The sequence below is a fragment of the Nelusetta ayraudi genome, unplaced genomic scaffold (assembly GCF_046127955.1).
Source record: "Nelusetta ayraudi isolate G7.1 ecotype Tasmania unplaced genomic scaffold, CSIRO-AGI_Nayr_v1 ptg000017l, whole genome shotgun sequence".
In the NCBI taxonomy this organism is placed as follows: domain Eukaryota; kingdom Metazoa; phylum Chordata; class Actinopteri; order Tetraodontiformes; family Monacanthidae; genus Nelusetta; species Nelusetta ayraudi.
Window position 1 is genome coordinate 8971435 of NW_027466067.1, and position 71516 is coordinate 9042950.

Sequence of the window (71516 nt, forward strand, 5' to 3'; positions counted from 1 at the left end):
TTAGCACATACAGCCACAGTGCAGGCAGTACGGCCTCTCAGATATGCACATAATTACATATATGCTCATCCGCACGCCTCCTCGCTAGTAGCATGTTTCAGGATCGGTAATTGCTTTCGCCGTTCTGACCCGGCTGTCGTGATCAATGGGTGTGACCAGGTGCTCAGGCAAAACAAGCACTCAAAGGCATTGATTAAGGGCAACCGATGCATGGGATATAGATTCATGAGCCCCTCCGCCGCACAATGAGTCAAGCCCATGGGATTTCTTGAGTAAAGGTTATGAATCTTCTCCAAAAAGGATTTTCATTTCCAACAGGATAGAAATGACCTTTTCAGAAAACTTTGTCAGGATAGTGGGAAATGAAGCCACTGCAGCACATGAATCTTTATAATCCGCAGAACGGAGTGCAATGTTTAGCGCAAGGATTAGGGGTAGGGGTCATGGAGGAGATATATTTTGTCTTTTTTTGTTGGATAGAGAAGGATACTCTCATGTTTAATTAAATTGTCACTAATTAAAAGCGAGAACATGGCATTCACTTTGTAATTACAGGTGCTCATATGATATGACAAGGAAAACATATGAACAAATAAACAACAGAACAAACAATTATTTTTTCCCATCAGCAAATCATAATTTGACAATCCTGACTGTTCCTGTAGCACTGCTATCCCATACGTAATTAAATCATATCGATGAAGGACTTAAAATCAATATGTTACAACTACACTGCTAAAAAAAAAAAAAAAAACTATAGGAACACTATAATTAGTATAGCAACCTACACGTCAAACTTCTGGGATATGGATCTGGTCAGTTAAGAAGCAGAGGAGGTTGTTAATCAGTTGTGCTTAGCTCAGGTGAGCTGGACAGGGTTGTAGTGTACTAGTGTTCCTCGAGCCCTCAATAGAGTCAGTATCTGCTCCTTTATGTATGAGGAACATGATAAGCACTACCAGAGCCCTACAAACGGGTGGACTGAGGGCCCAGTGTCCTGTAGTATGCCCTGTGCTCATTGCCCAGCACACTAGAGCTTAATGGGCATTTGGCCATAGACCACCAAAATTGTTAAGTGCGCCACTGGTGCCCTGTGCTTCAAGACATAGTAAAGTCTGGAGTTGCTGTGGAGAATGTCATGCTACCAAGTAAAATCATTCAGCATGGCCAGTTTGTTGGTGGGGCCAGTGATGGTCTGGGCAGACATATCCCCAGTAGGACGCATAGACCTCTATAGATTAGGATGAAATCCTTGAACTTTTCAGAACCCATGGTGATGCAGTGGGACCTGGGTTCCTCCTGGTGCACGACAATGCCTGACCTCATGTGGCTAAAGTATGCAGGCAGTGTCTGGAGGACGAAGGAATTGATACCATCGACTGACCTTCATTTTCACTTGACCTAAACCCAATAGAACACCTCTGGGACATTATGTTATGTTCCTCAGACTGTCCGGGATTCCAGTGATACCCTGGTCCCGATCTGGGAGGATATTCCCCAGGACAATGTCTTTAGTTTCTTTAGGACCATGGCCTCACGTTAGGCATGGATGTGTAGGCCCCACAAGCTATCAAGTACCCTTTTGAGTTTCTGCAATGACATTTTGGCAAAATGGACTAAAATGGCTGCTTCATCATTTTGCCACTTTCATTTTTGTGGTGTCTTTGATTTGACCCCTCTATAGAGTAATCATTTTCATTTTCATCAAATTATGTGGCATTCTTTATTACTGTTACACCACTAGCTCATTAACAGGACAGATATCTAACAATTCTATAGATAGAATTTTTAATCTATTTTTTTAAGCAGTGTATGTCAGTGTATGTATTATGAGAAAACACAACGGACCACAGTAAATTCAACAACAAAGACAAAAAAAAAAAAGGGGAAACAGGAAATTACAAGATAGGAAGCTAAAAATCCAAAACTGAAAATAAAACAAAAAATTAAATTTATCATTAAGAGACTTTAAGCTAAGTTAGGAAAGGCTGTTAAAAGCACAGAACACTTTTTGCCCGTGCAAAGGAGAATCAATGGGTCTTGCCATTATCATACAAGATACAAGCCGGCCAAAAGGCCGGCCTCTTTTACCAGCGTGCACAGAAAAAGCAAGCCGTAGCACCTTCCCTCCTGCTGGCCACGCAGTGATCAGCAAAAGTGTATCTGTAGAAACTTGCTGTCAAGCAGAATGGATTGTACTTAATTTCCAATAAGGTGCTTAAGAGCGATCCCTAATCATGCCTTTAATTAGAATCCCTTGGTCATTAAGAGGAGATAATTCAGTGAAAAATAACTCTCCCGCTCTGCGGGAGCAGCAAAAAAAAAAAAAAAAAAAAAGAGGGCAGATCGACAAATGCACAGCCTTGTGTGTGAACAAATGTCTCTGCTGCATCACAAAAGGCCTGAATGCACACCTTTAGAAAAGGGGCTAATCCGTCTCTCAGTGGCAAAATGAAACACAACATCCACTTTAGATTAGATTTTTCCTTTTTGCCAGGTTTGACCTTCCTTGAAGAAAAAGTCATCACAAAATGAAAACGTTTGATCATAGTAACTTTTAACAGGACGTTGCGTTTGTGCCGCACGGTAGCAGAAGCACCTTCTACTCCTGCGTTGACCTCGGCAACCACACCTTGGCACGTCAGATCACAACTGCACGGAGGAACAACGCTAACTGAGCAGTTGTCATTTTTTTCTAGGTGTTCGACAGAGGCCTGAGGTTGCGTCGGGTCTACACCAGATCTGAAATAGTAGCGGCACACACGGCGATAACTGCATCCTGTTGTGAAAATGGCTCACGATATGGACACAAAGAAAAGTAATTGCAGTCTATCAAGAGTCATTTCAGGCAAAGCAGAAAATCTGTATTTTGTTTGGTGTTGAGTGATAAACACATTCACATCGGATATGCACCAACACATGCGCAAAGGTCAGATCTTTGACTTTGTATTTCATGAACATATTACAGTGTCCTGACCACTATGTGGCTGTTAAAATTGTGAGTCAATAAGGCCGTTAACGCTCGAATGTCACAACTTATTGTAGCTGTTCTGAAGCTTAAATAAGAGCTGTTGAACCTCGGAGGAGGTTTGTCTTCACTAGTGCCCACGAGTGTCACTTATTTTGCCCTTTATGTCATACGTGCTTGTTGCGGTTATGTGTGGCTGAGACTCAATTTGACTCTGTGCGTATATGGGTGTGTGTGTGTGTGTGTGTGGACATTTGATTAATAATCTCCTTTCATTACAGTAATCAGGTCTGGGATCGCCGACAGTGGCAGGATGACTTAGAACTCCGGGCCTCGCATCATTAACTCTCTGTGTCCAACCAGTGACATGTCACGACAAATTGGACTTGCCTCGGTGCGCCCACTCACACACACACACTGACACACAGTCTCGTGCAGTGAGTCCAGTGAATGCTAAGATTACCTACCTTTTCCTCATGTTTCATACCTGATTTTATTATTCCCACTTAAATCAATTTTTTTCGAATCACTCTGGCGTGGAAAGTATAGCAAATAAATCGACTAATACTTAATCTAAGTAACCTAAGACATTATACTCAGTTTTTTTTTAATCATGCTGCAAATGTCCAAAATCATTTGATATGTTATATTCTATTTCTACATTTCTTGTCCAATTCTAATTGCATAGAATCCAGATCCATACATGCGTAGACCCAAACATAGCAATATAGCACTGATATAGTGTGCTCGTACAGTGCAAGTCCTGTTGCTGTACCAAATCCCTTCACTTTCTTCTTCTTCTGTCTTCTACCGATCTCATTTTGCCACACATACAACAACCTGAATGCAAAGAGTTAAAATGTGACATATCGGCGTAGCTCAGCTAGCAAGTGAAGACCAACATTAACTATGACGCTAGTGCCATCTTCCACTCTGTCAGCACTACAGTCAGCGATTGTCAAGGGGCATTTTTTTTCAGAAAAGCAGAAGAAAATTAGATGAGACTGAATTTAATAAATTAAACACATGTTTGAGCATGTCCGTTATCTGCTGTTGTCTTGGTGCCCTCTGAATCAGTGCTTCTAGTCAGTCCTTTCCCTGTGCAGAAGCAGAGTTTTAATAGCCGCCTACCGCTGTCATTACTGCAACTAAGCACAGCCCCAACAGACTAATTACAGCCTTTAGTTTCGCTTTGGTAGTTTTAGAGTCAAATGTTAACTTAAAGAAGCTGCATGTGGTGCTCCGCTACATGCAGAACAGAGACTGGCATCCTGTGCTTTCTGTGTGAGCCGTGTGGGCTACTGAAATGATGTCATGTCGCGACGAAGGGGGGGCGTTCACATGACGGGCGATTCGCTCTTCGCTCACCGCCAGGTCGTGGACAGAGCTGAAGCTAGCTAGGACACTAGTGGATGTACTCTTATCAAAATATAAAAACATATAAAAAAAATGAATAGTTTATTATTTTATCACTTCTCTAATTAAAAACATACACATGTATTCCCTTCCATTAAATGCTACACATTGGGCCTTTTTTTGTGAAAATTACAATCAGGAAGAAATCAGTTAAAAGGGAATCATTACAGATTCTGGCCCCTTTGGTAACGCAACAATGTGGAGTACAAAAGGAAGGACAGTTGTGCAACTTAAGAGCCATGTCATTATCAGAGCTTCACGCCCCAAGCAGGCACAGTCGGCGGAGCGGGGGGGCCTCTTAAGCACAACAGTAGCGGCTCTGCGTCTCTGTGACAGAGCTAAATAACTCCCATATTTCCCCGTGCGGCTGACACTAATGGGAACCATGCTGCTTCAACGACTCGCAGCCCTGTCTGTGTTAGCTCAGTGGTGCTCAGCCTACTGATTAGGTTGGTGACTGAGGTCATCCTTTTCCAAGCTGACCGAAGGTTGCGAGGCAAAACTTCAATAACCTGCTGGGCTCCTGCAATTAGTTGCCAACAGCCATATAACTTACACAAGGGCACGGCCCGAAGGGAAGAGTTTGTGCGCGATAAACAATGGGTTTTTGGAGGGGACCAAGAGTTATGTTAGGATGCGGCCCTGTTTATATCAAGTCGTCCCTTTGAGGTGAGGGTGAGAGAAAAACAAAATGTGTTTATCTGCCCAAAACAGGGAGTTATCTTATGGGTAATTTGTTACGTTTGCCCTCGCAGTAAGTGTTTTAAACGCGATGCACACTATAACTGTAAAGTGTTTGCACTGCAGAGGAGATTTACATTCAGTTTCCAGACACCTCTCAGCCCCAAATTGAAATGTGAAAGTGTGTTAGTAACTTTGTTTGCACTTGACCAAATTCTGCATGCGAAGTGCATGGAGCATACAACAACATCATTCTTAACAATGGTAAATACTATTCTTCCTGGGGTCATGACAAACTACACAGAAAACATACCACCATAGCGAGACAATATTATTCCTTACTACAATCAAAATTAATAAGTAATCTTTCACCTAAAATTCTAAGATAAACAAATAAACTTAAAGTAACATGTTAACACCCCTGCGATGAACTGGCGACTTGTCCAGGGTGTCACCCTGCCTTCGCCCTAAGACAGCTGGTATAGGCTCAAGCAGACCCCCGTGACCCTGAATTGGAATAAGCGGGTATAGAAGATGAATGAATGATAACACCCAATATCCCACCAACACTCAGTGCTAACAATTAGTTTGTTTTTTTTTTGTTTTTTTAAGCTTAACTGCTAGCTGAACATTTTTTTTTTTTTAATTTATTTTTTTTTTAGTACATAGCAAGTAAAGTGATTCCTTGGGCCAGTATGGTGTCATGGTTATGTCTATTACTAGTCGGCAGCAGCTGCAAAAAACAAAAACCAGGTTTGCCCTGCCATAAAATATTTCTTAAAAAAAACAAAATAAGACAACATGTCAGTCTATCGTCAGCCAGGATAGCCTGGCACGTGTGCTCTGTACTCTGCTCTGACTGAGCAAGAATTTAGCAAGTTTTGCAAGCCCCAGCGCGACAAGTGCTGTGATGACCAAATCCGCATTTGCACACCTCACCGGCGTGTTAGACAGTGCATGTGCTGCTCCGAAGCTGATGCAGCGCACGTTTCAATTCAACACCTGATGTTATGTCTCGAGGACCTGTTCGTACACTTCTGCATCAGTCAAAAGTGTACGAACAGGTGGTAGAATTTTTAAAGCAATTTTAAGTCCATCTTTTGGTTAATGAGGCAAGAAAAATCCCACCCAAGGTGATGGATTTAAAACAGTCGCGAGAAGCTATCGCCTGTCCGGCAGTGGTTCCCTGGTTAGTCTCATCCACTGCTGCAATTTGACCTTCAACCTGATCTCAATCAGCAACTGACGTAATTCATGCAGTGATTAATTGCTGTATTGATCCTCTGCTCAATCACACAGCTCTTAAGGAAGAAATTGAAATTCAACCCCAAGCGTAATTACTGGGAATATTGGGAGTTTAATCAAACGCTGGATGGTGGACCATCTCAGTTTCTTGATGGTAGTGCGTTGGTTTGTACAAATATTTTAGTGTTTTGGTGCATACACAGCAAAAGAGTGCTGGGGACAATGATTGAGACATCTGCAGGCTTAGTGTGTAAATAAAATATATAAAAAGATAAGGGAGGAAAGCGACTTCGGGCAGCCGTATTCGGGATTATTATATCAACCTGTTGTGCGCTCAGCTGAGAACTGAGAAGGCGCAATAAATCCCAACAGCATGTTTAGCTTTATGTCAGACACAAACTCCCAATGAAAGTAAGACTAGCCGGGATTAGGCTTGTGACAGAGATTAGAGGAAGGCAGAGACAGGAGGCAGGAACACAGAGAAGGAAGGAGATTGCGAGCGCAGCGGTGGCGCTGGTTGACGCTAGCAGCTTCCAGCTCGAGAAGGTGACCCTTGAAGCAGTGACAGGCAGCAGCAGAGTGGTAGTGGGCCTGTGGCAGAGATGGAGAGAGCCACCGTGGCTGGGGAAATAACAGAATTTAGAAGAGAAAAAAAAGATGTACAATGCACAATGTGGCCATGTTGTTCCTGTTCTCCATTTACAAAGTGATAATTGGCTCATATGCCTCAATCATCTCTGGGGGAAACAATTTAGGTCCAGTGATCTACAGCTTTTATCTTTTTATACAGACAATTTAAAACAAATGAAATGTGAATCCTCTATCAACAACCTAAAAAAGTAGAATTCTCTTAAATATCTATTACATGCACAAGAGATAAGAAGCTGTCTTACTGAAATTGAGAAAAAAAAACTGCACAATAAATAGTTTGAAAGATGGATCAAATATATAATCCAGTATCCAGTATGGCCCTTTACAGACTGGGGATCTAATACACCAGCATTCAGCTATTCCAATATTTGGACACGCCACCCATACAGTAGACAATGACCCAATGTAGAATCCAGTCTGACCATAAAAATAGCAGGAATTGAAAAGAAGTGAGATTAGAGTGACCACGGACAGGGGCGGCTAAACTCATTATTGGCAAACTGGACTTCTAATTTTTCTACCTCAGTCTCATTTCAAGGGCACAGTGGCTGCTCAGAGTGTGATTGCGCTGCAGTAGTACCAGTGATTCTCTCCTATAACCCCCCCCCGAGCAGCCGACTACCTGATGTATTATATCTTCTGATTACCACCAACCACACACGCTGATAAGATTCTAGCCAGAACAAGACAGAGGTCTGGCCGCTCTGACTCGAATTCATCCCAGGCCAGTCTCAGCATGCATGTGGGGGAAAGAATGAGCCCACATGCACACATAGACACACACACACACACACACACACACACACACACACACACACACACACACACAAGTAAGGACATAAAAGGAGCTAGTAGTACATATATTTGCGAGTATGGATGCACCAATCAGCCAAATGGTGTTATACGTTCTTTCTGTTCACCGCTGCACACACTGCCCCACCACCCTCTCCAGCAGTGGGTGCACATAAGCATGTTTCCATGACCGCTGCTCTTTCTACAACTCCTATAGCCATGAGCTGAGTAGTGCTGTTGGTTGATGCTGTCATGATGTCATCTAGAGGATGTAAAATGTCAATGCTATGAATGCCGAGGAAAGATGGATTTATGCTTGCCACATGTATGCTTTAGAACTTCTTTAACTGTGGTTGAATGTGGTTATATTCCATGCCTCCCCAAGTATAACATCAGCAACTGGCAACCGAAATCTGACACTTTTAAGTCGGCCGTATGTTTGGGAGATTTTCACCCATCAGCTAATGCGGGGAGAACAAGTGGATGAGTAGAGAGCTAACTCTGGTTCCACAGCTTGGAACACCACCTTCTGTTGTTCCACAGTTCCCAAAGTTGGTACCCTACGAATCTGTGAGAAGGTGAGCGAACACCCCCGCACCGTTGCCCACGCGGGAGAGACGCTGTTTGTTTTTGTGTCCTGCCGTGCTTTTGGGGGGGGGGGGGGGGGTTGATTTAAGTACGTATTTCCTTGTGTTATTGTTTATTCTTTTTTTAATGTTCTGTATTTTGGATGTCACCACTGTTAGTGTGTTGGCCCAATTGGCCATAGGCTGCTGCCCTATGTAAGGGGGCTCATTCTGGTGTGGGGGGTTGAGCCAGCTAGCTCGGTGTGAGGCTCGCAGGGATAGCGGCCGGTTTATGTTTTTTTTTTGGCTAGCAGAATAAAACTTCTTTTTCTGGTCTGCCCAGATCCCCTTTTTCGTGGGGAGGCCACAGTGCCCCTCCACAGAATCATAAAGTAATAATCCAATAATGGATGGTTTCAATTAGCAAAATTCTTCTGCATAGTTGGGAACTCCAGTCTGTAGGTGTGAATGCGAGAGCAAATGGTTGTTTTTCAATGTGGCCCCTTGCTGAACTGGCGACTTGTTCAGGTTGTAACCCTGTAGCCCCGCCTTCGTCCGAAGACAGCTGGAATAGGCTCCAGCACCCCAGGAGTGCAGGAGAAGCGACAATAGAAAATGGATGGATGAATGAATGTTCTTCTCCATCAACCAAATCTCCCAATAATTCAGTCCATTATCTGTCACACGGGCCTGTAGAAGGAGCTTTGAGTGTGCAGGAGTCAGTGGCAGCGTGGCCGAAGGCAGAGACACCGCTTCAGACATTGCCAGTATTGCGGGAGGCCAAGTACTAATTGGGGCCGTACTTTGCAGTTGTTTTGCTACGAATGAGGCACTCTCCCTCATTTAGGAACTCGAAAGGTAATCCAAGGAACTGGTGCCACTCGTCAACAACAACACAGTGGCCTAACTTTTACATTGAAAAGGTGTGAACATTTGTAAAAATGCAAAACACTTTTCAGGGCAATTTAGCAGTATTATGCCATTATGAGAGAGAAAGACAATAATGTCGGCCACTATGATGATGATTTCCAACCTTCATATTGTTCCGTCTCTGGCGTTATTACGGCCTTTGTTGTGCCTTTTCTATTCTGTGTACCCATTTTTCACGGAAAGACACTTCCCTAATTCATTTTCTTGAAAATGAATTTATCTGCTATTATACCGTGCATAGAGAACGCAATTATATTTTCTCGTCAATAAAAAAATTGGAAAGGAGGCTTTTGATGCCTGAGATTTTTTTTTCATAATATTATGTTATTTTTTTTTATTTTTTTTTTCCGTTGGCAGGGTCCTGATGATCCCCTCTGCATGTAAACTGTCTAAATTTATAATGTGGCCCAGGCAGATGCATTTATTTTCTTGGCTACTTGTCAGACTCAATTATTAGAGTATTTATATGAGAGTCCTGCTTCTTCTCCTCACTGGTGATTCAAAGCCCCTGAGGGAAATCAACTCATGGAAAGCCCACTGGTGAAAAATGAACACAGTTTTACAGATGTTTATCTGTCCTTTAGACCAACGCCGCATTCAAAAATGATCAGGATCTCTTCTGAAACACACATCACACACTGTAAATAATGAGCATGTCAACAAATCTTAAAGGGTAAGAACATACACAAACGTTATGTTATGAAGCATTGTGGGGTGTTATTTGTTGAGTTGTCTGTTGCTCTCCCTCCCTCGCCTCCTCATCCTTCTGTCTTTCCACTCATCCCTTCAACATCTTGAGGGTTCTTTTTGATTCATTACTTCCTGTCAATGCGCATTTCCCGAGGCCTTTCCAGCACACCTTGTCTAATTTCACTATAGCACGTCTGATAGATACAAATCCTATGCTGTGTGCAGCTGGTTTCGTTATAATAATGAGATGGTGTCAGATACACACACAGCCCTTGCAACTGTAATGAAATAATGACTTAATGCATCGGGCAATAAATTGAATTCATTTCTACATCCTACAGGTTTTTGTATCTATTTTCCTGGGTTGTTTTTTATATATATATAATTTCCACTGATCCCATGTTCCTATTGGCTGGTGAACACCATGTACAGCTAGCTCATAAAAACCGTCAAAACCAGAGCTTCAGTCTGGGTTCAATCACGGTTCCCTCACCTGCATTAAATGCCAAGCATGGAGGAGGAGGAGGAGCAGGAGGAGAGGGATCTTTAACTGCAACAAGGTGTGGCGTGTTTAACGGTGTCACGCTAAACTTAGCACGAAATTTGTGTTTCAGAGTTGTTGCAACGGTGTTCCTTGGCAATAGATCTTACACCTCCGGAAAGCCTGTTTACTTCCCTTTTAAATTGTGCCACATTTGAAAGAAACACACATTTGTGGGATTACATATAATCCTTCTCTGCCAATACCAAACATCTTATTTTGCTGTTGCCGCTGACTGTTGTTTTGATCATCTGGTACCCCCTTAGTGCTGACAGCCAGGTGACCAGCTTGCAGCGTACTTTCCGACAATAAATCCTGATAAATTAGATTTGATATTCTAGGGTCAAAGAGAAGAACGCTGTGCTGATTGCTGCCCAACAGAGGAACACAGAGCAGGGGTTTTCAAAGATGATCTTCAGTTTGAGAGTGAAGATGGTAGAATGGCCTGCCGGTGGTCCTGAACTCAAACTCTTTGAACGCCTGTGGGAGGACGGTTCTTCCATAGGCTTCTGTTTTTTGTTGAAATGAATAGATTGCTAAATTGATTGCCAACGTGTCTTGTTTCTGAAGACTTCATTCATCTACACCACTAAACAAGAGTCAATGGCAAGCTAAACTGTTTTGGGACCAGCAGAGAGGATTTAGACAATTGGGCTACTATACACCACTTTTCTCCATTAAACAGGTTTTCCAGTTGTATTAGTGTAGGATATAGTGCCAGAAAGCATAAACAACAAAGATGATACCAAATCAGAACATCTTCATCTTCTTTTTAAGTTTTAAGTTAAATAAGTCACATTTATAGAATGTAAACACTGTATCACTGCGTTTAAATGTAAAGAGCAGCATCTAAGGATATAAAATTGAAAAGATATCTGCTCAGATATGATTGACTCATGGTGGACATCCAGGTAATAAAATAACATCCTGAGGATGATCAGGAGGTCATAGAAGGCAAGGACACAACGCTATCACTGCTGATGTTCCACCGCTTTATGATTGATCTACGAAGAACTGTGGATGTGATTGTGTGTGGATGATTATATCTTAACCTAGCGTGTTTATCGTGCCCACTCTCTGGAAATGTTGAATTTTCTTGCTTTTCCAAATGAACATGACGATATGACAGAGGCATTCCAAAAAGCCACTTCTCTTTTATTTGGGGGGGGGGTTTGGTCTGTTTTTTTTTGTTTTTTTTTTTTTTTTTTCTTTTCTTACATTGAGTGCTAGTTAATCTGTTCTGTGAATTATGAGCAGCAGCAAAGTAATCTGGTGAGGTTGCCGGGGTCAGACACCTTATTGACGTCACCTAAGACCTTAGGCTGTCAAGCAGTCAATGGGTGAAGAAAATTTAACAATTCATTCTTTCATCTTCTTTACCCGCTTATTCCTATTGAAGGTCACGGGGGTCTGCTGGAGCCTCTCCCAGCTGTCTTAGGGCGAAGGCAGGGTGACACCCTGGACAAGTCGCCAGTTCATCGCAAGGCCATATAGAGACAAACAACCATTCACACTCACATGCACACCTACGGACAATTTAGAGTGTTCAGTTGACCTCACATGCATGATTTTGGAGTGTGGGAGGAAGCCGGAGAACCCGGAGAGAACCCGCGCAGACACAGGGAGAACATGCAAACTCCACACAGAAAGGTCCCAGGCCCGGGCCCCGGAATCGAACCCACGACCTTCTTGCTGTGAGGCGGCGGTGCAGCGCCACGCGCTCCACACACAAAATTTAACAAAATAAAATAAATATCTAACAGTAACACATCACAAATATCAGTCAGTCATAGCCTGGAGAAAAATCATTTTATCCTGTCTGCGGTCATTTTTGATCAGATGTTTCAATTTGCGAATTATTTCAGTCTCTTAATCTGGAATGCAAGAAAACCGTCAATACTAAAGTCTTCATTGGTCTTTAATGTTAATGTCTGAAGATGAAAATGACCCTCAGATGTGACTGAACTGATGCCATTACAAAATCCACACATAAGCAGCAGCTACGACTCTCTGTTTTCACCCGCTTTCATCACATTGTGAAACTCTCAGACCTCTGACCTCCTTGCACATCAAGAAAAGTGAATAGCAGTGGGACACATGGAAAATTTAGATGGACTGAAAATTTTGAGAGGATGCTTCAGCTTAAAACTGTGAGGCTGTGAGGTCTTAATACCTGATTCCCCTCGTTCCAATATTCATTGTGTGTGAACAACAAACTACAACTTCCCTCAGGCTTGATTTGGCAAAACATCCTTCAAAATCTGTCCAAAGATACCCGGTGTATTCTCTAGAGGATGTCTGTTGATAAGTGGCACCATTCTGTCATTGAACGACAGAAGTGACTTACCTGATACAGGCTTTAAACAAGACAGTCCTTGCCCATCAACATCTTCATGTATCTTTTCAAAAAAAAAAAAAAAAACTTGATTTGCCACCACTTCAAATATCCCATGCAAGAATAAAAAGTTTATCAAAATCCGACAGATGGGGTTCATCGGTGCAGTTATATAAATAGAACACTGCTCCTGACATAGAAAACAATACAATGAAAAATAATAAAATGGTTAATCTGAGAGTAGCACATCATTTACATTGTGCTCTGGCCCACCAAACTAACTGGGATGGCTCCGCTTTAATGTATGCCTTCATATGCTTCTGAGCATCAACATATTTGTAAGTTAAACATGTTTCCCTTGGATGCTTCTTTATAAATGATCTTCCACATATGCCTCACCTGCTGTTCTGAATACTGTTGTGTGTGCACGCTCTTGCAAACATGCTTGTGTGTGTGTGTTCGTGGAAATGCATCTTGGGAGTTTTTCAAAAACTTTTTTTCACGAGAGAGATCGCTACTTCCATTCTATTGATCTTCCGTTCTCTGTTTCCCCTCTCCTATTCTGCAGAATTGTCTCTTTTTCTGACATTCTTTTTTTTTTTTTTTTTAATCTAAAGTCCTGCATTTCCTGCCAGTAGGGAGTGGCGATCCACGCAATTCCTCCTGGGGGTAAGTGATGGTCAATAGAGCTTAACATAAAATGGTTAATGAACAAGCATTCCGGTACCCAAAACGCATTACAATAAGTGGGTTTAAACGAAGCCACCAGGATGACTATTAAGTAAAATGAGATGTGACAGACATGGAAATGTATTCTGTGTTGCTGGAAGCTTTACCACCTACAGTACACCGCCACCTGTCAACACACACACACACACACACACAATCGCATGGCAGAGGAAGAGAGAGAAATCAAGAGTAGCGCATCCAGCCAGCACACACCAGTCCAACAACAGTATAGTCAAACCCATCTGCTGGGACAGAGTAGCCAATGAAACGTAGATCAGTAGAGCTGAAGAGCGGAGGAGAGTAACAGTATTTCAAGTGAACAATGCATAGTGAAAGCTTGCGGAAAAATGTGGTGGTTCACAGCTAAAAGGAAGAAACCCATTCCGTTCAAGTGCATTGTGCATGCATATGCAATTTGAATGTATCAAGATGCCTTGATGCAGTACCTTTGCTTACTTCCTCTGTCATGAGGCACAAGTGTCTCAAGGAGTGGCGCTAACCGCTCGAGGCACTCTCAAGTCAAACATAATGTCGGTTAATGGATAACAAAGCTGAGAACCATCACAACTAAAACGGAACATCCCAGTATGTGGAAGAAGAATTTCAATTTCTGCAGATTGTACAAAGATGGATGTTGCAACTTTCATATCATTATATCATTATTTTTCACCAGGGCTGCTACACTGTGATCATTAATAGCCACTATGATCAACAATGTGCCACAGAACACTAGACAAAACTAACATAAAAAATCACATTAACATGGTTTTATTTTATTTTATTTAAGTGAAACCCAAAGGTGAGACCCATTTCCTGGGATTCATGGGATCATTTTCACACAATATGCCTCCCTGTGTACAGTATTTAGGCTTGTTCCCGCAGCAGAAATTGTGTAGTGTCTCTGAAAACCGCGAGAATGGAGCACGAGCACATGGGAAATGTTCCAACTGAGTGTGTGTGAGGGAGTGATGTTGTGCAGGGTGAAGAGGGGAGACAGAAGTAGAGTTGTTTGTGAGTTTATTTTGAGCTCCATTACCCCTATTACAGATGAGTATCTGCTCTCCATCTAAATGCTGAGGGTGCAGGTGGACCACTGAGTAAAGCACCTATTAATCTGCCCCTGGCCATCTACTTTTCTTTCCGTCCATATATTCATCAACTCATCTGATGACAATCTACCCCGTCGATCTTCTACCTCTCCATCTTCAGATAATCACTCTCAACACATCCATCTGCCCATCCATTTACCTCCCCATCATTCATTCATTTGTCTATCACCTACCCATCCATCCATCTCAACACTCACTTAACTCCATCGGTTCCCAGCAGCTACATCAAGACTTCAACCCAGCTGTAGAAAATGCCATGTGTGATACAACAGGCTGCAACATAGTCTTTAAAGCAGATGTATAAAATCAATTGTAGGACAAGCAATCCGAGTAATTTTACTGTGACACAATAAACATCTCAAAGACAGTCAATAAGAACAGCAATTAAAAGCGCACAGACATGTGGATTTTGTGAGGAAATATGTTGAGTACCAAAAGGGTCTTTGGAAACAATTACAACACCGGACGGCACTGTGGGGTCAAAACTTCAACATTTTCCCATTTGCCATAATTTCTCAGTTCACTTTTACTGAAGTAGCACAACCAACAATGTTTTGAGTCATGTGTGGTTCACATGATTGACGCTCCAATACTTTTTGCTATGCCCGGTAAACCAAACTCACGAGGAAGAAGTCACAGGGTTCCCAATGCTGTTCCGTTTTCTACATTTCTGTAGGACATGTATTTTCATTTTGCTGGCTCTACTAGGGGTTTTCATTGTAAACCATTAAAAATATAAAATAAGGTCTCCTAGTTTGCAATCATTGGTCAAGTTTAACATCTACCTGGTAGATGAACTCATTTTTGAACTGCAAAAACTGCAGTGGCATGTCGTTTGTCATATATGCCGATATTGCCGATATTCCTTTTTGTCTTTTCTGAAATGAGGACTTTCATTTGGTGACATACAGTAGATCACATTGGTTCCATTTTTGAGTGCATTCAGTGAACATTACTCATAGACCATTCAAGAAAATACATGATTGTTAGTACTCCTCTCCTTCTCCCACTTCATCCCCTAGACTATCTGTTCCGACCTCCTCGTAATCCTTTTCCAAAGCTGCCATGTCTTCTCTTGCTTCACTAAACTCACCCTCTTCCATACCCTCACCCACATACCAGTGAACAAAGGCACGTTTGGCATACAATAGATCAAATTTGTGGTCCAGGCGAGCCCAAGCCTCCGCGATAGCTGTGGTGTTGCTCAGCATGCATACGGCCCTCTGGACTTTAGCCAGGTCTCCTTCAGGAACCACAGTGGGAGGCTGGTAGTTGATGCCCACTTTGAAGCCAGTGGGGCACCAGTCAACAAACTGGATGGTACGTTTGGCCTTGATGGTGGCAATAGCAGCATTGACATCTTTTGGAACCACATCACCACGGTACAGCAAACAGCAGGCCATGTACTTGCCATGGCGAGGGTCACATTTCACCAACTGGTTGGCTGGCTCGAAGCAGGCACTTGTGATTTCTGACACAGAGAGTTGCTCATGGTAAGCCTTCTCAGCAGAGATGACTGGAGCATAAGTAGCCAAGGGAAAGTGAATCCGAGGGTAAGGTACCAAGTTTGTCTGGAACTCTGTCAGATCAACATTAAGAGCACCGTCAAAACGAAGGGCAGCAGTCATAGAGGAAACAATCTGACTAATTAACCTGTTGAGATTGGAGTAAGAGGGACGCTCGATGTCAAGGTTCCTACGGCAGACATCATAAATGGCTTCGTTATCCACCATCATGGCACAGTCAGAATGTTCTAAGGTAGTGTGGGTGGTGAGGATCGAGTTGTAGGGCTCCACCATAGCGGTGGACACCTGAGGAGATGGGTATATCGCAAATTCCAGCTTGGATTTCTTGCCGTAGTCAACAGATAGACGCTCCATTAGCAGGGAGGTGAAACCAGAGCCGGTGCCACCTCCAAAGCTGTGGAACACAAGGAAACCCTGAAGTCCAGAACACTGGTCAGCCTGGAAGAAGTATGACAGTGAGTCAATTAAGATAGGAGGTAAAAGACTGTTTGTAGATCTGTAGCTAAATCTGAAATTTCGCCCACCAGTTTGCGGATCCTGTCAAGCACCATGTCAATTATCTCTTTCCCAACAGTGTAGTGACCACGTGCATAGTTGTTGGCAGCATCCTCCTTGCCACTGATCAGCTGCTCAGGGTGAAATAAGTGACGGTAGGTCCCTGAACGCACCTCGTCTGAAAGGAACAAGCGTAGGTGATGAGAACATCTGATAGTACGGCAAAAAAATAAAAAGGGAAACAGATTGTCATGCAAAAATAGTTGTAAAGGTTTGAGGTCTACCTATAACAGACGGTTCCAAGTCCACAAAAACAGCTCTTGGTACATGCTTTCCAGTTCCAGTCTCACTAAAGAACGTGTTAGAAGAATTATCTCCTCCTACAAATGTTTTTGTTACTGGCACCATCCCATCTTGCTGGATTCCATGTTCAAGGCAGTAGAGTTCCCAGCAGGCATTGCCTATCTGGACACCAGCCTGACCGATGTGAATTGAGATGCACTCGCGCTGTAGACCAGAGTAAGGGTTATTGAAATGCGTTGAGTTCTCGACCAGGTAAAACTTAATTTGACAGCTCAGTGACTTCGACCACATCCTTTCCAAAACCATTTCTATAATAAAGGTGGAATAAAAGCTCTGGTTTAATTAACATCATTTCGACTACTGATGATGAACTAACTAGTGCCAAAAGTGACACTTCAGGAACAAAGACATTACAAGAGGTCTATGGTAAAAATAAATAAATTCTTGTAAAAAAGCAGTAGAATAAAGATTAAATAAAGAATGAAGAAAGTACCATTAGACAGAAGTAGTACCACAAGTAGCAATGCCATTCTTACTTGTCATCATGGAAAGTTAAAAAATATATATTATTAGGGGCTAAATCTCTAAACAATTTTCTTCACAATCAACCAAGTCTTTAGATTAGATTAAATGTTTTGCTTCTTCCATGCTCACCATTTTCCTGAGCCACTTGGGTTCAAACTAATCTGAATGAAGTCCGACGAGTTCAGGTAGCTGCACTTGAGCCTTGAGAATCGATAGGAATAAGTGACCAATACACTTACCCAGGTGATGATACTAACTAACGTAAGGAGCAACATTATAAAATGTTACTAGGTAGTCCAACTTGAATCTCAGAATCGTTACTTTTAAATTTCAGGATTCTGACAGAATTTATGACAAGACGGTGGCGCTGCGCGGCACAACTTAATGTCTGTGAAAATCCAAAAGGAAAGTCAAAATTCTAAATTGAAAGTCATAATTCTCACTGGGAAATATACTTGGCTTTGTTTATAGACCTTTTTTTTTAAGATTATTGACAGATTGACACACCCGACACTGACAAATAGCCAATATACAGAATGCCAAAGTAGGCAGTATTTAAAATGATGATGTACCATTTTGGAGTACCATTTCACATTCGCTGCTTGCAAGGCACTGACTGCTTAACAGAATGATTGACTGAATGCATAAAGAAAAAGCCACAGTACACGTTTGGAATCCAGTAAAACTAGAACAATACTCGGCTTTGAAAAGGAGGAAATTGATAATTGCTGTATTTATGTAGAAAGAGCTTTTACAAATTGAAGGCAGTGCATTTCGATGATGGTTTTTAAAATGGCAATTGATAATGAAATATATCTTCTATCCTTATGTCATAAATCGCCCAGGCCAGCTACATATAATTACCTTTGGTGGAGGAGGGAAGAGAGAATACTGTATTTAAATCGTGTAACATCCGCCATTTCAGACTATTAACACTGCATCGATTTCTTATTGATTTGTCTGCCGTTCGCTGAGTGGAACAACTGTAATTGTCTCCAAAGGTGAGCCGAACTGGCAGTGGTAGTAGCAAGAGGGGAAACAAATGCACGGGGAAGCACTTAGCCGCACGTGTCGTTCACCGACGCACCTGCAGGCCAACCATTAGCAAGCAAGAGGCAATCACCATTCCATCAATTTTCACGGCATGATCTCCCCCCCTCTTTTATTCATGTCTCCTTTCTTTTTTGTTTTGTTTTTCCCGTCTCAATTTCTCATTTTCATGCCACGCCACCACCACCGTTCTCCCTCTCTGAGCTCCTCTCGGCCTTTACCTGCTTGGCAGTGGTGGTGGATGCATCCGTTCCTTTGCCTCCACGTGAGCTGATAAATGAATGCATCCGAGTGAGGAATACGCACCTCGCCCCCTCCATCATGTGGGGTTTTTCCGTTGTGTGTTGATGGGGTTTTTTTTGTTTTTTTTCTTTATGCGCATACAGTATATGTGCAGCCACCTCGGCGTGACCTGATGCTCCCTGATGGCCGGAAGAGGAGACCGCGCCATCCGACAGCGCGTCTGTTTCAGGATAATGGAGAATCTAACACTCATTTCTCTCATTATAGGCTTCTATGGCTGTCTCTAGATCAGGCATAAACACAGAAAATCTCACACACACACACACAGGCACACCTGTATGCTTTCGCCTCTCTCTCTCTCTTTCTCTCTCTTTCTCTCTCCCTCTCGCTCTCTCTCTCTGAGAGGCTTCACTCACCTCCTTATCGGCTTAAACCAGCTCTGACAGTGCTGCCCTGCTCACACACACCTTGTCCCGGGGGCGGACCACATTATGAAACAATTACTCCCTTAATTGACAGCTAATTAATCTAAAGTCAATTTGACCTTGGCGGGATAACCTTGAGATTGAGAACCGCGGCAGTCACGATAGCGAAGCGAGAAGCGGGTTGATTGCGGGATGGAGGGAGCAGAGGAAAGTTGCGGAGGGAGAAACAAATGGGAGGAGAACCGATGGACTGATAGTGACTTATCTCTGCGGCGGCTGCGAAATCTCACAACATCATCTCGTCTGGGGAAAAAATAGACACGCTTGCGTGGGATGTATTTCTGGGCGTGTGCGTGTTATGGGCAGTTTAGTGCAACATTACACCTTATCAGACCACTGCAAACTTATTCTGCTGATTTGATCGCTTAGGTGTTAATTAGCCTCTCATTTTAAAAAAATCTGCAACTGCGTGTGTTTGTGTGTGTGTGTGTGTGTGTGTGTGTTGTGTTTCCAAGTGGAGTGTCTTCAAAGTGCAATTACCAGAGCGCTTATTACACCTTCATCTACTCTAAGACTTCATTTTATATACTTGCCCTGGTTTTTTGTACCCAATGTTTCATTACAACATATAATAACATATATATAACGGATATGTTAAGTTCAGATTTTTTTTTTTTTTCTTTTTTTGCTTGGTTTGGTATGTTTTGCTCTGTTCACATCTATGGCTGGTTGCTTTGCTCTTCTTGGACTGCAAACGTCTCCTCGTCCTCACTGTGCTGTCTGTTCTCCACCCTGTACATATTGTTTTCACCCTTTGAAATTGAGAGTGGTATGCATGGTGGTTCCCCTAATGCAGGGGTCCCCAAACTACGCCCGGCGGGCCACATCCGGCCCGCTGCGTGTCTCTGTCCGGCCACGTAACTTTGCCGACACGTTAGCGTAGCGCGACAGCGATAGCGCGCTCCCGTTCCCCCGCTCAACAAAGACGTTAGCGCTATTTCCAACCTGCCCCCCCGTCAACGAACCGTGGCCCGCCGACATGATGCAGTTCCGTCATGTGGCCCACTGCTTAAAAAAAGTTTGGAGACCACTGCCCTAATGGGTCTGTTATCCTCTTCCAAAACCCCTACACCTGGTCTCCTTAGTGACATTTATGGGCACAGATCTCAAGCGCAGACATTCCCTCCAGTATGGCTGCATCCTTACCAAAGTTTAGGGAAATATTTTGTTGTCATTTCAAAAATACACCCGGCGTAAACAACAAACACAGTGATATCAAGCACGACGGCAAACTCTGTGTCGTAGCTGTCAAATTAAAAGCTTAACTTCTTGCCATCTGAGTGAACATCAGGGAGCACTCATCAAAACCATATCAGATTTATTTATTTTTTTCCTTTACTTTGCCACCAAGACACCGACCTGGATTTAGCCCCCTTTTCTTTCGAGGCGCCTACACATTTTCGGCATCGGAATCTATGATGTCGTTGGATAAATTTGTCTCCACTTTGTGTTGCTCTGACAAGACAGAGCTCCGACTTCATGGCCGACTGAATTTCTGTGATTAAAGACGACAAGCAAAACCATCTGCTTGTCATATCCATCTGTCATGGCACAGCATTCGCCATCAGCCGCGCATCACTCAAAAACATCAGCGAGTCTTCGGCGCGGGGGGGGTGGGGGTGGGGGGGAACAGAGGAGGAGGATGGAGACGCCTCGGAGAGAGGAGGGGAGTGCGGAGGCCTCTGGGTGCAGGAGGGTATGAGGGGCAGGTGGGTTTACCTGTTAGTAAATGAGGAAGCAGGGAAGAGGGATGGCAGACTGGCGGAGGTGAACAATAACAGACAGAGGCGACTTCTTGGTGACCGTCTCTGGGTTAACCTGGGGGATGTTGACCAGTCTTGCTGGTTCAAAACCAGTACCTCGTTGTGCAGCAACGTAACCACAAAAGCAAACCTGCTGTAGATGCACAAGAAAAGAACGAGGAAAAGAGTTTGCCTACGAAAAAACGATTTGACTCATTAACAGCCAGTGGGTCACGCGTGACATGACGACATTCTTGGTCAGGTGTGAAGAAAATAAGCATGATATGACATGATACGATATATTCATATGATCCCGTTAGGTCGAACCCCTCTGTCCTTCTCCCCTCATCGCTCCTTTCTTCCCTTTCACCTCAACAATGTCCTCTCATCCTCTGATAAAAACACAGTCAGCAGAAGGGCCTCTGGGAGTTTGTGTGAAAGCGAGCCCCCCATCCTTCATCTTCCTGCCCCGGCCCCTGCTCTTCCCCCCTCCGCTTGTCTAACCCCCCCCCTCCAGCGGAGCCGCTGCCTCCTCCTCTTCCATTCCTCCTCCACCCTTTCTCTTGTCTCCTCCAGCCACTTTCCCTCCATCTTTCGCTCTTTCCCTCCCACCGACTATCTCCAGGATTATCGATTTAGCGTGGGCTGTGATTGAGTCTCACTGGGTGTAATGTGGGCCCTAAGGTGTCTTCTGAATGGAGAGCATCATGAGTTATGGACTAACTATAGTCACTCTTCCACAACACCTGAATCACAGGCCGACGCACACGCGCGCACGTGCACGCGCACACACACACACACACACACACACACACACACACACACACACACACACACACACACACACACACACACACAAACTGCATTGTCCAATGCAAACCGCTTGTGTGCAGAAATGGACCCACACACATTAATCTTGCCAGCGCAGAGCAGCGCGCGCACACAAAATGATGCAATTGTTGACGCAACTTCACTTTAACAGAGTTACGCTTTTTGCATCTGCTTTTCGAAATTATTCATGCACACATTGTCGTCCCATAATTATGTTTGCTCAGTTCCGATACAGTAGAGCACATCAAGCAACAAGCCATTTGCGACTCGTGCCTCTCTGCCCCTGAGATTCACTTCGAAATTGAAAAAAACACTCCATCGCAATTCAAGTAAAGTACATTGAGATAGAATTTACTCACATTTACGAGATCGGGATTGGATGTATCATTGGAGCCAAATGTTTTTGCGGGTAAAACTGAGGTTGTCCGGGTTCCTTCAATATCTGTGAGGAAGATTATCATGCCTGCATCTCTGAGTCGTCCAAGCTGAGGAAAATATATCTGCAATTTCACAAGAAATCATAGGTTATTCATGTTCTTTTCAAAACTTTTTTTCTGGTAATATTTTACAAAAGATGAATAAAGTATATGTGATCACAGAGATTATCAGTTTATGAGCTCAATGTTTGAATTAGTTACATTGTTTTAAAATTACGCAAACTAATAAAAGTAGACTTAATGGTTGCATTAGAACTTTCACATCAGATACTGTGCAACTCTAATGCCCGAACGATCGACAAATAAATGGAGAAGTGATAACCAGCTAAGTTGAACATAGACATTAAACATCTTGTTCATCGGGGCATCAGTCAAAGCTCCTCGTTTGAAGATTCTTGAAATAGGATTGTGCTGGTATCTCCTGTAGTTTGAAACTCAATATTTTCAAACATCGCACACTCTGTCGGCTTCCTGTCAGTACAATCCACCTAATGCGCAGATGAATATTTGAGCAATACAAATAGCAAATTTCACAGTTCATTGTATAAATGGGACAAGTAAAGTATAGTCTTTGATGTTAAGTTGTAAAAGTTGAGCTTTTGAAAATGTTATTGTCTTGTTCTTTGGTTTGGTAATGGCGCCTGACTTGACGTGTCATTTCAAAAAAAAAAAAAAATGTATGCTAGAATGGTGCTAGTAGGTTTTTCCGCAAGTTGACTCATGGGCACGCCTAAGTAGATAAAAGGGGAGCTAATTAAAGCAAGTTTAAAGCACGATGAAAGCATGAGTGGACGTGTGGCAGTGAACTTTGAAGCCTAGCTGCTCGGAATACGCCTCATTAGCCCATGAGTGTTCACAGTTTACCTCGTTCCGTGTTCACATGTTTGGTACGTCACAGCTTGCGTGGACGTCTCCACGTCGTCCGGGCAGGTAAACGTGGCTTTAATCTTGGGAGCACATGTACGTAAAATGTTCAAACAAACAAAGAAACAGATAAAAGCTTGCGTGTCACAGTCCACACTGCTGTAGCTCACTTGAATGCCACTGTTAATGGCTGCCGCCGCCGCCGCTGCTAGCTAGGCTAGTTGAACGCAAACTGATTTGGACGGTGGCGCAGTGGTTAGCGCTGCTGCCTTACAGCAAGAAGGTCGTGGGTTCCATTCCGGGCCTGGGACTTTTCTGTGTGGAGTTTGCATGTTCTCCCTGTGTCTGCGCGGGTTCTCTCCGGGTTCTCCGGGTTCCTCCCACACTCCAAAAACATGCATGTGAGGTCAATTGAACTCTCTAAATTGTCCGTAGGTGTGCATGTGAGTGTGAATGGTTGTCTGTCTCTATATGGCCCTGCGATGAACTGGCGACTTGTCCAGGGTGTCACCCTGCCTTCGCCCTAAGACAGCTGGGAGAGGCTCCAGCAGACCCCCGTGACCCTGAATAGGAATAAGCGGGTATAGAAGATGAATGAATGAATGAATGAATGAATGAATGATTTGGGCGGCGCGGCTCCCGCACACGATGTCGTGTTCAACGGTTTGCGTGCAAATGCGTCACAGTACTTTCACGGTATGCTGTCTTTCTCCTTTGCCTGTTTACGTAACGGTTTAGCTTGGTTTTAAATGAGTAAACATTAACAGCAATATTTTTTTCTTAATCCAGGCCATGGAATCCCTAAGTACGAAATTAGAATAAAAATGATTTTGTTTGTTTGTTTTAATCTTTTGTTAATCTAAAGTATCAGCTTACTTCGAGTGCAGTTTAAATGGTCTTATTGGGCATGTAAGACACTTTTTTTTTGTGTGCGTGTGTTTTTTTTGTCTGCTGCATTCATCTTGCACAAACACATAGAAACAATGCATTCCTAAAAGCAACCCAAGCGGCTGTTAAATCACCCTTGAAAGTTTTCAAGGCACAGTGCAGGAGCTACTGAAGCATTCTAACTACCCATCACTACGTGTCGGCCGCTAACTGAACACTGCTTGAGGCACAGCTGTTCTCTGCAAATTGACAGACATATTTGAACCCTTGCACACGTTCCATGGAAATTGTGCACCTTTTTTGAGGCACACAGAGTTTCCAAAGGACCGAACTCTTACAATGATCTCTTTATCGGTGCGTTGGTACAAAGTTGAGTTGCAGACTGAGATCAAATAGAAGAAAAATGTGAGAAAAAGGAAATGTTTGTGTGTTGTGTGGATATGAATTGCAGTTCATAACTTTTTGCTAAACTCTTTTTGGGGAAATAGACTTCACAAATAAACATGACTGATTGCACAAGCTATAAATTGGACCAGATTTTAACACACAAGCAGACCAAACTATCAGTTTCTTCACACGCATACCCGCTGATTATAGGGAGCCTTTAGTAGGTATGCAAAACTGATTTCATCTCTTGATTTTGCATTTATCTCTGCATAAGCCAGTGTGTTGATCCCCCCCCAACAAATGTATGCAGGCTTTTATCTGTACATTAACCCTCCCTCCTCCTTGGGCATCATCCACAGCCCAAAAACAAGACAGTCGTTGCAATTTGCGAATCCTATTAGGATTGGCCCCAGAGTCGGCCTCTGCTTAGCAAATAAATAATGGTAATGATGATGATCCCTCATCTTGTCACTGGTGGGGCTCTCCCTGAGGGCTTGGCAGTGCAGGAGGAGGGAGCCTCTCCTGGCCCTAATTGGTTCTCTCTCCCTCCTTCATTCTCTCCTGGGCCTTGGGACTTTGGGCTCAGTAAACTTGTCGTTCACTGCATACATGAATGTGTGTGTCTGTGTGTGGCGGCCTTATTTCCCGCTTTTTGAAATGGATAAGCGATATAATTTGTAAATTTGGTCCACCTGCTCTCCTCCTTGGTCGTCAACCATCACCATCAGCCATTATCTTTTTTTTTTTTTTTTAAGTAAGGCATTGTGTAAATTGATAGTCATCCTGGATGTGCGACGGCGGTGGAGATTAATAATATAAAAAAAAATTAAAAAATCACACAACTCAAACTGGATAATTGAAGTCCGGTGGCTGATAGGGAAAAGTGAAAGAAAATACAGGGAATTCAATTCTGCAACCGTTATGAAAGAATTATGTCAGGGCTGTAATTTAACACTTGAGATGTTTTGCCGGGAAATATGAGATTTGACACACTTTCATTGTGCACGCGCGCGCACACACACACACACACACACACACACACACACCGCTCGCGTCACCAAAACAGACAGACAGAGAGAGAGAGAGCAAGAGGGTAAGAAAACACGCTAAAAATAAATCCAGCCACCAGCTCGGCAAAAAGGTCCAAAGTGTTGTTTTGTTGCCAAGAGCCTGGGTAGAAAAGAAGGCGCTTTAGCAACAGCGCATTGTGAAACACCTCTCTCCAAATCAATACCATCCCCGCTTAGCAAAGAGGCCCTCTCTAATATAGCTTTATGATATTACTTTCTCCCTCGCGCGCTGCCACATTTCTCAACGGCCGGTGAGGTCATGCCATGGATTTTCTCCTGGACTTTGAGACCAAATGCGATTCTGAACGCGTCGTGTCAATAAGACGATGCACAGAGACCCGCGCACTTTAAAAGGGATGCATCTCTCTCTCTCTCTCTCTCTCCCTCTCTCACTCACACACACACACACACACACACACACACACACACACACACACACACACACACACTCACTCACTCACTCACTCACTCACTCACTCACTCACTCACTCACTCACTCTCTCTCTCTCTCCATACGTCCATTAACTGCTGTTTGACGTCCTCCTGAAGTTGCGCTCAGGTCTGTACTCTCACGCAACACAACGCCTCACAGGCGTGCACAAAGAATGCACTGCAGATCACACCGACCCACGAACGGCAGACGGGGGTTCGATGTTCTCCTGCAAGGATCAGACGTGATGCGTAATGGATTCAGGAATCATAAATCACTTGGATATCATTAAAAATGTCGAGCTGGTTATATTTCAGGATCATTTTTTATTTTTTATTTTTTTTCAACAACAGACCAGATTAAACATCGCATTGTTGAATATTAACCATGGTGCATTTTGTCCTCGGTTTGAAACCAAACCCCCTTTGGCTGAGATGGACAAACAGTGGAACGAACACGCGCGCGCGCACACCCACACGCCTGATCCAGTGAGGCGTCCTGAGGATCACTTTATATTCAGTGCAATAGCGACCTCTGTTGGTCATGTTATTGTTTTGCCGCACTCTGTCGCGTCTTCACGTGACAAAACATTACCGCGAGTGTGCGAATACCTGCGATGTGTTAAGACAAGATAGATTTTGTTAGTTTCCACTGAGTTCTGAAATTGTATTGGAAACATGACGTGACGTGCATAGTCTTGAATCACGTAGAGTGGTAGGGGAGCAAGCTTGTCAAATGGCCAGAATGACGCTGCCAGCGTTGTCTCTATTTAACGAGACTTAAAAAAAAAAACATTTTCAAAATGGTCTCCCCATAGCTTAGCCCTCTGTTTAATAGCCTTCAGTGTAAAAACAAAAAAAAAAGATGCTTTGTTGTGCCTTCCTCGTGTTTAGAGGCCGTTTCACTCCCAGGCTCGCCACTTGACCGGACAGTGCCCTTTGTGACATCATAAAGAGCTAATCTAATCAGAATTGGCCATTTTAGCACAGACTCTCTGTCTCTGACGAGCGGAGCAAACATGGGAGGTGAACAAATCAACTAATATCGTTCCCGGTGATGATCGTTGTTGTATCGTAAATGAAACGCTCAATCTTTTAAAGTCCAGAGAAAGTGAACAGTTGTCATTTCCGTCGCTGCCTTCACTCCTCCGTGAACTCACCCCTCGCACACAAAAACCATCCCTCCCCACAGCGGTCGGCAAACATTTTGTCATCGCTTCTCCGCCCCGGCCGCCCGGAGTGGCAGGGTCAAAGGTCAAGGGTCCGGGGATGACAACATGGCAGCTGTGATATCTTCCCCCAGCAGCGCCACGGTTCAGAGCGGCACAAAGGAGTAGCTTCACTCTCCTCCCCCCCACCCCCAGAGGGGACGTGACCCGTGTCTGAAGGGAGGCTCTGTTGGCCAATCAGAGAGCTGCTGAAGCCTGGCAGCACTACCTGCTCTGGCCGTGCTGCTTCCTCTACTCCTGACAGACAACAAGGGGGTGCCGAGAGAGACATGAGCAGGCAACTCATCGTCCGCATCCAGACACGGAGCTCCGGTGGCGCGTGAGGAGAGAGTGGAGAGAGGCACAGAGAGCTGAAGAGGGAGGAATCGATCAGCCCCACTGAAAACTAAGAGCGGCTTGCGAAAGTTGTCACAAAAGAATTTGCAGGATGCGCCACGATCGCAGGGTAAATTAGATTCGTGCGGTGGGAAAAAGACGAGGTACGGAAGGAATGACAAGCAGCTCCGTGTTGGTGCGTCTACCTGCGTTTCGTCATTCAAGGCCCCGCTGCACTATTTGTATGCATCTTCGGACAAGGCGCCGGCGTTCCCTGCATTCCTCGTCTCTGGGCCGCTGCTTTGCACAGCGGAACATTCCCCTCTCCCCCCCCCCACTGAAGACAAGAGGCTCCGCGTCCTTCGAACAGCGCCTGGAAATACCTCCCAACCCTCGGTCATCTGGACCCGGGCGGGGGGGGGTGAGGAAATGAAAAGCAGCATTCCTGCCTTTCCTGTTAATGACAGCGATGTGGACGTTGATCACAAACCCACAGCACACGAGCGCGGTGACTGCATTGTCCGATGCAAACCGCTCGTGTGCAGAAATGGACGCACAAGCATCAATGTTGCCAGTGCTGGGAAGTTCGCACACACACACACACACAAAATGATGCAATTATTGACGCAACTTCACTTTAACAGAAGTTCTGCTTTTGCAGGTGCCTTTTGAAATGACTCACGCTAACGGCATTGTCGTCCCATAACAATGTTGGCTCAGTCCCGACACAGTGGAGCACGTCAAGCAACGAGCAGCTTGCGACTCGTGCCTCTGCCCCTGAGATTCACTTAGAAAATGAAAAAAGAAATGCTCCCACCACAATTCAAGTCGAGTACATAAAGATAGACTTTACTCACATTTACAGGGTCAGGCTTGGATGCATCATTGGAGCAGAATGTGTTTGTTGGCATCACTATCGTTATGAGGACTTCCATTCTTTTGCTCAGTTCAATCCAAGCCTCAAACCTCAGTGTGGATGACCTTGGCGTAACCTTGATTACTACCTTTCCTCTATATTAAGTCAGTAAGGCCCAGTCCCAATTCCTCGCACTTCACCCTCAAGATCAACCCTCAATTGATGTGGCTGAAGTAGACAAAATTTCCGCTCACATGAACAAGGAATTTCTTCACAACAAAGGATTGAAGTCAATAAATCAATTGAAATGTTGTTTATTATTGGATATGTTTTACAATCATAGTATTTCTTTAATATCGTTTTTTTTTTTTTTTTTGCGCTTTAGACCTGTTCCTTCATGGCACCTACAAAAAGAAGAGATTATACTGCCACCTGCTGTACTGATGCAGTGGATGCTCAAGCCAGTTAATTCAGCCCAAACACTTTAACTCACCATTCTTAGATTTGATTTAAAAGGTGGCTGGCACTGGACTGAATCCTAATTTACCAGTTGATGTTTTTTGTTTTTTTTTGGCCTGACAAATGCTGTGCACCAATAAAGGAAGAATAAAAAAAAGGAAAAACCTCAGCACCAGCACACAAACACAGACAGGTCTGTATAATCTAAATATGATATTTATTCAAACCAAAAGCAAAAAACTTTATATAGAGAGAGAGAGTAAAAGCAGCTCCTCATTTAGGTAGTAATGGTATAAAGTTGAAATTGAATTTTTTTTTTTTTCAAACCAAAGCTAAAACATATGAAAACAAAAAGAGATAATAAAATAATAATCAATTTTTTTTTATTTTTTTTTTTTTTTAAAAGCCGATTGAAATCAGAAAAATTGTCAAAAAATGAATAAATAAACAAATAAATAAAACCGTAGCCCTTGATTATGAATTGTGAAAAAGCCAACTGCAATGAATGGGTGAGTTTCATACATTAAAGGCTTTTCATGACTATCAAATTCATGGAAAAAAAAAAAACATTGTCATCCCAATGTGCAACGTAATTAAATGTCAAGTCAGAAAGTCACTGTTGCAGCCTCATGTCGGGTAAATGTGCTTCTGCTGCTGCTTTTGTTGAAAGTGCAGGTGCTGGACCCGCTCAGATCTCCTGCAGCAGATCTGCAGGGAAGAAGCCCATCTTCCGTCCAGTGCTGACCTTCAGGTAGCCGTTCACCTCCTCACCTTTCTTCACCACAATCTGAGAAGAAATGCAATAGGAAAACCCTTGAATAACTCCCATATTGAACTTGTGTGTCAACGTAGAGCCTGTTTCTGACAATTAAGGAAGTGCACACAATGAATTTCATCAAAAAAAAAATATACAGTGGTGGGGCGTTGGAGCGAGTGTGTTTTATACCTGGTCTTTCTTCAGGGTGATTTGGCCCATCTCTCTGTTGCCCACAAAGGAACGCGTGACCTTATAAACCGTCTCTCCCGCTCGCACTCGGATGATGTAGTTGGCAGGTAGGAAGCCGCTCCTGTCTCTGATCTTCCCCTGGTGACGCAGCGCAGACAGCCTCTTAAGAGGACTTCATCCCACAGTGGGGGAAAAAAATCAATATAAATGAACTAAACCGGTTGCTGTTGAGCTGTCTGTAACCCTGGTCAGCTGATCTCCAAACAACCTCTTCTGCATGTATGGTGTAATGTAACTGGCAGAGGTTACAGGGTTTTCCCCCTCAAGGAAAAATGAAGTGATGGCCTCAACAGACATGACGGCGTCATTCTGCAGAATCCACCGTGCCAATGTCTTCTAACGATGAGTCAGTGAAACAACTTCTTTTTCTTGCTCCTCTTCTCAAAGTGTGTGTAAAAAAAAAAAAATTTAGTTCTGGAAATCAGCCTTTTGTGATGTCACAGAGGGCACTGATACCTCTCCCAGGTTAGCCCCCTCTGAAACCGCTTCATGACAACCCTCCCCAAATTCCCCCAATGTGGGATTAATAAAGGCTTGTTCTTCAAACACGTGGAAGGCGTAAACAAATAATGCTGTTGCTGCTGACAGCTGCAAACAGAGGGCTAAATATGGGCATTCTTTCTGAAGATGCAGTTCTTTTTTCTCTATTTTTCGGGGGGGAGGGGGGGAGGGATAACCCATCGTGTGGTGAGGCTGCTGCACTTGAGTACGTGATGAAAAACAAAGACCTGGTAATGGGAGGGACATGGCAGGACTCACCCTCCACCACTCTTCGTTGGAGTCATCAATCACTGTGATTCGGTCTCCGGCACTTCGCAGAGAAGCGGAGGAGTGGTAGTAACATTAAACAAGAAGGCAACATTTGGTACAACTCTGACTTATGAGCAGGCGAATCATGACAAAAACATCCAAGAGATGAGTGGAGGGACATGTAGGCGGAGCTTACTGAACATCCAGGTCATCTTTCTCTATGGCTTTGAAGCGGTACAGGGCCAGATAGTAGTGGGACTGACTGAACACTCCGATCTTCCCCGGCTGAGGCCTCTTACTCTGACATCGCAAACACGACAACAAACAGGCCCTGAGCATCAGCGCTCATTGGTGACCGTCATCACCCGCCAATTCTCTCCCGACCTTGTCGTCCGCCGGAGCCTTGTCTCCTCTTACGTCTCCTTCTGAGACCCCTGGGGCCAAAGCGGCAAACGCGAAAAGACACAATTACACTTGTGAGGGACGGCTGGTAGTTTCTGCTGTTGTGAACGCGCATCACTTCTGATCCAGCACTGATGCAGCACCCAGCTCAACGTCCAGCTCGCCCTTACCTTCTTCCTCACCATCATCCCCCTGCTTTGGCTGGGACTCCTCCTCGTCCTCCATCCGTGTCTGAACACAAGCAGACAAAAGACAATCACCCGACACACACTTGGTGGCTTCAGGTGTCAGGAATGAGTAAAGCTTTCCCGGGGAGAGGCACCAACATTCTTCTTGTCTTCGGAGGACTTCTTGCGCTCCTTGTTGGCCATGATGACGCCGATGCGTAGCGTCTCAAACACGGGGTCGGTGCGGTTGGACTGTGCTGCCAGTTCAAGTGGGAATGAAACGGAAAGGAGAGGGACGATTGGACAAACCTTCGTTCCATCAAATTCAAGTGGGCCATTGAGTTCAGTCAGATAACTACAGAGCTTTCCGGTTAGCGTGAGGGGCATCGTTAGCGCCATCCGTGGCTAGCTGCTGTGCTCGCCACAGCTGTGTAGCTAAAGTCGGAAGCAAACACAGAAAAACAACTATTTATTCATTTTTTTTTAAATGTGAAAATACCACCTAGTGCTGATAAGCAACTACTGCAGTTTCCATTCAACCCTGTTAGCAGCGGTTATGGGCTCACAACCACTTCCTGGTTCCAGAGCAACTGAAAAGAAGTGCATTACTAGTTATGGAATAGTAGGAACAATATTGGAAACAGGGGATTTCAGAGAGTAGCAATCTTGGGGATCCAGTGGCAGTGCTAGAATCAAAGCATCACTGAGAGGCACAATGAGGTCACAACCAATGTGCTGGTTGAGTTTTTTTTTTTTTAAAACAAACAAAACAAACTGACCAGGTGAGGACAGTGTGTTGGGGGTTTGGTGAGTCTGTGCTGGACTCACAGAAGGGCAGCAGCTGTGACACTGTGGCATTCTGCTGACTGCTGTACAGAGGAGAGCTGTAGGCCCGTCTGAACCCCGGAGGCTGGACAAACACACACGGCAAGCACAAACACACTCAGCAAAGAGGGAGGAAATTATCATAAACTCAGGTAATCGTGTGTTCGTGAGTTACGTATCGGAAGATGTCTCACAATTTTACCAAAACACCTCTGGTACTCCACGTAGGACTGGCACTGGTGGTGAATGCTGGTTTTGCAGTTCTTGCATCTCAGCGCAAACTTGTTGTTCACTGAGGAGCAGAGCACGGAGTCAAATCAGAATCACGCTGGGGGAGGGAGGGGGGGGGCCTGTCAATCAGGGGATACATAGAGCGGAGCGCACAAACGATCATGCGGGCGCAGACGTCGCAGAACTTGGGCTTCTTGCAGTAGTGGTCCTTGAACTTGTGCGGCCTGTCGTTGAAGGGCTTGGCCGGCTCGGCGGCGGGCGGCTCCTCCCCCTGCTCCTCCTCCACCTCCTCGTCGTAGACGAAAAAGACCTGGGGGGGAGGCAGCGAAGTGGAGGGTGAGAGGGACACGCAGGCGGCTGGTTCTGCCGGACTGCCGTTACACCCCAGAGTGCAACACCTCAACTGGCCTGTCACTGAGGTCTGTCCACATCGCTGCATGCATTTCTTTAAGAATTTTAGATATTGGTGTAAATTTTCTTCCTCTGGATTATTTATTTTCTGATTAGGGTTAGTGAGTCTTAATATAAAGAGCTGGTGCGTATGTAGGTATACTGTGTGTAGTTTTTTGTTGTGATACTTGTTGCGTTATACTTATTTTAATTAGGTGGGCAGTATTTTGTGAAATGCGTACATGTACATATATTTGTATACAGAATATTTATTTTTATAAAATATAAAAAGTAGATCAATGAAAATACTATATTTTATAAGAGTAGCAGTGGCACAGAAGTCAACATGTAATTATTATTTTAGAGCATATATGTTTTACTTCTTCTCTACCGTTTTTAATGCCATCTGTTTTTGTTTCGTTTTGCGCCTTTCTCCCAATTAAACTGTAGAATTGTTTGATTTCATGTCATGTTAGAAATAAACATGACTAAAACAAAAATAAACTAAACCATTTTTAATTATTAAAATAAAATTTTGGTCCAAGTTGCTCACTCCATGAAGAAAAGCCTTGTTTATCCAAAACCTAACCCGGTCTTATTTACAGGAACACACACACACACACACACACACACACACACACACACACACACACACACACACACACACACACACACACACACACACACACACACACACACACACAGCAGCTCTTTCACTGGCAGGATTAGAGGCGTCTGGCTGTGGATTCACTGCACAATGAGCAATAATCCCAGCGACAGTTCACACATCACACTATTTAGCAGCCCGGGTTCCCAAATCCAACCTGCAGCAATGCCTCCGAGAGCATTGTCGCAACCCAAACGAACCCAAAGAGAATTCTTACAATATGAATTGAATCTGAAGAATATTGGAGACGGTTAAGTTTTTGAACAGCTGCGTTTTTGAATGGAAACCTCCGCAGTGAATCACTTTGTTTGCGGTGTTTTTTGTGAAGAAGGCAGAGGGTGTCTTTGTTTGCGGACGGCTCCTGATGCGGCGCGTTGTTGATGTCGGACGTCTCACCTTGTCGTCGTCCTCTTTGAGCACGTTATCAGGGATGGGTGGGTTGTCATGAATATCCACCGAGTCCTTGTCATCCAGCCTGTCATCAACCAAATACCACATTGGTAAGCAGAGGAGTGAGTGCACAAAAAAAAAAAGAGAGATTTTAACCATATTATCCCCAGTGTATTATTTACACTACTGTGTTGGGGAATAAAGTACTCGGACAACCGGTGCATTTGTCATATATTGCATTAAGAATCACTCATAAAAATTCACCTCCCATTCAGTTGGGTTGTTTTCAATATCAGACATAAACAAGAAGTTAGCAACCCTTTAAAAGACAAAATATTTCCATCAAACAACTTTCAAGGTGTGTGTGTGTGTGGGGGGGGGGGGATTCCCTGTACCGTGCACATGAATTGAAGTGTTTTTAGTTCCTTCTATTGTCACGTCAGAACTTACAAGTCATTGTGGGCCATAATGAGTCTCGGCCAGCAGGCAGCACTGTGGACACCAGACACGATCACTCTGCTGCTTCGAGGGAGGGAGATTCCCAGAGAGAAATCCCTGCAGTGATCCAAGAATAGAACATCTCCATCATCACGCTGCTGGGCTTGGACGAATGTGCACGGACAACAACTCAACAACTGCACGTTAGATGAAGGGGGGGGGGGGGGGAGGATCAAGTATTAAATAAGTACAGAAGTTTCGTAGTATTGATTCTGTAGTTTTTTTTTATGTCAAGGAAGAAAAAAGTGATATAATTGACAAGTTTTTCTTTTAAGATTCATTCGCATCGATCCTCAGACAGGAATTCTGCCGTGCCGCCTGATTTGCAGGTCTCGCCGCTATTTTGGCCATCAGTCACATCCAGATGGGATGAACGCAGAGGAATGTTTCAGCGACGCAACTTGAGCTCATCCCCAGTAAAACAGGTCGCTGGGAACCTGGTGAAAGACATTTAGCAAATGCACCTCTAGAGGGTTTATGAGGCTTCAGCCTTCTCATGTTGCTGCGCTCCAGACTCAGTTACAGGCCCAGTGGTTCATCTTCCTCATCGTGAGCCCCAAAAGTGGCCAGAATGTGCTAGGCAGGGAGGCCATGTCGCATTTTATTGATTTTTTTTTTTCCTTCTTCCAACATTTAAAAACAAACAAACATCCAACTTACCCTCAAAACTGTGCCTTTGCTCGTCAGCTGCACTGTGTTAACACTGCGGGCTCTCCGCAGTGCTGAACTTCACCAAACTCCTCCGAGCTCCCTCCAGCAGCCTTCTTCTTCTTCTTCGTCTTCTGCTTTAACAAGCTCTGCTTTCCAAATGAGGCTCAAACAGGTGGAACACACAAATGAGTAATGCCTGCAGGCCAGCCCAGCCCTGCCCAGCCCTGCCCAGCCCAGCCCTGCCCTGGGTACTTATCTGTGTGTTCACATGACTCGTTGGGACAGCTGAGCATTTTAAAACATAGGACTCTCTACCAGTGAGAAAATACAAAGATTCTGCTTATGATGTAAAATAGAGGATTTTAAATAGAGGATTATTGGATTTGAATGATCATTTTCCTGAATTCCTGAATTATATTTTGTGTTTCAAACTATGTTTTCAGTCCAGGCTGATGCCATGTCCACCCATGTAAATGTACACCTAACATAAGGCTTTAGAACTATTTTAAAACAAGGTTTTTATGTGCAAAGTGAAGACACCAAAATTACTGATAAAACTTCAAACAAGACACAATAATGGCTTAAAATGTCCAGATGGAGTTTTTTTTTACCAACTACGACAGGTGGAGGAACACTCATTGGCAATTTATCACAGGAGTGACACACACACACACACACACACACACACACACACACACACACACACACACACACACACACACACACACACACACACACACACACACACACACACACACGACGCAGTTTTGCATTTCTTGGGAGAGATGGATGCACTTTTAAATGGAAAAACGTTTAAAATGTTTTGTTTTTTTTAAAGTTCCTCTCGCCATCATCCGTCATCATGTCTGCACACAGAGGTCTTGTGATGAGAGAAAATACCACAGACTTGACAGGAATAAGCTCTCCAGCTGCTCTCTTGACCAGCAGCTTGCCTCCAGTCGCTTCCTCTACTCCATCTTCTGCAGCGGCTTCACCTGCTTTCATCACAATTCACCAGGACGGAAGGAGGAAGGCGGAAAGTCAAGCAAAACAGAACGGGCGCCGATTTCTTTTTTTTTTTTTTTCTGAACTTTTATATTTTTAAAAACAAACAGAAAATAACAGATTAAATAAAATTTACAGTAGACATATGCATTCATTGTGCACTTTTTTTTTCTTTTAACTTCTTCTGACGTTCTTTGCACAGCTGTCAACAAAAAAAAAAAAATAAAGAAAATGCAAACACAACGGGGCGTCAGGGTGGAGCGGGCGGGACGGGCGGGGTGGGGGGGATGGGCGGGTCCGGGTGGCTGCGGGTGTGTGGGGGTGGGAGAGGGGCGGAAGTGGGGAGACCCAAGAAGTGAGGTAGAGGGCAGTAGGGAGCAAACAGAAGCGGGCAGGAGGAGCAGAGAGGAAGAAGGGAGGCCTAAACTTTTTCTCTTTTAAATTCACTCAAGGGGAGGGTTGGGGGGGATGGAGAGAAAGAGAAAAAAAAATCACTGAATATATAGATTTATTTTATTCCTTACATCACTTATATAAATATATTTAATCCCCAAAAATAAAACGAAAAAAAAAAAAAAAAAAAGATTTGACGGAGGGAAAATAAAATAAAATAAACCAGAGCAATACGGAAACCCACAACAGCAGTAAGGCAAACAGAAAGCCAGAGAGGGAGAGAGAGAGAGAGGGGGGGGGGTTGCCAGGAAGGGGGCGCAACTGTGCCTTATGAAACTTTATAAATATGTGAGAGCAGGAGACGACCGGATGGCTGAGGGAGGAGGGGCCAGTATAAAGAGGAGGAGGGGGTGGGGTTTAGAGAACGGATGGGGGCGGGAGGGTGGGGGGGGCGGAGGCAAAGGGGGGGAGGTCTGACTGAGGTCGACTGTCCAGTGTGTGTTTGCCGTGTGTGCTACGTGACCCTGTCGCCTGTGGGGTTTTTTTTGTGTGTCCGTTTCATTCTCGGTTGTCGTCTGCCCTGCGAGCGAGCGTCGTGCATGTGTCGTGCACGTGCATGTTCGCTCGCTTGCACACGCACACCTCCCCACCCTCCCCCCTGCGGCGACGGTGAAACACATGCTCACGTGTCTTGTGTGCTCTTCTGCTGTATAAATACGAACCAAACGAGAGAAGAGAAAAGAAAAAAAAAAAAAAAAACGAAACAAAAACGATGAATAATAGTAAAAACAAAACGGCCCAAAAAAAAAAAATCGTAAGCGAACACCGGCCACCTCAGGATTCACACCACCTTCCCTTTTTATACATTTGACACATCTGAATTTTTTTTTCCTTTCACTTTTTTCTCATTTTGAATTGTACACCGGGAGCACCCCCCCCCCCCCCCACCCAACCCCCCTCCTCTTCAGTTCTCCTTCCATTTCCCCCCCCCTTCCAGAGTCTCTCCGTCTGATTGGCTCGCTCGCCCTCGGCCCCTCCCTCACTGAGAACTGGCCCTCTCCAGCACGCGCAGGTCGTAGTTCTTTTTGGCGGCCCTCAGTTTGAAGAGGCTGGCCCCGCTGTTGTTCAGTTTGAAGGAAGCACTCTGGGCGGCCATGGTGCTGGGGAACACCGCCACCACCGTGTACAGGTGGGCCGGGTCGCCGCCGTCCATCTTCGCTCCCGCCATGGCGCCGGGACAGGGGCCGCAGCCTCCTCCCCCTCGGCCCCCCTGCGGCTCCTTCAGCCACTGGATCTTGGCGCCGCACATGGACAGCTGGTTGAAGAGCTTCTCGGCCTCGGGACGCGAGATCCCCTCGGGCAGGTCCGTCACCTCCAGGACGCGGCTCACCACTGGAAGAGGAGGAGGAGGAGGAGAATTGAGTTTTTTTCATTCCATTCAACTCTTTAAAAGGTGAAGTGTCTCGTATTAGGAGATTAGGAGAACAAACAGTGGCTACATTTTAGATTGCGGCGCTCTTTCAAAGCCCCCCCCCCCCCCCCCCCCCCGCCCGCTCCCTCTCCCGAGCTTGCCAGTGAACTACGTTGGCCTGCGAGAACAAACATGGATGCCTCATCCACCTTCTTCTTCGTTGGTTTATTTGAAGAGGCGAGTGTTCACCCTATATGCTGAACGCGCTGTCAGGTGGGCTGGATTGTCCACACCAGGCTTCCTTAGAAAAGTGGGCGGCGCAAGATGGCAGCTGACTGAGAGCAAGACCCTCGCTATATGCAACTCTTATATACATATTAGAACTCTTCTAAAGGTAGGAAAATTACTTTTATTCAACTGCAATTATACACTTTGATTAATGTATTTATTTGCAGTATGTTGAGCTTTTACCAAGATTTAAAGCACTGGACCTCTAAGACAGGAAACATACAAGGATCCAAAACACTCTACAGGGATACGTAGATGAGTTTTGATCCACTACCATAGATATCAATACATCAATGACCGGAGCAGAAGTTGGTCTGCCACACTGACTAAAAACATACTTTTTTTTTTTTTTTTTTTTTTCTTTTAAAGGAGTGGGCCTTCACATCCACAGGATATAATAAAAGGCTGTTTCCATGTTTCCTGACCAGCAGAAGGACATTTTCATATTGACGCATGAGATTTCTGAAAACCTCCTGTCAGAAACACTGGTACTAGACACTGGTACTGGACACTGCTACTGGACACTGGTACAAGCACAGTGAGGCCCTGAAGCACATTCAGAACGCTGGTGAGGACGAGGAGCCAGAACCAGCTCAAAGCTGGAGCGACCTGCTGGTGCTGATGCTTTAGAAGCGAGTCTCTGGTACGCGGCAAATTTCAACAACGGCCGTTTCCTTCTTAGTGAAATTCCTGAACCTGCCGAGGAAGGGTTGAAATTAGTGACTTCACACTCCAGGGTTGGGAGGGATGTTTCGGGCTCGTGGAGGCGAAGTAGGAACGCTTCTGATATTCTTGGCAGTTAAAACGCGCTAGCCGTGTGTTTATTACTATCCAGAACAACCCCAAGGCATTTCTTCGGTAATTGCAAGTTGTTACCAAACGCAAGGTTTATTCCGTTTATCCCGTCGCCCCGTTTCGTAATGTCCCACTTCCAAGTTGCATCTTTCGTTGGCCGGCTGTGACGTCAGGCTACAATCAAGACACTGAAAATGGCCCCTTTCTGACCAGCGGACGCGCTCTCTAAGTGCATCTGAATGTTCATTACTGGCATTTGGAAACACTGCAGACATTTATTTGTCGTGACGCAACACCGCGGGCCTCTCGCACGCCTCCTGACTCACCAACGTCAGTGGTGCCGAGATCCGTCGACGCAGATTTAAGTGTTTGCTTTTTCCCTCTTGCTCCGTGTTTCATGACTCCTTGACCCTGGAAACAATACAGAGTTATTATTAGAATCTGACTGCAGCGTCATTTTACATTTGCGGCGGTAAAAGCGTTCAGTGGGAGGCTTGAAACATTTGGACATTTTTTGCGCCCCCCCCCCCCCCACCCACGAGCCAGACTGGACGAGAGGTGAGCAGGCTCGCGCTGGACCCGAAACTGACGGTGAACGAACAGAAGGCGGCATCTGAAATCTGACTTTATTGCATTTTTTTTGGCTTCAGAGAAAACATTGAGCAACACTGCAGTGAATATTCTCCGCTACGACTGGTTGGAGAGTGAATCTTAACGTTCCTTTGACGCCGTCAGCGAGTTCGGCGGGCGTGAGGGTCAGACTGTACCTGATGGGAGCTGTAGGAGGACTGGCCATGCATGATGTGAGGAGGACACAGGCTGTACTGGAGCGGCTGGCCCAGCAGAGAGTAGCGGCCATCACCTACAAAAACACAAAAGGATTTAAAATGTTCAGCTCATGGAGTTGAGCAAGTTACACTTTAACTCAGAACAAAGTCGAGCAAGAAACTGAAATATTGCCAAAGCAGCTTTTTAAATTCTATGCGTCCATGTGATGGAAGCTGTGGCGATGCTGTGCATAGATACGGGTGGACAGAGGCGCTAAGCGATGTGCGATGTGCGGGTGCAGAAGGTTTGACTGGGTGACGCAGTGGATGGCGAGTGAACCTGAAGAGTTCAGGTGAAACAAACACACGGGCCCTTTTGTCTCAGGGCCAAATTCTATGTGACAGACAGGGTTTGACGGTCACGGCAGGGGCTTGAGCACGCACGCTCAGCAGCACGCTTTTCACAGCGGCTCCCAAGGGGGGATGGGGGGGGGGGAGGGGGGGAATCATGCATCTCTGTAAAGTTTAGGTCATAGTTTGAAAGGGGCTCCAAAAAACATTTTTTTAAAGACGCTCAGAAATGACAAAAAAAAAGACGGCACAAAGACGTATTTGCGTGCCTACAAACTGTACAACCTTGACAAATAAACACATTTTCCTCATTATGTACTATCTACAGGAAATACAGAAAAAATGTGCTATGATATGTGTTCATAGATATAACATAACAGATGTAAAGAGTAAAATAAAGATCAAAGGGAGAGCAGCAGTTAACCGCCTGGCGAGCTCTTTAATTCTACCTTGAGTGGGTCCTCCCGGCCGAGGGAACTGAGAGATGAGGGGTAATGGTCCCAGACCCGGACAGATGCTGTTAACGCTGCCAGAGGGTGACGGGGTGGGAGACTGAGTGGGGGAGGCCAGGGGACTGGTGAGCTGGGTACTGGCCTGAAGAGAGGGAGCAAAAAAGAAGAGAGGAAAATTAAAAACAAAGACGCCGGGACCGTTTTCACCAGAGTGCCGTACCGTATCTGACCACTGGGTGGCGAACAGGCTGGCGAGATGTGCGCATGCAGAAATGGTGGAATGCAAAATTGACATTGCATTCTCTCACATCGATGTGTCTATCGAGTGTCGTCTGCTTGTAGAAAGTGAGTGGATAATCCTGCAAAGGGTTTAATGTGGGATCTTTTTTTTTTTTACTTTTTAAGTGAAATTTAAAAAAAAGGGCCGTAATTTAAAGGTCTGCGTGTACCTGTGGAGTGTTGTCCGCTTTGTAGAGTTCTCCCGGCTTGCCAGGTCTCTGCTCTACACTGTAGTACTTGCAGGGGTTCCACTGGACCAGAGGGGGGTTCTGGGAGGGCTGCGGTCCGTTGGGGACGCTGAGCTGCATGACCATGACCCCAGGCCCTGGAGGCGGCACTCCTGAAACAGAATTGGGGTTCCATTGAGTTACGTCTTATCACGATTCAGCAGCAGGATTTTATTTCAGCACGAAGCGAAGGCCGTATACATTCCAAATCCAATATATATAATTTTCAAAAAAAAAGAAATGCACAAAAAGTTATAAATGTGCAAAGATGTATCGGAATGATTGCATTCAGGCTCTCCCAAACTGCACAATTACTGTTGGAAAAGTCCTACCTGAATATTGCTGCTGCAACTGCTGAGGGTTGCAGGGGGACGGCGACTGTGTGATTTGATACTGCTCAGAGCTGGGGGCCTGCAGGTAACCTACAGATGGGCTGCGAGAGGGACACAAATAAAGGGTCCATGGTGAAGAAAGGACTCACAGGGTTGTCAGGGGAGTGCAACTCTCCACATCGCTGCACGCTGACTTTAACTTCGACCGCCGCCGTTCCGTCCGGCCGAGTCATTTGTACGAGTGCACATGTGAAGCTCTCACCTTGTGCTATTCTGCTGTGTGGGTGTGATAACACTGTAGTAGACAGGCATGGGTCCCTGGACAGACTGGCTGACTGGTACCATCACCTGCTGCTGGTACTGCTGCTGCACCACCTGCTGATTTTCATTCCCCACTGGTACCTGAGGGGGAAAGTGAGAAAAAATACATAAATAAAAGACACAAAAGCTTGAGATAATTTGAAGGCCAGTATAAAAAATGCAGTCATCATTCATTAGTCACCTCAAGAGCCACCTGATTGTCAGCATTCTGCTCTATTTTGTATTGTATTGTTTTATCATGTTGACTTTTATTTAATTGTTGTTTAACTGTTGTCCGGCAACCTTGAGTGCCTTGAAAGGTGCCTTATGAATTGAATGTATTATTATTATTATCATCATTGGTCCAGTTGTTTCATATTGTGATGATGGACTCAAGTTATGACTGATGCACATAAGAAAGAAGAATATCAAAAGCTCCTGTAGCTTAATGTGTGGACTATCAGAATAAAGTTACATGTAATTCACATTTAACTTCCATTCTTTTACCAAAAACATTTTGATCATATACCAAAATGATTAAAGGTTCATAAAAACATGGACAGTCTAAGACTAAAAGGCACCCCAGGCTGATTTAGATGATAAGGACAGATGCGGTTGCACCGTGTGAACTGTCTTCAACCAAGCTGTCCTCAGCTCATACCTGATATGATGGCATCTGTGGGTACTGAACCATGATGCTCTGCATTTGCCCTCCCATGCTTGCCCTCTGGGAATTGAGCAAAGCAGGGTTCTGGGGCTGCTGCACTCCCATCATGCTCTGGTAGCTCGGCTGCTGGCTGGGAATCATGGTCTGGAGACCTAGCAGGTCGACAATTGGAGCAGAAACAGAGGCGTTGGTTTTCTTTAAAAGGAGCAACGGCTCAAAAAGAATCAACTGTCAATAACAGTAACTAAGTTAAAAAAAAATTAAATAAAAATCTAAAAGGTTTTTTTTATTTTCGACATTGGATACTACTTTAAGTATTAATGAATGCCATTTTAAACAAGCCGTAAGCGCTAATTATATTTTTATTTTAACCTGGAAGAGTTGGCACAGCTCCACAAAGAGCCGGCATCCAATCTAGGTGTCAACCCGTGTCTATAAATGATTGGAAGGAATAAAGGTGTGTTATGAAAGAGGATCCGAGGTGAAGGTGAAGGTGACTGCATCACGCAGTCACACTCAAAGTGTCTGTATTAACTTTTAAACCTTTTTAAGCATCTTCTCAGTTTGTCATAAAAAAAAAAAATCATAAAATGTGGCAACACACACACACACATACAGAAATAAAAAAATACATGATGTGAATTTCTGCATGGAAAAAGAACAGCGAGCCGGGTCAATACCAGTGGACTGGAAGTGGGACACGGTGCACTGACCTGACTGCTGTGTGGGCTGAGGTATGGGTTGTGTGCGCTGGGCAGGATAAGACACCTGGTGAGACATGGGCTGGGGCACACGGTACTGCTGGCCTGAGCTGGGATACTGACCAGGAGAGTAGTACGACACCTGTATCTGGACACACAGTCATACACATAAGACACACTGAAGGCAGTATTTTATCTACATGGTGCTGGTGACAATTCCTTAATCCCTCTAACTGCTCGTGCTCAACCATTTCATTGCATTCCTACATCCACAGGAAGACATTTTAATCACTTTTACCAATGATTCTGTTTATTTGCTATAAATAAGCTGAGCTTTGTTAGATGTGGCTCTGCTAGCTCAGACCAACTATGAGTCATATTGCATTTATTTAAATTGACGCGTCTGACCTCACGTTGAACTTAAGCGAATATAAAAAGCAGCATGAAACACAAACAGCAGCTGTGTCCACAATACTGAAAGCCAGCAGTAGCAGCTTCTTCATTTCTCCTGTCATGATTTAGTGAATTATGCAAGTTAATTGTATTTATATACATTTAATTATATGTCTTTTATGATTTATTTTCCTAATTAAAATCGAGGTTACTGCTTTAGGTTGTTTTTTTTATATATATACATATATATATATATATATATCATTGGCCCCTGCTTAACCACAGTGTTGAGGGCGTCGGGGTGAATGCAGTTGTGAGGGCTGTGAGGAAGAGGAGGTTCTTATACGACGACAAGACCTCGTGGCCGACGACTTCACCAGCAAACGAGATGGAGAAGCACAAACAACAAACGCGGGGTTGTGAGTCGTCTCTTTTGTGCTGCCGATGCCAAGATGTCCCTCGTCTGCACTTCGCAAATCAGTTTTTGTCCTGCTTCCATATCTGAAGTGCTGAGGGTCACTGCAGCTCTGGAACAGAACTTACAGTTACAGTGTGGTGAGTGCGTGTTTTGTGCTTCCTCCGTCTAAATGTGCACAACGCTGACAAAGCACCGAGCGATAGGAAGAGGCTCCAAAAAAAATTAAAAATAAATAAAACTTTGAGATTACGCAACTGAGCTAAATGTATAAACAGAGAATTTCCAAACTGAGGAAGTTGAACGTTAACAAAATCAATAGTTCCTGCCTCCACCTTTATCTGCATACATGACAAGACTCAGCCCATCTGGAGGCTGCAGCGGTGTCAATATTTGCACTTCTGTTGCACCGTCGACTGCCCACACACACACACACACACACACACACACACACTGAACAACACAGCACAGCACATCTTCCTCTCTCAGCCGCTGCTGTTTAGACCGCTGCGTCTATCCAAGAATGAGCGAAGACATAAGAGGCTGTGTAGGTTGGTAAAAAGCATGAATAGAGGCCGGGCTGCGCAGGTCGCCTCCTGCTGGAACTCCAAAATGAAAGCACAGAGAGAGAAAAGAAAGAGCCAAAATAATAATAATTCACAGCAGACTGATTTAAAATGTCAAAGCTTTTAAGAAGGAAATTAGGTTTGCATGATGTTTGATTCTTCAAAAACACAGCAAACAACAATGTGATTGTCAAGTGTCATCCGACTGATCAGACGCTTTATCCGCAGACAAACAACTTTCAGCAGCGGATTAATTGATTTTCAATTGTGCTTAAAAACTGCATCTTGAGAAGTTGGGCCAGCGATGAGAAACTCCAGGGAGAGATGTGGTCGGTGGACTTCATCACATGTGCATTCAACACATGTGCGTCTTCCTCAAAACAGGAAACAGGCCGGCTGAGTCACCGGGAGCTCAAACAGCAACAGAATGGAGGCGGACAACCGGAGACGTGTTTATAAATTTGCACCGAGTTGATCTCAAGCAAGTCCATTATGTGCCTCTGTATGAACTCAACTAGAAGTAGCTGCCACGTTGGATTAGGTGATTAATTAGGTGGTTAATTCACTGTGCGGTTATGCGTCATGGGGCCTAGACAACAACCAACTCCACAATAGGAATATTTTTGCCAAATTGTGCACTTTAAAAAAAAAAAAAAGACACACTTGATTTGTCTTTTGAAGACGTTTCCATGCATTTCACCTGCACCGTTGACACCAGCAACTAACTGTGTCATGACGCATTGAGTGGGACAGTGCAGGACTACGAACAAAACTCTGACGCCTTTTCTTTGATGTGCTCCAGGCACGGCTTACGGCTGTTTAAAGCCGTATTGAGGATGGAGAGAACATGACGACGGCACCTCTCTGCCCTGACTTCCTGCAAGTCATTCCAGCCAGATATTAAGCGAGGGGGCTGTAATGACATGAAATAGTGCCGTTTGTGGTTCAGACATACAGCTCTCCCAGGCAACTAAGCCAGACATGTCGATGGGAAATGATAGTTGTGTGAAAAGGATTTAATGCCTTTTTTTTTTTTTTTAACAATGCGCCATGAGTCGGCTGCAATCCACAGCAGAGATCTGGGTTTTGTGAAATTTATGTGGGCGCGACAGCTCACATCAGATGGATGTGACATCGAGAGAAAAGACGGATTAACACAAGCTGTTTCCTTACTGCAATGAATGCTAATAAATAGTTGCTCAGAAACTAATTTCCGAGCGGCATTAAATTAGATGTTTATTCTTCCAAAATAAATTGTCATAATTAGTAAATTAGACTTGAAACAACAATTCTGGCCGCCGGTATTTTAACTTTGGCAGCGTAATTATGCCGCAACAACCTGCTCCTCGCACATGCGGAACGCTGAATCAACTTCCCTTGACGATTACATGTAATTCCAAAAGTAAAAAGTAGAGAAAAAGAACGGGAATTGACACTGTAACGTACCTGTTGTGGCGGGGGCTGCATGTAGCCTTGAGGAGGGGGCGGGGCCTGCATTAGGGGCTGGGATGGAGGCGGGGGTGGCGGTGGAGGGTGCGGGTGACCAGTGGCGGGCTGGTAGCCCGACGGGGGCGGCATCGGCTGGCCAGTGGTGGCCATAATGTAGCTGGTCTGGGGCGGGGGGTGCTGGGACAGCACGGCCGGGGGAGCCTGGTACATGGGGGGGGGCTCAGGGTTCTCACTAGAGCCCTGCCGACTCAGCGTCATCTGGCTGAACTGGGGAGGCAGCTCCTCGCCCTGAGAAGGATGGAAGCGAGCGCGATGCACGGTGAGTACAGAGCTGGAGGAAAATCTGAGCAGCGCTTCATTAAATAATCATTGTTTGCTACAGAATCCCTGCAGAATAGCGCTTAAACACGGGAAGCGTTCGCCATACTGACTCACTTATGGTGGTTAAAATGCACCTGCTGCACTTAATGCCTCCGGGGCTGACACTGTGTTTCTTTCTTTGGTTAATGGAGTCACGATTTCATGCCAAGAGCCAAAATAGTCCATTAGCTGAACTGAGCTATTTTCAAAGAACAGACATTAAACACAATATGAAGTCTTTATTTAGGTGAACTACCAGCACTGAATCACACAAGTTGCCTCATTTGTTCATGACTGTGTTGATCGTTGTTAACTGGATGGATGAGACCTAATGACCTTTCGCAGGTGTCAGTAAAGCAGATTTGATGAAAAAATAGATATATAGAAATATAAAGAGAGAGAGATGAAGCTATAATAGGCGTCAGTACCATTGTGTACTGGGGAGGAGAAACTGGCAGGAGAACCTGGGGGCAGGAGGGACTGGAGTAGGAGACAGGCTGAGAGGGCTGCAGAGACGCCACCGGCTGTATGTACACACCAGCAGAGAGGGAGAGAGAGAGGGTGTGGGGGGCGGGCAAGCCAGTGACAGGTAGTGTGTCAGAAGCAGATGAGTGAGAGGGGAATAGAAAAAGGGAGAGGAAGATGTAGGTTAGAACACAGAGGATAACTGTTAATGAACAGAAGGATAGAAATGGAACTTAAACAGCTTCGGAATGTTAGGCACAAGCATTGAAACCGTTTATGGAAGCCAAACGGTGCCTTCATCCCGGCGCGTCGTTGACTGCGAGTAACTTTTACGTTGTTTTAAAATCTGACACAACCTCGTTCAGCTCGTCTGTCGTTCGCTGGAGGCAGGGGGGTTGGGAGGCACGTACCTGAGCCATCATGTGGTTGCCCATGGGGTGCTGCTGCGGGGTGGGCAGCAGGGCAGCCTGAGGGGGAGCCTGGGGCTGTGGCGCCTGCGACGGGCAGGGCAGAAGGCTACGGCTGGACTGGGAGGGCACGGGCGGAGGGCAAACATCAGGGCTGATGAGGGGCAGGCCTGGAGACGCGGGGGGGAGGACATCCAGTTAATATCGCCACCATGTAGTTCAAAAACCATCGAGTGTACACGGACAGATCTGTAGTTTTTATTCAGTGGAGGCGGCTCACACAATTTATTATTGAAGGGGGAAAAAACATATTTCAACCAAAATGCTCAACTTCAGTGTCCTGCTAAAAGAGAAGAATGTTGTTGTTTTTTTGTTTTTGTTTTTTTTTGAAAATTTTTCTTCCTCCAAAGGGGGCAGAAAGTTTGAGAACCACTGGATGTATTAAGAACAGGATACCGGACTGGCAACATGGTGTTGCGCCGATATTTCCCAGTGGCCATTTCAATTACTGTAGCGGGGGAAAAAATCCCATGGGCCCAAAAAGCATTTTTCCCATAGACCGCAATACAAAAATAAACGCCTTCAAAAGGGGTGACAGGACGACTGTGACCTGAAACGTGATTCATAGCAAACCTTGCTATTGTGGATTCTTCAGTTTAGTCTGTTAGTCATTTAAAAAACTGATAAAGGCCAGAAAATCACCAGACAAGAGCGTACGTGTGCTATTAGCTTGTATTAGCTCGTTCTAACTGGCGCGTCTGTAAGTCACGTTCTCCAGAATCTTTCTGATTGGCCAAATACATCACGTGAGTTACAGATGCATGATGGGAAGTGTCACTACATCGCACGCCCTATGGGCCCGCTAATGCGTAAGTCAAAGACTTTTTTTGGCGTAGGCGCTGGGGGAGCAACTGCACTGAAATGAACGGGCCGCCACGTTGGACTCCTCACCCGAGCGAGAGCCCTTGCAGCTCCCCTGTGAACCCTTGTTGCTGCCGATGCTGTCCCCCCTGGTGAGGATGGAGATGCCGGAGAAGCTGCTGGCCTTGGTCACGGGCGGCCGCAGGGTGCGGTTGGAGCTTTCTGAGTCGGTGCTGCTCCAGGGCCGCGGCTCCAGGCACTTCATGTCGCTGTCGGTGCTGCTCTGGCGACTGCTGGACGCCCGGCTGGAGCTCTCGCGGTTGCCCCTGAGAGGGTCGGAAGAGGGGGAGGGGGAGGCCGGGGGGAGGGGACAGGTGTGAGAGATGAACGATGGAGGTGACGTCGGGGTGGGGGTGGGGGGGGAATAAAAGAGATCGTGTGCAACGTGTGAGAGTTTGAAGTGGTGACGTATGTCCGTGTGATAACAGGAGGAGGGGAGGCAGAGGGGGAGGGGGAGGGGGTAAGAGCACGCTGAGTTCATTGTGGGATTTCAAGAAGACAAAAAAAAAAGAAGGGAAAGTTGTTTTGGACAGGCTTTAGGTTGGGGCATTCACCACAGATGCATGTTAGCCTGCTCTCATGAAAGCACCAGAACAAACTTCAGGCAACGGAGCACCAGACAATATCATCTCAAGATCCAGGCGCCACGGCTACACGCACACGCGCAACTCACCCACGTAGGAGACTGAACATGCAGGATGGAGGGAGAGTGGGTGGGAAGAGGGGAGGGCTGCACAATGAGTGGTCAGGGCGGGGGAGGGGAAGGGGCAGGGGACACAACGCCCACAAGAAGGTTCAACAGGCACGGGTGGAGGACTCGCATACGCTTCAGTTGGACGACGGAACACAGGTGGTGGGAGTGGGGGGGCGGGGGTGGGGGCGGGGGGTGACACATGCACACAAGAGACGAGTGTGGAAGACGGGGGAGGGGCAGACGACGACGCGGGGAAAACACGGGACTCTCAGGATGCGCATGGTCACCCGGACGGACGGGAGGATGCACATCGCCACACGCTCTCACACTCTGGACGGAAAAGAAACTAAAACCACTGGCTACCACTGGGGCTACCACTGGGACCACCACTACGCTTCTTTGGACTGCGTCGCTGTATACACACACTCATTTGCGTTGCCGAGGCGCTGTCACCCTGGGTAAGGGCAGCTGCCGAGAAAACCAACGATCACACTGTGAGTGGAAGTGGAAGCAGCACTTTGCAGAGAGACCCCGCCCACCACCACCACCACCACCACCACCACCTTCCCGACACACCGACCGACGGCTGGGTCTGCCGCCCACAGGTTGACGTTAAGGCGGCGGCGTTTCACTGAAATACAGCGCGTCCCAAAATAAATTGACATCATTTTGAAAGCAATTATATTGAGAACTACTAAGTCGAGCTCAATGAAATTCAACAGTTTAGGTGCTGAACGTCATAAGTTTATGACGGGACCGATTTCACAAGTGTTCAATATGTGCACTGGGTGCGCCGGGTCAAAACTGGGTGACCGTGTGCCGGCATAATCCAAGACACAAAATTGATTGAACGGCATGGCTCAAACTGAAAACGGAACAAAAATAAAAGATTAAATTAATCTTGATCTGTTTCTATACATTCTGTGACATTTTGAGGTTATTTCAACAAGAATTGCCAAAATTACTGGCCGGCGAAATTATGTCAATTTTTTTTTTTTTTTTGAGACACCCTGCACATTTGGTTTCAACGGTGAGTTGAAAAAAAAAAAAAAACACACTGATTTAGAATGTAGATTTTATTTTAAATAAATATTTAAAAATGGCAGAAACGCAACTCTGCCATAGATGGGGAAAAAAAAACAATCCAGGCCGAGTCGGTTACGAATGTTTTATCTTCTTGAACCAAGAGGAGGGATACGGACCCAACGTGTCCATACGGAGAAAACGAGAGAAAACCGATTTGAATGATTGGAGGATTGGAGGATCTCCATGGCGATGTAGAGAGAAAAAACTATCCTAGCGGTACTGAGTGAAGGGAGCTCTGTCTGATAAATATTTCAGACAGACTGTAATTAATGGCGGGTCTATTTCCAGCCGTTTCGCCGCGCAGCCTATTTGGAGGAGAGGCTGCTGCCGGCGAGTGCACGCCCTGCCATTCTCTGCACTCGTTCGCTCAGCTCCGCGGACAGAGATAAAAGCAACGCTGGCGAGAGGAGGAGGGGGCGAGGAAGAGGAGGAGGAGGAGGAGGAGGAGGGGGAGGGGGAGGCATCGTGCTGTCGATCATGTGATCACACTCATCTCCACCCCAGAATTCGCCATCACGTGCGCGCACAGGTGAAGCCGCCGCTTTTGTCGCGCGCGTTTCATCGGCGCCCGACAGGCCGCGCGATAAATCAGAGTCTGTCCGCAAAAAGAATTCTTTGATGGTCGGTCGCTCGGGTTTCTTTCTTTCTTTCTCTTTTTTGGCAGTCGACGTGGAGTGGGAAAAAAAAAAGAGCCGTCTACCTCGCATGCAAGACTCCAGCCCACAGAAAACCCCGCCTCAACACAGTTTGGCTAAGTAGCATAATTCTAACTTAAAGAAAGAAAAATATAGAACCAAATAGAAGTAAATTAAAAAAAACTATAAAGTAGCTGAATGGTTAAAACATAAATAAAAACTGTTTGGACAAACAGCAGCTATTCATCATCCAACACACAAACAGGACGGTTATTTTTACATAATGAAAAGGTCAGAATGTCTATGTTGCTGCAATGTTATGTAAAAATGCACCAATTAACTGTTTGCAAAACAGCAACTGTCCTCATGTTATTAGAAAAAGCTTAAATGGTAACACAACTGTAACATGAAGACAAAGCGTTGCCCAGTAGAATAAAGCACGTCTGGGAAATGGTTGGTATGGCTCAATCCCAATGGTTTAATTCAGAAAATTATATTCACAAGGGGAATAAAGTGTTCGCTGCTGACTTGTTACAGTTGCACACAAACGCAAGTTCTATGTTTGTGCTATGTAAGTTTTTTTTTTTTTAAATAAAGGTTTGACACCTCAAGAGCTCTAGAGCAGAAATGCACAAAATGCAAAAATGTGAGGGCTCCTACGCAACAGGCGACAGGAACAAAAAAACTGAAAGTGGACCACAGCAAACAAAAAAAAAAAAGGAAAAAAGCAAATCAAACATAAAATGTCGACACTGAATGAGTGAAAAGAAAGGTAAGGTTACATCGGTCCCCAGTGAGACCACAAAGCAGCCATGCAATGGGCCACGGGAAGCCCCACGGTGCAGCGCCGGAATAGCCATCAATCAGCCGACTGTGCCAAGCAAAGATAGAAATACCACAGGGTGACTACTGTCATCGGCAGACCACTTTGCAAATATGGGCATGGCAACACACAAGTCAGGTTCAGCAACGACCCCAATACCTAAAGATCTGCCTCCTCTTTTGAGAGCTAGAGCTGTAGCCCTCAGTGGAGAGCCTGTTGGGGTTAACATTGGGAGAGAACGCTGAGGTTACAGGGCTGCAGTGGAGACAGAACGGCGGTCAGGGGGAAGGTGAAGGGGAGGGGGGAAAAAAAATAAAGGGACGGCAACACAGTGAAGAGAAATTTACCTCCAAGAAAATAGAAATAAATAAATAAAGGAAAGGAAAGGAAAGGAAAGTGCACTGTCTCTCTTTGTCATGGACAATTATTATCTCTAACATAGTTCATTACACACGGCTTGTTTGCAATTAAGGGCTAAAACAACTGTCGCATAAATGCTTCAATTCTCCTCTGTGCACTTTAAGCAGTGAGTGAGTCGTCTTAGGCTTCTAGTGGGTGCTTGTGTCGTACCTGTTGTCGTTGATGTATCCGTTTTGAGAAGACTGCAAGAAAAAGGACACCTGTACATTATGAAATGCTCCACGCCCGTCAATGTCATTGGCAGTAACAGCAAACAAGGCAGCGTGGAGAGAAAACATTTTCAAGGTCTCATTCCATTAACTCGGTTGGATGAATCTTCAAATCACTCAGCAGTGATTCAGAGGACGGCTCGGTCGCATATATTTACCATTTACTGTACAGTGGAGGAAAAAGGGTCTCAATTGACACTTTGTGTTAACTGGATTGAGTTTCTATGTCCGTGTCGTTCTGTCCAGGTCCAAAACTTACTTCCCGGGCAAAGATCCGGTCTCGTACCCGCTGATACTCTTCCTCTCGCTCTTCGATGGACTTGCTGCGTCGCCCGTCCTGCAGTGGCACACGGATCTAACGTTTCGGAGAGAGGAGGAAGGAAAACGGCAGGAATTGATGAGTGGCGGAATTTGCAATACGCTGCACTTGAAACTAGTTTTCAAATTGATCAATGTAAAAATCAATGTATATCTATGTATATACGTATATCTATGTAAAAGGGAAAGACTGATCTAGAATTCACTAATGGTGTTCACAACCATGGTCATATTCTGACTCTTTAATCAGAAGGTCATATTCAAAGAAAGCAAAAAAACAACAAATCGGGATATGCAGAGTTTGCAGGTCTCCGGCAGGTCACTGAGACATGTAAAAAAAAAAAAATAAAATAAAAAAAAACCTTATTGCTGATTAACATGTCAAAGGAAATAAGTCCCTGGCTGCCGTGCATGTTAACACCTCATTTGGAACGACGTCCTAGTCGGAGCCCGCAGTGTTAAACACCAGTGAGAGGCAGCCAACCTGATTATCATCCTTGTCCATGCTGGCGTCGTCTCTCTTCAATATGAATTTCTTCTGGAAGTCCATGTTGCGTTCGTCCTTTATGTGTTCAGAAAAGCGTTGTTCGGGGCTGCGGACAAAGAAGCAGCAGAAAAGGAATATTTTACGGCTGCCGAGCATTTGCCAGACGTATGACAAGGAGTGGCAGATCGCAGCGGCCGAGCTGCTCTGTATAGATAAGATCTCAAAAAACGCTCACATTCGTGTGTTGCCCGTTTTGTTGATGATGACCGCCTTCCCCGTCTGATCCACGTTGTGGTCCATGCCAAAGTAGGCAGCCACGCGATGCAGCAGCATGCGATGATAGGAGGTCATCTGAGGGAATTTCTTGTACTGGTTGCTGGAGGTGAGACAAAACACAAAGTGAGGGCTGCAGGACAAAAAAAAATGAAAATAAATTATGGGGAAAAAAATGTAAAGAGGGTGTCTGGAATGAGAAGACGACGTATTACCGGTGGTAAAATGTTAAAAGCTAAAGAAATTGACATTTCGATTTAGATCAATCAATACCAGCATTTAATGCTAACATTTGCTGCATTTAATCTCAATTATTTATTCATGCCTTTATCTTTTATTCATTTTTATTAATAGAAACTGGGGCATTGTTGCTCCTCCATAGTGCTCCATGTCGGGCACACGTCGTTTTGACACGTCCACCTCTGAGGCAGATGACATGCCGTGAGACTAAAGTCCAAAGACACTATTCTTGTTGCACGGGCAACAGAGTCACGGCCAAAAATACCACAGCCTAATCTTGTCCCCCCCCCACCCCCCTGCAATATCAACTACAACTCGCCACACCAGCTTCATAACCCCAGAGGTCCGGGCGCATAAAGGAGCGGATGTAGGGGAGCTAAGTTAAGACACAACAGGGGAGTTGTGAAGAATGAGGCTTACTTGTCGTCATTAATGAACTCCAGGATATCTTGTTCTAGTTTGAGCAGCATCATTCGATCCCTGGACGGCCAAAGGTTGGGGGAGTAGCGGAGAGGGAGGGAGGGTGGGAGGGAGAGGGGGAGGATAAGACAGATCAGACGTTTGAGTGGGAGCGGCGCATCGAGCCGGCCAACAAACAGATCAAAGACGCCGCTGCACCAAACTGTTTCAGGAACTCGGCCATCGATACGATTCACAGGGTAATTAAGCCACGAAGTACCGCAAGACTCCAGAAAAGTCATGCAAACTGGCAACCAGTGAACACTAAGAAATGAGGCGGCAGGGGAAATGGGAGGAACTGCAGGATGCTTAAAGCACAGTTAAAACGTCCAACTGTGGCATTAACTTGCAAAAGTTATTCTTCTGAATTATGCTTTTCAAACGGTTTATTTTTAGTTTCATCAGTGCTGCAACACCATTTAGCTTTAGGAAACCATAAAAAGTGCAGACTAAGGTGCTTGGCCATTTTTTACTTCAGCTGAATGTTATGGACAAAATAGGTCACTTGATACAAGAGCAAACCAAAGTTCCAAAAAAAAGGAAATGCAGGAAATATTTTTGATCAGTCAAACAGCCAAAACACACAAACGACAACTCTTTCAGATGGTTCTTCTGTTGTAACCGCTGTGGAGAGCTGTGGGACCATTTCATACCTGGGATTGTTTTTCAGTGTGGTGACCAGAAACTCATGAACGTCGATGCCCGTGGAGTCAGTGTATTCCTGACTGGAGTCTAGCGGAGAGAAAGAGGTGGAAAAACATTTTTTTTTTAAAAAAAAAAAGAAAAGGTGGGTCGACCTTTCGAGAAAGATGGAAAATTTGAAACCAGCCTCCTGTTCTCCTCCTGCTTTCATATCCGCAGGTGCCAACACACTCCCCCAAAGAAGCCCCTTTTACACAAAAGGCAATTCAGCCAACCGTTTCATCTGTCAGGCCCTCAACGTCTAATGACATGTCACTGCAGACAAGAGAGAGTCAACTAGGCAATTCACAAAGAGAAAAGGGGATTACACCGTCTTTTGGAAATGTTGCTCCATATGGTATCTCCAGAATAGAATAGAATACCTTCATTTATCCCATATTGGGGAAATTTACACAATTATCCCAAAATATAGTGCAAAGAGAAGAAAAAAAATCATTAAAAATAAAGAAATAAAATAATATATATATACAGTATATAGCTATATCTATATATATCTATATAGCTATATCTATATCTATATCTATATATATAGATATATATATTTATTGTTACGTCCACCTGGTGAACCCAGTTGGTGGACAAACAGGAAATCAAACGAGTCTCAATGAAAGTGAACAAAGGGATGTATGTGTGTATATATACATATATATACATATATATACATATATATATATATATATATATATATGGATATATGGATATGTATATATATATATATATAGATATCTACATATATAGATATATAGATATATATCAACATCAAATCAAACTCTGACATTAGTTGAATTGTGTCTCTCAAACCGGTCTGAAGCTGAAAAGTTGCACCGTACCACGTGACAGCATCTTTCGTGGGGCTTTGTCCTTCTTCTCTTTCTCTTCATTTTCATATTCATCCTTTGAGGACTTCTCCTCCTCCTTGTCTGATGGACAGCTGATGTGGAGCTGAATGATGTCCTGGAAAACATCAATTTTCAAACTTTCACAAACCGTCCATTCCAAACAAAACAAAGCAGTACCAGTGGTGCACCAACGGCACCAAAGACATGCCGCTCAGAATGGAAAGGCCCTCTCTTCAGTCTCATTCTTACAAGGCGCTTGAGTGAAGTGGGCCGTAGTTCCTGGCAGAAAGGCTGAATCTCAGAGAGAAATGCTGCATTGCATGTGAATACTAGAGCCACGTAAGGCTCGACTGAGGGCAGGTTAAGGATGAAGGTTAGGGTGAGGTGTTAGGGGCAGTACCGATTCTGGAGGTCCATCATTGGAGAACGGACCAGAGGACTCCTCACATACTGCCAGACTCCGCACCAGCTTCAATTTGGCATTAGACTGAAACAGAATCACACATATAATCACCTTTAGGTCTCCCAAAGCCTGTCCCCGAAGGATTTTCACTGGAACATTTCAGTTGTGACTCTCCAAAAAGCAAAAGGTTTGAAATTTTATAATGAGTCTAAACATCCGACTCAAATGATTATCATACTTTAATGCTGCGTCTTGTCAACTTCATATGTTTCTCTCAAGTGAAAAATGTTGCGGTGGAAACAGGAAACATGACAGCAGCTAAAGATGAAATGTAAGACCACCATCTGAGATGTACAACAAAGATGTGTCATGTGATATGGTATTTATATAACACTACTGATGAAATTCAGTCTAGAACATCGCTGGCACAATGTCTTATTGTGGGCAAAATAACTTCTTTTTTTTTCTCAAGTGTAATAGAGGGAGAGAGAAAGTCAGGCTCTTATTGTTCACAGACAACAACTCTAGCTTTGTGAAAAACAAAGTAGAAGCTAATAGGAAGCGTAGGACAGTGAGACAGTAATGACACACAGCTGAACTGAATGGTGCTTTTAGTCTAGAACAGAGAAATGAAACAAAATCATTACGTTATGTTCAGGACAATTATAAAATAAATTAGCAATGCCAATAACTTCAGATCAATAAACAATGTTTTTTTTTTTTTAGTTTGATTTGTACAAATTTGGTTGATGCGCAAAAGCAGTGAGACAAAAAAAATGCCCCACTACGTCTTTAGTCTTGGTCACTTAGTCAAATTTAAAATGTTAACAACTTAACCTTTCCAACACTTCACTGAGGTCATTCAAATCTCATTAGATGGTTAAAATTAGGCGGGTTAAAGATTTTAGGCCAGTGACAAGTGGAAGGTGGTCAGCGGTACATGAGAGGATTAGAACGTGACTGCTGAAAGGTCACCTTACACAACAGCCAATGGGGAGGGGCTATTTTCAGGGGGCGGGCGTGTCAAATTATTTAGGTGACTTTTGGAAAAGATCGGATGATCGCTTTTTGCAGCGGGGGAATATGCAGTTCAAATCAGCGGTAAGAAACTACTTACCTTGGGTCGCTTTCTTCCATGGCTGTGATTGGGAGCCCGTTTCTGCGAGGGAAATTAAACGTCACTGTCAATAATTGACATTATTTATTACTTAACAATTTACATTAATAATTTCAATCAATAAATAAACAAACAAGTAAAAAAAAAAATAAAAAGAGTGTTACCGGCAAACACTCATCTTCAAGTGTATTTTTTATGACTAACAAATCTTGTGATGAAATATCCTGTGTCTAGTACGGCAATTAAAGCGGAAGGTGAAAAATACTCTCAATATATTGATACATTTTAATCGATTTGTGCATTAAACTAAACTTGAATGCAATTTAGTTTGAAACAGATCATGCTCATCTAACACAGTGGTTCTCAACTGGTGGAGTCGCAGGACATAAAAAATACTTTCCATTATGTCTGGTAAATAACTTATTGAAATTATTGAATTGAATTGTGTGTTCTGCAAAATAAATGCCCAACATTTTCTCTATGAATATACGTACATTTTAAAATGTATTTAAAATTTAAAGATTATTACAAAAAAATTAAAAGAAAATGCCACGGACCAATCGAAACAGTGCTTCGACCCACATTTGGGTCGCGACCCACCAGTTGAGAAATGCTGATTGAACACATACTTGAAGTTTCCCTGTTTACAGGCATATTATAAGTGATACTGGTCACATGTGTGCAAAAGACTGAGTTTGGACTTGCAACTTAGTCAACACTTCACTGTAAACAAAGAGGTTTGCCTTCAAGGCCTTGCTGGCCGTCTTATCTGCAAGAGCGCTCACGTTTTAGATAATGACACGGCAGAGAGACTATCTACTATCTCCAACTGCATAAGACCTTTACTACACTTAGATGTCAATGAAAGACACTTCATACGGCATAAAAGGTGATGAACAACTTCTGCCATTCTTGCTTTGCCGACCTGTGCGTCCTGTGGGCAGCTGTCCTCGGGCTCCACGCCCTCTCCTGCTCCGTCCTTGGTGCCCTGTGGTTGAGGGGAGGCTTTTCCTCGGCTACAGGGCTCGATGAGTGGCCCGTTCTCTCCCTCCAGCTGGATGTCTGTGGTCAGGCTTACTGACATCTTCTTAGAGGAGGGGGAGAGGGTGGGAATTAGGGAGGGGGTTGGGTTGTGAACCCAGAGGCAACTGAGGGAAAAGAGGCAAAGAATGAATATTTATAATATGTGTGTTCAGGGTTAAGACACTTTACTGACAAAAAGACAGACGGCTTATTGCCAATAAATGTCCGATTGTGCTTCTGACCCACCTGTAAGGTGGTACAGATACGATGGAGTCTGTACAGTGGGTCTGGATGGAGACCACAAGGAGAAGGATGAGGGGAACCCACTAAGGTCGCACACTGGGCTGAGCTACAGCACAGTCTGTAGCAGGGGCACAGTCCATAGCAAGCCTTAGCGTTTGGGGGGGATTGGGCTGCAATCAGACGAGCACATGAAAGAAAACGCATCAGTTCTCCAGCCGCTGTCGTCTGACAGTTTGAGTTAAAAAAATCTCGACAGATGCAGACACACAGAATGTCATGGGGCGTGTGTGCAAATAGGTTCGTTTCGCACATATACTGTCTTACAAAACCTGAAACAAAATGAAACCAATCAGAATTTGATAGTGAAATATGTCAGAGGGCTGGTTTGAAAATAGGGACTTGCTAAAATATTCATGTGATCATGTCAAAGAGAATCTTATCAAAGATCATCAGCAAAGATCTTTATTTAAAAATCTGACAGGAAATACAAGCGGGGACAGAAAATAAAATTAATTTGTGCATATTTATGCCCTTTTTTAATCAATTCTTACTATTTAATTATTGATCTTTATCTCAACTAATGAAGAATATGCATCAAGAACTACTCAAACCAAGGTCTTGTTCGGTTACAATTAAACCAGATTTGGTTTGTAGAAGAAATCGAACTATTGAGATATGCAGTGCATGATGTTTGCAGTATAGCTTAAAGTTGCAATTTGGTCTAAGGTTCAACGGAGCCCAGGACGATTTCCAGGTTAACTTCATTTTGTCAGAGTGGATGATGTGGGGAAAAATACAAATTGCAGTGGATGCCAGCCTTTTCACCACTCGATATTCAATATATTTTCCTTAGAATAATAACCAACAACTGTTTGAGGAAAGTCCCCGCGATATTCACGTAGAAGAAAACTCTCGGGGTGGTGAAATATCCAGACACAGGGAGACTCAACACGCTACTGGCCGAGGAGCCACCCCACTGGAGAATCCATCATCCTCATTCTACATACACAACCACTACTCTTCTCACACTTGCACGGCTAATCCATCAGTGTCTTCAATCAGTGTCATTCATTACATAATGGCGAGCACCCCTGGATTTTACAGTATTTTTTTAATGAAATTATTTTCATTACTGGTTCGCAAAACACTTTGAACGTAACAGTCACGCAGCAAATACAAAAAGGAAACGTGTGCGCGTCTTGCATGCAGGATGCAGGTGTTTAGATGATTTTTTTCATAAACTATATTCTACATTTGCATTTTTTTTCACTATTGACAGGCAATCTAGAAACGGAACCCCAGAAAGCAAAGAAATATCAGGGATCCACTTTACTTTACTTTGGTCATAATGTTGACAAAAGAGGGACGAATGGACTGAAGCACAGCATCCTAGAAACAAAAGGCATCTGCCCAGTCATTTTGTCAACACCAGCAAAGCAAAGCAAACTCAACAGTTAAACTCCTACGCCTACGTTTCAAATATTTAAAAAAAAAAAAGAAGAAGAAGAAGAAGAAGAAGACAGACCTTGCATTAAAGACGCATGCGCGACGATATGAAAATGGAGACGGATCGAGTGAAATCAAAAGGAAGCGGCTCGTCTGTCAGAAAAAAGGGGGAGGGGCACGCTACCTCAGTGGAGGCCTCTCTCGTTCTCTCCCTCTAAGCTCAGTGCAGCAGCCTCATGGTCTGTCCTCCAGCCAGGAGCCCTGAACAACAAGAGCAGAAGAGGAAGACACGGATGACGTCATGTTTCACACCGAGTGACTCATCGCTGCTGCTTGTAGCAGGGAGGAGGAGGCAGAGCGGCTCGCTGCCACACAGGGCCTTATAATCCATAATATATGAAAGCTAAAATGGGTCCCAAGGAAGAACGAGGGAAGCTGAGGGCAGAGCAAAAAAAAAAAAAAAAAAAAATTGGGCCAACAGCATTATGTCACCTCGGTTTATCTTATTTTATGGGACCACGCCAGGCGGAAGGAAAATTGGTTGTGCTTCTTTTTTTTTCGTTCAAAGTTCACCTTCTGATTTAAAAAGAAATGCAGCGATCAGCGAGACCAAGGACACAGCTTCGGTTTCGATTGTCAAACACTGGCACGAACGTCCAATTTAAAGCGTCTTCGACGCACTTATCAATGAAGCACAGTGCCTCTGAAAGAAGTCAAACCAATATCTGTGCGAGTTAAAGCGCCTGGGTGACCTTCCGGTGCGTCGGCGAGTCGGAAACAATGCGATAATACAGTAAATAAATGCAATGGAAACCAATGGGAAAATGCTCTGCCCTACATTCGTACTTTATCTCATTAAAAACAGTAGTGAAGGAGAGTGTGAGGGGACCGATAGGGCCGAGTCAAACAACTTGCAGCTTCGCAGCAGATACACACACACACACAAGCACGCAAACAGGCACGCACGCACGCACGCACGCACGGGCAAGTGGGGATGCACCAATTCCAAAATGCAAACCAGTCTTAAACGATGTGCACCGGAGCGCGCAAATATGCGAGCGCGAGATTTTCCGTAGGCAGAGCAGATTAATTAAACGTCAGATACACCCCCCCCCAACACACACACACACACACACACACACACACACACACACACACACACACACACACACACACACACACACACACACACACACACACACACACACACACACACCCCTCCCCGCCCGGATTCCTGCGCTGTGTGACGACGTGCCGAAGGAAGAATTAGATTATGGAGCGAGCCGAGCAAGGATTCCCAGTGTGGGAAACACCCGGGCGGCGCAATAGGAACCGGCGTCATCCGCAGCAGCATTATACCGCGTCACTGGCCAGGAAAACCCACAAGGCGCTGCTCAATTACACAAGCCCGCCATGAAGAAGCGCTAAGCTAAGGCTGACTGAAGGCACAAACAAATGCCGGGAAAAGACGTTTCTAACGTTCTCCTGCGGCCACCTCGGACCAATAAACTACGCGTGGCTCATTTTTAAACCCTAAAAAAAAAAAACAGGTCAGCCAGCCAAATCCTGTGGGTTGTTTTTTTTTCTTTCTTTGCAGCAAAATATAGATAACACATTTAATGAGGATGCCAAAGACAGTCCTGCGGAAGTGAACTGCCCTGATGGATGTGGGAAAACTGTGAGACACAGGATACAACACAACTACATGCAACAAAACTACAACTGGTGAAGCCTCTAATGTGCGGCGATGAATTTGGTTATTGTGCTGCACAACTGCAGAGCCGAAGGTACATCGTCGGTCTCGCTGTCGAGAAAAGGGCCACGGCCCGATTGGCAAAAAACGCTTCCTGAACGAACACTCCTTCAAAATAAAAACCGTATTGTTGCAAAGGCCCCACTGTTGCTCTTTGCCGCCAGGTTGAATGTGGTCAACCATTTGTAGCACTTCCTCTGGGGGGTGGGGGGGTAAATCATCTGCAGTGATTCGTCGCTCTAACCTCACCCTCCGTCTGGAAACGCTGCGATCAGAGTATTTTTACACCAGTAGCCTTCTTCGCGCCTTACTCATCGGTACTCGCAGTCGGGGCTGACATTACCGTCACCTTGGCAACCGTGTGGGCCAATCGCGCGTGCACGAGCGTGTGGAGGGATGCAGAGTGACAGTGTCGAGGGAGGAGCCGGGGTAACACGAAAAGGGGCCGGACGAAGGTGGTGAAGTTTAACCAAGTGTCACTGTGTCGTATCCAGCAACCAACACAGCAGCAACCAACACACACACACAAAGATAAAAACACAAGTGTGTGAATCTGCATATGACCTCACTGAGCGAGGCAATCACCCACATCATGGTAGCTGTGACCCACAATATTAGTCATTGCCGTCCACGAACGCTCATGCACACCCTTGAGACGGCGTGCAGACAGCAAGAAACACGGAGGTCACTTCTCACGTTCTCACGTTGCACTGTGCAGAGCACATCCAGGACAAAGTTGTGCAGTTTCAACAGCTGCTTTTTTTTTTTTGGAGGGGGGGGGGGGGGGGGTATGAACCAGAAGCACCGAACACAAAGAATATAAAGGGTGAAGAAGAGGAAGACCGGCTGAGGTCCACTCCCCGGGTCGGTCAGCTTGGAGCCACAACAAATGGAGTTTAGGTTAAAACGTCAGTGTGCGATGCACCATTTTAGCCAGACAGCAAGGCTGACCAAGTATTTCCTGCAGGTCTGAGCTTTGGGTCACATTTAGCTTCAGCAGGTCAGGCTGGGTCAGGGTCTTGGTGACAGATAGCAACGAGGCCATACAAAGAATTCCACTGCATGGCACGCCGGCCGCTACACCGGCTCATACCGAATAATACCGCTGCTTTTTCACATCAGTCAATCCCAGTTCTACTGGCTGGAATGGGGTGAGGGGAGATCTGGCATCTGTGTGCAGTTGCTTGAAGGACTGGCAGCAAGACGTCAATAGTGTATTCATCTGTATGTACATCAGATACCAGCCAGAGTTAAGAACTAAGAGTCACTCCTGAACTTTGAGTAGTTTTCTGAGCTGTAGTTGATGAATGGATCCACCTAGTCTTCACAATACAGATAACAAAAACTAAGTGCAAATGACAACTCTGCAAATGTTACAGACATCTGTAAAGGGGTATTGCAACAATATGTTTTAAAAGTACAGAGTCGCTAAGGTAGCGAGAAGACATGTCTACATAATTTAGTAGGCCTACCTGGAACTCCTACCAAGTCATCCTGCACTGCGTTGACAAATCTACGACGCAGACAGCGCACGTGGGCGCATACATGTGTGAACACTTTCCGCTCGCTCCTCCCCTGCTGTTGGTCAACCAGTAAGACACAAGTGGACCAACGCCTGCCTCGCCACGTCCGCTTCCACAAAACTGATGAGGCCCCCGCTTCTATAAACGCTTATTTCATTCATTCATTCATTCACTGCACGACGTGAAGTTTCATTATGTCGGAGCGCTTGCTCGCAGACCGGCCTCTTCATTTTCTCTGCAGAGGCTGAATGGAAGACGAAGGTGAATGGAGGCAGGGAACGCAGCAGAAACCAAAGCCAGCCAGCGAGCGAGCGAGCGAGCACAAGCCCACAGACGGCAGTGGGTGGGTGAGAGAGAGACACACACACACACACACACACACACACACACACACACACACCTCGACCCAATTCAGCTCCTCTGTATTCAGCCGCGCACCTCCGCCGTTTGACGTCAGAGAGAACCCATTTCAGAAAAGGCAGCAAGGTTATGTATGGGTGGGTGTGTGTGTGCGTGTGTGCGCGCAGAGCGATGGCAGAGTTTGTGCGAGCTCAGTGCCTGCGCATATCATATAACAGCCGTGCCTCCACCGTGTGCGCGCAAGTGTTTGTTTATGTCGGAGAGGATTCCCCCCTTTGCGTCAGTTGCGCAATTTCCCACAGTGGGGGAGGGGTGTGTGAAGGGGGGAGGTATTGGGGGAGGGGGAGGGCGAGGGAGGGAGTGCCGGCCTGGGGAGGATGTAAAGGAAACCCGGGGTTTGTCCTTCGTCGGGTGGAACGACGGGGAAATATGAAAAAAAATATAATAATTAAACGTGTGACTCCTTGAGGTGTTTTTTTTTTTTTTCATAGGAAGGCGAAGGAGGGATGGAAAGAGGGAGGGGAGGGTCTTAGGGGCCGACGTGGCTCGGAGCCGGGGGAGGCTGCAGGCTGCGGGGGCTCGTCCGCTGTGACGGAAGTCAGGGTTTCTCTCTCTTCCATCTACGTCTCTCGCTGTCCTTCGCCTCGCCACCCACTCCCTCACTCTCTCTCTCTGTGCGACAGGGACACCCCTTCCTGTCCTCACTTCGGTTCCACCCCCTGACACTGCCTCTCATTCCAAGTATTAGCCCACCCCCCTCTCTTTTCTTCCTCCTTTTATGTGTCTTCTGAAATTGTCAGACCCGCTGCTGACGCCATCCTCCTCCACTCAGCCGGCCCACTCAGTCCTGTGGGACGAGCTATGACTCATTCTCTCTCTCTCTCTCTCTCTCTCTCTCTCTCTCTCTCTCTCTGTCTCTGTCTCTCCACCCTCCCTAGTTACCTACCTACCTTTCTGCAGATCTCTCCAAGTCTCCCTCCCTTTCCGCTCCCTCCCTCTACTGTGTTCGCGAGCCAACCGATGCACGGCTACCCGCTACATCGGCAAGAAGCGAAGCGGACACCATGCACGGCCATGTCCGAGCGCGTGACAGACACCCTGCTGCATAATGAACAAACAGCGCCGGGGAGAGACCGGATCCTGATCTTGCATGCATTATTAATAAAAGCCAGGGCTGCTAGGTGTTTGCAGGGTGAGCTAAGGCCTGCAAACACCTTTGGTCATTATGATCTGGCGCAGGACTGGCCGGGCAAACTTTTTTGACTGGTGGGCGACGGTGGGTTGTAAGGTTTGACAGAGGGGGCCGGAGCAGGAGCAGATGGATGGAGTGTATTGGTGACCCACCTCATAGGGAGAAAAATATATTGTGGGGAATGTAGAAAACATGTGATTTAATGTCATTTGAAAATGAATATGGGTCTTTGAATCCCCACGGTATTTAGCTCTCAAACTGACTCTTAAAACACCGACAGGATAGGAACAGGGCCGGATTAAAAGGTTTAATGGGCCTCACATGGCCCCCGGGCCATGGTTTGCCCATGCCTGATCTTGCATGTATGTCTATGAAGTGATCACACCGTTTCTATGGTTAATAATTACATACCAAAAAAATATTGTTTTATCATCTTTTTGCTCTTGAAAGGAAGAAATGTACTGACAAATTTATAGTTTTCAAAAACACAGAAACAATGGACTTAATCTGCAACAAGTCAGTCTGTGCAGGCACATGCCACATCCTCTGTTTAAGATCTTTCAGCTCTGTCTTCAGTTAGCCTTGTTAGCTAATATTAGCCCTTAGCTGACTGGGTGCAATGCAAACAGTAGCTTAAAGCTAGACTCGCAGCTAACGTGAGCACTTCTGCAATCTGTTGCATGGAATGTAATGTTAGTCACCCTTGTAGGAGAATGAGTTTAAGTCCTTCTTAGTTTGGCCATGACCCCACACAGGCATCTTTTGTTCCAGGGGCCTCCTGGGGATATTCTAATATTCCCATAAACGTTTTATCATTGCCGGAAGGACAGGAGGTCATTACTCTCAAGCCCTGCTCCTATTATGAGAATAATCATCATAAACCAATGTTCCTCAGGTCTAAGAAATCGTTGTTTATTTGGTGGGGATACCATAATCCCTGTCCACCACATGAGGCGGTTGTCAGCAAAAAGAAATATCATGCAAAACGTTTTGACAGATTCTTATAATATCCATGCAACCATTCATGGATATTAGGGGTGTTTTTCGCTTTGTCTGTGTATTGGTTTGTAGCGATACGCAGCTGGGCTGCACCAAGACTTGGTGATTATAATCATGTTAAAGTTATTTACTTCCTGCCTCCTGCAGTCAGGCCTAAAACAACAGCAAAACCTGCTACACTCACAAATGTTTGTTTTTTCTCTCTCTTAGAGATTCGGCAAACGTGAGCTGAGAAAATAAGTTGAAAAATCAGGTGGCCCACGAGTGCAGAGAAAGTCCAGCAGAGTGTGCCCCATTCTGGGCTGCAGGTAGAAGCAGGGCAGGTGCGTCACTGGTGCAGCAGATTTGGGATTGTTTTTAACTTCGACGCAAGCCCAGAAAGAGAGACTGACTGTGGGAAAAGCTGCATGCTCATTTCTCTATGTAGAACCTGCAGAGAAATGATATAAATCACATTCAGGAGCAAAAGACCACCGGCGGTTGAAAAATTAAAACACTGCTAAATTTGAGATAAGAGTTCTAATGTCTTCTGGTGTTAAATGGTAAATACATCAAACATTTGGGTGGAGTGATAATATACTGCATGCATAGAGAGAGACGGAAACCCCTTGACAGTGACAGCCGTACCCTAATGCAAGGAATGCATGAGTCGTGGTGCGCTCCACTGTATGAGCCGGGAGAGGGGCCGTGCAAGCGCGAAACAATGAGGAAAGGAGAAGAAAGGTGGAGGAGAAAGGGGTGGCCAGCGAGACAGGAAGAGAGGAAAAACTTCTCAATGATGAAACAATCCGTGCTGTTAAGCGATTGGACCGGCCTCCCACCAATGGGAGGACCAGCTCCATGGCAACAAGCTCTGTCACCAAGAGAGAAACAGCCATATCCCTCAACACCCCCAGATTTTTTTTTTTTTCCCTCTCCGCTTTCTCTCACGACCCCCCCCGCCCCCCCACCCTCCATTCCCCAATTACAAGGCCTGATGTATTTATCACTGGGTAAACAACAATAAAAAGGCATCCGGACTAACACAGACACATTGCAGAGCAGCCTCGTGGGTTACTTACTTATATCTCCAACAGCACCGCTCCATTACACAGGCAACCGCGTGCACACATGCCACCCGACGCAGTCTGCAGATGAACACGCGGGCACACGGGCTTAATGGGGCTTACAAAGCAATCAGAATATGTGTCATTTACTGACCGGAGTTGTCACAATAGCAAAAAATAATAATACCGGTGCAAAACCCAAAATGTTGCGTAGTGCCGTACAAGTTCGAGCCAAAATGCCTGCGTACTGTGCGCAGTGATCCTGAAACCACGATACCACAACAAAATGTAAAAGAATAGAAAGACTAAGAAATGAAATAACGAACCTGACATGTCAGAAATGAAGGCCTTTCAATGAAGGGGAACGCAATTGATCTGACTTTTTAAAGGCACTTTTAATGGCGTTTAATGTGAACAAAAGAGGGAGTTTTATGTCACATACCACCGAGGGGACTTCTTGAGAGAAATGACAGTTACTGCGCAGCAGTATATGTTATGCCACAGAAACACAAACGGAGCAGTATCTTGTTTAACTCGAAAAAATGACTGGCATGATGCATCAATGAAAGCTTCCCATTAAAATGTTGTTTTTCTTTATAAAATGCTATTTGTTTATAACAAACGTACATTATGATTTTATTGTGAAAATGCAATACTAATGAATGAATGGATGGGCACGCGGGGAATTTAGCTTTGAATTTAGGTTTCGGCCCCTGAAAGTGGGGACATCCACAAGTCCGCAAATTCTACAGCAGCACACTGTGTGGTGTTGGTGGAGCTTTTCCCTCCGACGTTAGCCTGGTCAACATGCTGTGGAGAGTCAGCCACAGCTCTGGTGCTGCTCCTGGCCATAAAAGCAAGCAGATGACAGACATGCCCACCACAGTGCCTGCATGGATGGAACCAAGCCCCCCCCCCCGGATTGGACATTACAAGAGAATTAACCATAGCGTGACTGCTAGACTTCCTCGGGGCTGTAAATGGCTATGTTTACATGACAGTCGAGAAAACAAAATTGTTGCCTTCGTCCCACAATGACTGGACAACTGAAGTGCAGTAAACGATTTAGTCCGACTAAAATTGGAGTTGGAGAACTCCGGTGAGGACGCCCGGAGAACGCGATTGGAATTTGACTTTTTCCTTCATGTGCACGCCTCAGCTGGACTTTAACCATGTACGTACGCTCCACTGCCCCCGGAAGAAAAACAATCAAGACAAAAGTTTCTTCAACACTTGGCGTTTTTATGAGTTTGTGGATAACTGAGGACACCACTCCTTTGCAGAAACAGTACACAAAACTTTTTCAGTTCATTTGTGTCCTCGAAAAAGGGTTTGCAACGGCCGTGTAAATCACAACACCTACACAAGTCCGCAAAGATTCTCAAGTGATGACGCGTTTAAAACTTTCATTACCGTTGTGTTTTCTGCTTTATTTATCAACACAATAAAAGTTTTCGGTAGATACGTTTCATTGCTTTTACTGAAGCTCAGCACGCTACAATTACAGATCCTCTCCCACCAGTCCGCTCTCCGAACCCGCAAGCACATTTCGCAGTAGCCCCCCAACAGCACACGGCCTTTCCGAATCCCCGTTGGTTTCCTTACCGAACGGCTGTTATGTTTGCCGTCAGTGGCTGGTCAAAAAAATTCACAAACGTACACAACGTGTTACTAGCGATTTGAAAATGTAATGAAATGAAAGTAAAGAAAACATGACAGCCGAGGGAAACCACGAGCACAGCCTTGTGGCCAACTTCACAAAAAGGACGGCAGGTCTGTACGGCCGTTTCATTTTCATAGCAAGGCCGGCACTGCATCCACCAGATCATGAGTGTTGACAATAAATATGAAAAACGAGAAGTAAAGCACCAAACACAAGATGGCTGACACACTTGTCACTGGTCTGTGATTGAACGCAGCAGCATGCCACGGCACCAGAACTTGATTTCGGAACTTTTCAAACCGGCCTTTTGGTAATCCGACGCGGATGTTAAGGGAAGCACTAGCCAGCAGCTGGATTTGTCCAGACGGTGGCCAATGTCCTCTAAGTTGGGCATAAACAGCTCCTTGTCCACGGCCAATGACAGCTGGCTGGCAGGACTGACGTGCCAGCACAGTGATGGAGAATCAAGTGCTGCCAGCATGCCACCGTAACCCACAAGCCAGGCAGCCGGCCAGTCAAACTGCTGGGACGTCTCCGTACACAGCAGGTCGGCACCGTGCCAGTCATTCAGAAATCCATCCGGCCTACCAACACTCGACCCAGTGTACCCACCCAGCATCCCCATCTTCCGCTGCGTTTCGACCCCATCCTCCGTCCACCAGGCGCTCAGCCAGCTAAACTTAGTCCTTTTTAATCCCTGGGTACCAAAAGGGTCAGGGACTGCAAACTGAAGACACCCCACCCACCCCTAAATCAGAGCTCTGTATCCCTGCACTGGAGGTGATCTCACAGACCCACAGAGGAACATTGGACATTTGAATCACCCGGGGTAGCAGCTACGCCGCTCAGCACAGAATAATCACATGGACTTTGTCCTTCATGCATTTTGGGTGTCGAGAACTGGGAGACGAGTGTTCCAACAATGACAACTGTGTGCTAAAATAAAAAACATGGGGAGTGGCTTTGGCCAGGACATGCAGACACTCCTCTGTTAGGTCACTGAATCCTGGAAATCCTGACAGCCACACACACACACGCCGTTATAAAATTGAGTACTAATCAACTGGTTCTCATAACAGAAAATAGACTGTACGCCGCAATTTCATACGACGTCGTGGAGGGATTCTGCAATTTTATGTGAGCCTAGGTGCGAGTGCCACAAGGAACGCTGCAGCCCCAGTGCAAATATTCCGGCGGCGGCAACTGGAGAAAGTGCACAGAGGAGCGAGTCACTAGAGCACGTACAGTAGCTGACCTGACAGCAGTGGCAAGTCGAGCGCCTCGCTGCGCTAGGCCATCTGTTTACCTGTAGCAGCCAGCCACTTCCAAGACCGCTGCCCTCCAAACCAAAGCAGTCATTTTTCAATAGTTCCCACTCCACATTTTTCTTGTGTCACCCTCCAATTGTTTCCCGCGTGGCCACGGGACCTTCTCGTCATGTCAGAAGCATCTCTTGACACTCCAGATTTACATCAAGATTTCCGCCACAATGTGTCTGCTGTGCGTTTGCGGCACGGAACATCTCAAATGACTTGCGCTGCTACAAAAAAAAGATTTAGAGTAACTGTACTTAAATTCCATATAGAAATAAAATACGAAAAAAAAAAGGAAATACCACAAATCAACAAAAGATTGACGCAAATGTGTTTGAAAATAATAATAAAAAAAAAATACATTTAAGAGTCAGATGGGTTTGACATAGGTGGATTATTTACTAGAAAGCTATGGTAAATCAAAATCATGTCAGGTTAAAATAAATGTATCTGCTGTTATTTTATGTTGCATTTTTTTTTAAACACACATTAAGTTAACAGTAGCTTTGATGGCAAAACAGTGGCAACCATTCATGCATCATCATCCTTGGTTTAAAAAGAAAAGTCATAACAAAAGTACAAAAGCTGAAGATATGCTTACTCTTATGGCCTTCAGTTACTGATGCCCTTTTTATTTTTATCATCACTTAAATTTGCAAAAAATGAAATGAATGTGTATTTTTATTTGTAACAGTCTCCTAACTAAGAAGATGCAGTTTTTCTTTGACACGCAGGATGGCACAGACCTCCAGTAAAGTTCACGCTCGTAAATATTGTTGCCATGGATTTATACTTGCAAATACGCAATCCAATCGTCAGCTTACAGCGTAAGCGCTTAGGTTGCGCTCTAATGTTTTTGCACGATAGTTTGGCCCCCCGAGTACGATCGATGATGCTGAATGCACGATAATTTAACCATCTTGTAAATTTCTCGGCCAGCCGCAGTTCCTTTTTTTTTTTTTTTTTTTTTACTAAATCCTGAAGGCATCTCCTCCAATGTGACCGCCAATGATGCCTTGTTGAGTGGAAGACAAACGCGACAAACGTTTGTCTCAGGACGACAAGCATGATTGGCTGAATGTTCATCTGCACCCGCTGAACAGACGTACGGTAATTTCACTGAAGATGCAATCATTTTGAGTCTCCGGTACGATAAATACTACGTTCCCAAACTGGCGTCGCTACACAGGGCGCCAAGGCCGCGAGATTCCTATTCCAGCCAGTCATTTCTATTTCACATACTTGGTCTGTTACAAGATGGCAAACGGAAATGCGAAGCAATTTCGACTTTGTGACCTCGTCAAATCGTCCCTCGATTGAAAGACACTGTATGCAATTTCACTGCTGGATGCCGTAGTTTTGCAGACCATGGCAACCGGCTCAGCGCATGTCCCCACCGGCCCCAGGTGCAACGAGCACTGAACCTCTGTTGAGCAAACAACGTCATAACAGATCTAACGCAACCATAATCATTTCCTAGAAAATGTCACGTCAGGTAGCAAGGCCGTGATATTGCCAGCGAGAGGATGTCCCCCTTGGTATTTCTTCTGTCTCCTTTCGTTTCCCTAAATTACAACCCAGGCTACTATTTTTTGCAGACTTTGTTATTGCTAGCATGTGGAGAGACACTACAGAAGCTTTACATTTTTTTTCCAACTAGTGCTTTTTTTTATTCTGGGTGGGGGAGAGGGGGCTGGGGTCTGCCAAAAACCTGAGGACACTTATTTAAAAGCTTCTGATAAGAAAGTGTGAACCTTTTGACCTAAAGGCAATTACAGCAGGAGGTTCTCCAGGGGTTGCTATTGATTTCTGTCCTCCTTCCCTCTGCTTCTCATGCTTCCTTTTTCCCACGCACTGGCAATTAGTATGCAGGAGTGTGGCTACTGGCTACAGGAACATAATTATACTACTTGGGGAGCAGAACTCCAAAGTCACAAACAAAATCAAATGCAAATATACACTTATAGCCAAAAATGCGCATACAGTAAGCAAGTGAATTATTGTTCATTTGCTAGAATGCAAATTTCAAGCCTTTCAACTGTGCATGCACCGTTCCCCAAAAAGAGGCTATCAAATGTAATTAGAAAGTGGGAATAGCTTAACATCGGCTTAAGCGACCATCACCAAATGTGTAAACTACACCAGAATTCTATGTGATTTGGTAGTTGCTCTAATTATCGTCTTTTGCATTCAGCCAGAAGGTGGAACCAAAGGATTCTTGTCATTTTAGTTCATACGCCAGTGAGTCCTGGACGCTGATGTAACCTGACTTATAACGAAACCTGATGCAAGCTGATAATATGGGAGTGTGTGCGTGCCTGCGACAAGCAGGCGTTAGATAAACAGCCTGTGTTCACCACGAGACAGATCGGTAAAATGAAGTGAGGAAAGGCAACATTGAAAACGTGATTTGAGCGGAATGCAGCGATGGAAACGGAACGGCACCACCGCCATGTCTTCCAAACCTGAAACAGTGCTGAGGCCATGAGGATGGTTTGCTATTTATAGCCACTAATTTTTTATTCAAGAGGGCTCTGCTGTT

At 45.1% G+C, this 71516-nt stretch overlaps 3 protein-coding genes across 12 annotated transcripts; all 3 read right to left on the minus strand.

The window, feature by feature from the left end:
- Positions 1–15515: 15515 nt before the first annotated feature.
- On the minus strand, positions 15516–18492 carry LOC142887543 (tubulin alpha chain-like). Its single transcript, XM_076025269.1, has 4 exons — positions 17632–18492; positions 16959–17181; positions 16704–16852; positions 15516–16617 (listed from the first exon to the last, which is right to left on the minus strand). The coding sequence occupies exons 1-4, from the start codon at positions 17632–17634 to the stop codon at positions 15640–15642; spliced, it is 1353 nt and encodes a 450-aa protein (XP_075881384.1). The 5' UTR covers positions 17635–18492; the 3' UTR covers positions 15516–15639.
- A 10746-nt stretch (positions 18493–29238) lies between these two features.
- LOC142887064 (SH3 and cysteine-rich domain-containing protein 3-like) lies at positions 29239–34190 on the minus strand. Of its 2 annotated transcripts, XM_076024377.1 has the most exons (12): positions 34066–34189; positions 33622–33700; positions 32322–32478; positions 32132–32229; positions 31941–32022; positions 31272–31369; positions 31116–31176; positions 30928–30977; positions 30740–30843; positions 30553–30604; positions 29734–29871; positions 29239–29574 (listed from the first exon to the last, which is right to left on the minus strand). In XM_076024377.1, the coding sequence occupies exons 1-12, from the start codon at positions 34080–34082 to the stop codon at positions 29476–29478; spliced, it is 1035 nt and encodes a 344-aa protein (XP_075880492.1). In that variant the 5' UTR covers positions 34083–34189; the 3' UTR covers positions 29239–29475. The 2 variants fall into 2 exon arrangements, with proteins under 2 accessions (XP_075880492.1, XP_075880493.1); XM_076024378.1 differs by lacking the exon at positions 29734–29871 and having other exon boundaries at positions 34066–34190.
- Positions 34191–36276: 2086 nt separating this feature from the next.
- On the minus strand, positions 36277–57849 carry r3hdm2 (R3H domain containing 2). Of its 9 annotated transcripts, none has more exons than XM_076025257.1 (25): positions 57683–57849; positions 57339–57561; positions 56414–56455; positions 55294–55380; positions 54885–55008; positions 54006–54084; positions 53314–53373; positions 52616–52756; positions 52378–52486; positions 51835–51930; positions 51517–51548; positions 51106–51159; positions 47739–47974; positions 46791–46957; positions 46344–46439; positions 45553–45843; positions 42745–42880; positions 42026–42183; positions 41327–41466; positions 41065–41165; positions 40676–40845; positions 40224–40368; positions 39424–39518; positions 38983–39067; positions 36277–37554 (listed from the first exon to the last, which is right to left on the minus strand). In XM_076025257.1, exons 2-25 carry the CDS (start codon positions 57495–57497, stop codon positions 37202–37204), a joined length of 3156 nt encoding a protein of 1051 aa, XP_075881372.1. In that variant the 5' UTR covers positions 57498–57561; positions 57683–57849; the 3' UTR covers positions 36277–37201. The 9 variants fall into 9 exon arrangements, with proteins under 9 accessions (XP_075881372.1, XP_075881371.1, XP_075881381.1 ...); XM_076025256.1 differs by having other exon boundaries at positions 51517–51566; XM_076025266.1 differs by having other exon boundaries at positions 51517–51566; positions 57339–57497; positions 57683–57842.
- Between the last annotated feature and the right edge of the window lie 13667 nt (positions 57850–71516).

Coding starts and splice junctions, on each gene's coding strand:
- LOC142887543 (XM_076025269.1), bottom strand. Junction 16,853..16,958: donor CTTGGAACCGTCTGTTATAG/GTAGACCTCAAA, acceptor TGTTCCTTTCAG/ACGAGGTGCGTTCAGGGACC. Junction 16,618..16,703: donor TTGACAGGATCCGCAAACTG/GTGGGCGAAATT, acceptor TACTTCTTCCAG/GCTGACCAGTGTTCTGGACT.
- LOC142887064 (XM_076024377.1), bottom strand. Junction 32,230..32,321: donor CTGCGCCCGCATGATCGTTT/GTGCGCTCCGCT, acceptor TCTGCTCCTCAG/TGAACAACAAGTTTGCGCTG. Junction 29,575..29,733: donor TCACCCTGAAGAAAGACCAG/GTATAAAACACA, acceptor ATTTCTTCTCAG/ATTGTGGTGAAGAAAGGTGA.
- r3hdm2 (XM_076025256.1), bottom strand. CDS start 57,497: ATGTCAGTAAGCCTGACCACAGACATCCAGCTGGAGGGAGAGAACGGG. Junction 41,467..42,025: donor CACAGATGCCATCATATCAG/GTATGAGCTGAG, acceptor TTTCCCCCTCAG/GTACCAGTGGGGAATGAAAA. Junction 40,846..41,064: donor GTTGCAGCAGCAATATTCAG/GTAGGACTTTTC, acceptor ATTCTGTTTCAG/GAGTGCCGCCTCCAGGGCCT.